This window comes from Sparus aurata, chromosome 10, assembly GCF_900880675.1.
Source record: "Sparus aurata chromosome 10, fSpaAur1.1, whole genome shotgun sequence".
NCBI classification, from domain to species: Eukaryota; Metazoa; Chordata; class Actinopteri; order Spariformes; family Sparidae; genus Sparus; species Sparus aurata.
In genome coordinates, this window is record NC_044196.1 from 12,689,096 (window position 1) to 12,748,895 (window position 59,800).

The window sequence follows — 59,800 nt, forward strand, 5'->3', positions numbered from 1 at the left end:
AAATTAGCTTGTTAGCCGTATAAATGTGTTTGTAGTGAAAGCAAATATAAACACAAAAAAACAAAAGTACTTAAAGTTAAATAGCCTGACAGAAATGCTAATCAGATACCTGTCAAATCTGATATTTTAACACTCTATTTAATTTTTAATATATATTATTTCAAGATGGTGTGTGAGAGAAGTTGTGAGTTTTTTCGTGATGTTGAAGACGAATTAAACCAATTGTTGTACTATGTTCAACTACTCTGTAACATTATGGTTACCGTAATTTGCTGACAGTCCTTAAGTAATTTGTGATGAAAATGTATTTGGCAGATTATATTTGCGGTAAAGTTATTTTAATCAGATTTTAGTTAGTGTTGTTGTGTTTATAAGCATTTGTTAATGTCCAGAAATAAAGTGTATATATTGCAATTAATGTCCTGTACATATGAACCAGTCGAACACGTACCACATTACGGACCTGCACAAACCAGATAAAGCCAACTGATCCTTTATGGGGGCGTTAGATCAGCCTCAGTGATTATTTTGTGAGCACACCTGAACCTTGTCTCATCGATTTCTCTTGTCTTTCTTCTTTTCTGTTACGTCTTCAGGGCGGGATACTGCTCCACCAGCCACCGAGCCGCCTCAGAGACCGTCAACTACTAGACATCAACCAGCATGTTTACATGAGAGTGAAGCCATAACCCCTCCGAGGGGTTCTCATACCTGGGATACGCACTAATCCAGGCTTTTTTTTAAGAAAATTGGATTTATATTTATATGTGCCAATATGTTTCTGATGATATCTAAATGTTTATATGAATTACACAGCAGGAAGTTAAGTCCAACATAAGGCATGTAACGGGGAGGAATCAGATGGTTGGAGGTTGAAGTTAGAGGGGAGATATTTAACATTGTTGTCTTCCATGATAGGAACATCGGAAATTCTTGGTTTTGCCTTAAAGCACCTGTTTTTTTTTACTGCCCAGATCTCACAGCAGAGACTTTGCGATTCATAATGACGACAAAAGAAACTTTGCCCGGCCAGTTACTGTGAACTTAACACCACAGATGATATAAGTCTGATAACAACATTGGTATCGGCCCGTCGTTACACTGATGCCATGTCATATATTCACTCATTTTTAAACTACAGCTGTGCAACTTTTGATCCCAGAGCTGTCTCCAGATAACGCTAGATGGAGCAGGGATCAGTGTGAGCCTTTTAAAAATGCTCCTGACGTTTAAATCTATCCCAGATTTCGTCATCGTTGTCTCGTGTCTGATAAGTTATCACCTGAATGTGTCCTTCCAACCAGTCCACTGACCATGTGGAAACACATACGTGAGGAATCATTTGGTTTAGATTGGATATTAGTTGTTTTAATTGTGGCATTCATCAAGTAAACCCAAGAATTAAAAAAGAAAATGAGGTAGATGACCTTTGAAAGTCATTTGATGTTTGGGAATTTGATTTGATTTGATTTGATCGTAGTAATCAAAGAGCCAGAAACCCCCCAAGAGATGCGTTTTTATGATAAACAAAAGAACATAAATCAAACTGTAAGATTAGGCAAACCGACTCGCCAGGATCACAGTCGACTGTTGGCGGAAAGGTTTGGAAAGAAAAGAAGCAAAGTAGGAAAAAGGGCAAAAAGGGAAGATGAGACAAAGCAAAGAAACGGAGCAGAGGTTACAAGATATTGATGCAATGCTTCTTGTCAAAACTTCCAGTTAGATCAGAATCATTCAACTGTATTATTCATAATATATGTAATGCATGCATATGGTGATTCTCTTATATTTATTTTATCCTTTGTCAAAAATGTAGCCATCCCTATCATTTTATCATGTTTTGTTAAATATATTTGTTCTTGATGTTTTAACATTTTGTTTTTAGAATAATCAATCGCCCTGGCTGGAGCTCAGTCGATGTTAAATCTGTAACCAGTAACATTTTTAGAAATATCTCGGCTCAGCGGACAAACATTAGGAACAGATCGTCTTGTTTCTTTTTTTGCACATCCATCTCCTCAGATTGAAAAGCGATCACTGATCCTGCTTCGACCGACCTTCATAGTTTACTTCACGCACTGAGCAGGTGGTTGCTGATGTTTCGTACACTCAGCATGTTTGAGAAATGTTTGAGGAGGATTGCACTTTTAAACCCAAATTATCTTTGTACTGTGTGCTGTCGGCTGTATGTACTGTATTACCCACATGTAGAGGGAACGAGGAATAAATCTTTGGAAAAAGAATTAAATGCATCTGTGTCTTTTTAATTTTAGGCTTTACAATAATTTATGTTAAAGCACGTCACTTTTCACCAGAGAGAAATAGTTTGGACATTTATGTTTGTGACATATTATTTAAAAGAAATACCTGTGTGGCAGTGGGGTACAGCTAAATCCCATGAAAACACAAAAATGTTAATACTTTGTAATAACTGTCATTGATAAATTGTAAATTGATAGTTTATTAAACTTAAGTTCACAAAGTTAAACAATGAAATGCCCCATAAACCTTTTTAATAAGCGATTGTAAAGGTTTACAAAAAAATCAGTAGCAACTTTACTATAAAAGTTGAATTAAATGGTTTATAAAGACTTTTATAGTTTAGAAACAGTCATATAACTATTAAGTTAAGTTTATTTACATAGTAAATGTAGCATTTGTTAAAGAAATGCTTCCCAAAAATAAAGTAATCCATCTTTTAACAGTTTTTGACTTCCAAACTCTGTCTGTGGTCGTCCACCCATTTGGTTTCTACTGTCGATACTGTGAATTTAGTTTTTCTTGTTTAAAGTTGACTTTACTTAGAATGAATTGTAAACTAGACTATTCAATTTATTTTGTATGAGCTAAAAATTGTTCAACTTAAAGTTAGTCTACTTGATAATTTCCACATAATTGTTTTCCTAATATGTCAGATCAGTTGGAAGGAGTGCCCGTCGTTAATGGCAAAAATTCATAAAACAAAGTTTATATGGTTTTCTTTGAAACACCCAAAGCCAAGTCCACAGAGCAGTGTGTATGTGATGGTCCAGTCATTATCTCAAGAAAACATTTTGTTATTCCGTGATATTGACAAAAGTAACTCCTGGTCTTGAGAAAAAAATTTAAACCTAAATTGAAAAGCAGGAAATTATATGACACATGATTATTTAGGTCTTCCGTGGGCCTGACCCTTAGATTGACCCCTAGATTGACCCTTAGATTAACCCCTAGATTGACCCTTAGATTGACCCTTAGATTGACCCTTATATTAACCCCTAGATTAGGATCCACTGGTCAAAACTGGATGTATATAAAGATGTAGCTACAACAGTAACTATGATACATACTGTGCACGTTGATGCATCATTAATAAAAATGTCATAATATTTCATATAATATAGAACTCACTGGGAAAAAAGAGGCACTTCTACCTTTAATCGTTTTACTTACATAAGGGATTTAAATACTTCTTCCAGCACTGTTTCACAATCTGAAACTCCTGCAACTCATTTAATACATCTGCAGCGCTCCCAGCCACACTCATGACTCATGCACTCTGATTCATCTGAGTTTTTGTATTTTTCATGTGCTGACTCGAGACCCAAATCTGCCATCATTGTTCAAAAGTCCAACAGCTGTTGGCCGATGACACGTTCAGCCTTTCCCAACGACGGAGATGAGCCAAGAGTGCGAGGGAAACAAACAAAAATCATGTGGATGCAAGAAGAATAATGTGTCCAGAAGGATTTCTCAGCTTCATGTAAAAATGTGCAGAGTCAGTGTTGTGTGTTTCCTCTGTGAATGTGCAAATTGTTGTATGTGACCTAAGTTAAATATGTTATGTCAAGTTAACTCACAGACATATGTTGTATAAAATAACCTATATAAATAACCTGAAATTGTCGCGGTTTGGTCAGTTTTAGGCAACAAAACTATTCAGTTAAGTTTAGGAAAAAAATAATGGTTTCGATCAAAATAAGTATATTTCACATAAGTTAAATATGTCCTGTTCAGCTGGTTGAAGGATGTAAGATAGAATAAGTGACTTTTTTATTAAGTGAAATGGTCGCAGTTGGATTTTGTTTAGGCAACAAAACTACTTGGTAAGTTTAGGAAAATATCATGTTTTTGGTCGGGGAAAAAAGTATGTTACTTATTTTATTTTATTTTTATAATTTTTTTATTCGAGACCAGCATTTTTACAAGCATCAATAAAAGAAATACAGTTATTCCACAGCTGTTTTCCACCCTTTTTTTTATAGCGTACATTAGAACAAAGAACCAGAAAAAGAACATCTCCCAAGAGCAAAGAGGGACAGAAAAAAATAAATAAGAAAATAAAAAAAGAATAATTATTAAATCAACAAATAAAAAATAAATAGAAAAAGAATTAATTAGTAGTTGAAGATAGATAGGTACATACATAAAAAGAAGAAAGGAAATAACTAATAAAATACAATATAATATAAAGTGAGGCAAAAGAGAAAAAATAATAATAATAAAATTAATAAATAAATAAATAAAGGATGCCAATTGTGCTCACTGAAAAAATTGATAAAATAAAAAATTGGATGTACCGATTCAGTTGGAGTCCAGAGAGGTGAGGGTAAAGTATGTTACTAAACATAAATTAAACTGTACCGTTCCATTAGTTAAAGGGAGTAAGGTAAAAAAAACAAAACAACTTTTTAACGTAAAATGACTGCAGTTTGGTTAGGTCTAGGGAAACAAATGTAAACGAATGGTTAAGTGTAGGGAAAGATAATGGTTTGGGTAAAAAAATATTTTACATAAGTTCAACATGTTATGTTTGTATGTTAAGTTAAAACAAGTTGCCCTTTTTAATGATTTTTTAATTTTTAAATTTTTTGGTTATGTTTAGGCAAGAAAACCACTTGGTTAGGTTCAGAAAAAGTAAGTGACTTTTTTATGTGTAATATTTGGATGCATGTGTTTTCTACAGACTTCAGTGTGTGTACTGCAAACATTTAAATAGTTTAAAGTCATTATAAGCATTTTAATTAGACAGGCGAACATTAAAACCAGGCGACACAGTGGTGTTTTAAAAATGTGTTTACTGTTCCTTCATGTGGAGACTTGGTGCTCCTGTGGCCTGATGCCGATCTTGGCCACATCCGTCCCGTCACTATCAATCAAAGTTGTCTGGGTAAGAGTCAACTGGTCAACTTTTGACTCGCACACTGTGTTCTTCATACAAGCTGTTAGCCAACTCGCTGCCACATTTCACTGTGTGAAAGTGTGTGCGTTGGTCTCTTAACGCCGATGATGGTATTTTGGAGGGAGACCGGACAGAGACGGGCTTGCTTGGAATTTTGTTTCTGTTCAGATCAACTGAATACCATTTTGAAATAGCTCAACCTTTCCTCTGCTTTAGCATCTGTTTTGCGAACTGTGCTTTTAGTTTTGTTCTGTCGTGGTTTAACCTCAGTTTGGGTTCATAATAGGTCTTTTATTTCAACAATATAATCACTAGAATTTCCCTTTATTTACGTGAAATGAACACGTCACAGCTTCCCCCTGAAAGACCCACATTTTACAGCATACATTTTGTCCAGCGTGTAGAAAATTAGCTGACCAAAAACAACAACAACTAAAAAACCTGTATATATATGTTCAATTCTTTCCAACTGTGTGGATGACTGAATGAATTCCTAGCTAAACATTTTACCAACCGATACAAAGCTAATATGAGTCTCAAGTGCCAAACACGTGTGAAGCTAGCATGACTTTTTCTAAATGTCCTGTCATATAAATCAAGAAACATTAACCTTAATCTTCCCTAAAAATATGCATTGCTTTAACAGGAAAATTATTAATATAATATATAATATTATATTAATGTTTCTGTCGTCTTAATGGAAATTATTGTTTGAACATCTGCAATGAAGTCTTAAAGCTGATTAAAAACAGAAATTACTGTAACAAAAGAGGCTGTTCACCATGTTTCACATGAATCTTGAGAAATCTCTCGGTAGATTTATGACACTGTTTATCTTCTGTTGACCGTTGAAAACATGTTGTACATTTGAGTCATTTGATCCACCAGCTGAAGACTGTTTAAAACAAAATGTTAGTTAAATTTTCTTTGACCAGGCGGGTTTCAAAGCAGTTTGGTGATGACATGTGTTGCACGGTCATGTATGTTCAGAGCCAGAAATCAATACTTTCAGGCCTGAACAGAAACCCGTCTGTGTTTATTCCCGTCTCTTGGCTTTCTCTGGGATGTATATAACCCAGGTCATGTATTTCTGTCTGTGTTAAATATCAGTAAACTTTGTACTCTAAACACCACGTTTTGTTAGCAGGGCAGGCTACACTGTGACTGTCTCTGGCACGTACTCAGAGAAACCTCCCATTTTATTATTCCTTGAGAGATAATACAGCTTAATCAACAGCTTTATTCAAAGCATTCATCTCATGCTGAGGTGGGAAATAGCAGCAAAACACAACAGTAGCCGTGGAAAGATCAAATATAATACTTCCACTGACTACTGATAGACTAAACTGTGTTAGAGATTAGATATTAAGATAGTTTTATGCAAAAATCTGGTGATACAGTGTTTCTGGAAAAACAAGATATTGTAAAAAAGACAACACATCTGTCACTGACTGTGATGTTAAGAAAACAATAACAAGAAACAGCTGATATTGGTGCTAGAAAACATACATTGTGGAGGATGTTGCACCACCTGCTGGACGCCTACAGATATTCCTCCAACAGCCTGGTAGGAGAAAGGGTTTGATATTTTGAGTCATTTAGACAAAGAAGACATCTGAAACAACTATTTTCAAGTGTTATCACAATTAAAACGGACACATAAATAGGTGATTTGAGAAGGTTTTTATTTATTTGAAATGTAAAACCTTTATTGCTGTCTTTGTAAACAGCAGGAAGACAAAACAGTCGTAATCTAAGGTCCACTTAATAGCTTTTTTGGGTTTAAAGGTCTGGAAAACCCTTTTGTCAAACAACTGAATAGACCCAGATTAGTTTAAAGGACACATGTCATACTTTTCTCTAGTTTTAGGTTACTACACATGCCTTAATACCCAAAAAATAAATGTTCTTAAATTGTCCAGCTGTCTGAAACTCTGTCTCTTTAAGGCCCCTCCCCTAGTCTCCTCTGATTGGTCAGCTCACACATGCCTGAGCCAACACCGCTAACAACGACAGAGCAGCTAAATCGACTCTTCTGTGACAAACTAGCCATAAATTATGAAAATGTATGACTCCGAGATGTAGTGTGATGTCACAAAGTCACAAAATTAAAGGCGGGACTACTGACGAGGTGTTCAGGAGCTGCGTTTTCTGTGCGGACTTTGACCTTTTTACACTTTCAAGATTTTTTACATGCAGAAGAACATAAAACACTGACAGAGGGGCAAAAAATGCGCTCAGAGACGAGGTGTTTTCTCTGTTTTAATACAGAATTAGTTTCAAAAACAGCAAAAACATCACAATTGTTCAGCTGGATTTCATTTTCAGACTTCAACATTACATAGAGAAGTGACTCTCTCTCATTCTGCCCTGATTGTTTGTCGTACACATGGAGTGTGGCGCTCACATCTTCAGATATCACAATATTGAATTACCTTTGTTTATTCCATGTAACATCTTTTTATTTCCCTTGAAAGTGTCATGCAGCAAACCGTTAAAGGTGAAACGTGTCTGTAAAAATATAGAACAGCAGATGTGAGTAAATGGTTTTAGGTTTTTTAATGCAATTACACTTAAACACAGTAAATTAAGGCAAGTCCTTTATTACGAGGACAAAAATCCAAAATTGCACTTATTAGACACCGCATCCAAAAATAACTACGTCAACGGCATGCTTTCATTACAAACAAATCAACTAGTCGAGCTCCCAATGTGCTAAAAAATCATTTCCACGACTGCATTTTCAAGTCTGCTCTGTTGCATAGTTAAAAACAAAACGGCACACCTGTAGTTTTATAAGTGCGACTGTTAAGGCCTCAAAGAAATCTCCCAAACTGACCCGTGTCCTCTTTCAAGACACGTCTACATTAGCTTTCTTTAATTATCATCTCAGAACTACAAAATAAATAGTAGATTAATATCTGGTATTATTTTATACATCGTACAGCATGTGGGATCGGAGGTAAAGACAGTTCTAGTAGGTGCGATGCGAAAGCACGTGAAAGGTTTTGTGTTAGTCAGCGGTGACTCACTTGTTCTGTGGAAGGTTGAAAAAGTTGAAACATCAGACCGGTGAGAGTCGAGGACGGACATTAATCTTTGTTGCGTTCAAAAACCAAAACAAGCTTAAAGTCGAATACCTGCCACAGAATCATACTGGGTGACACGTTCCTGCTCTACGATGAACACGAGCACTCGGTAAATACTCACTAGAGCACCAAGTTGTGTGTTAAGGCAAGAGAAAATAGTCCCTAACGTACTAACACTGACTACATTTACATGCATATTAATATTACGTATACGGACGTTGATAAGTGCCACGACTTTAAAGATATAGTTTGGGTTTTTGATGTTGGGTTGTATGAGGTACTGATCGGTAGTCAGGCACCAACAGCAATAAGACATATTCTAGCCACCTAAATAATAAAAATCCATTTACGTAAGTGTAGACACGCGTCAGACAGCCCTTTTCTTTGGGACTATTTTCCCTCAAACAGTACAACGTCTGTATTCCTACGCAGACTCACAGCTTTACAGTAATATTGTCTTTTTCAGAACCAGGGCAAGTAAGTGAATATTCCCCGTACGTAACACCGTAGATAAGAAGCTGAGGTGCTGCTGCTACAGTTTGACAGAAACACTGATCAATCGCAATGTGTTGACCTAAAACACAAAAAAAAGCTTAAATTGTTAAGATGTATTTGATACATTTATGGTGAGTTTGTTGCTGAAGTTTGATCAGATTTTCACATAAATAATAGATAATGTAACATGTGTCTTTGAACTCGGCCTGTCGTGATAGTCACGTTTTCGCTGGTTTGTTGTGTGTTTTTTAAATTCTTATTTAGAAAATGTTTATATTTGATCCTACAGAAGAGGATCAGCAGCTTTTTCTTCCACATTCTGAATCTTTTTTACTTAGAGTTCAAAGTCAGAACTCAACTTTTCTTGCACTGGCCCTAATCCTCTTCTGTGTTTTATGTTTTTTTTATTTGATCTTTATCAAATACTGTTTATCGCAGTTATTTCTGAGTCATTATATTTACGTATTTCGTGCACACACACAGTGATAACATGTATCGGATACTCCTCCTGTTCTGTTAACTGATTGTTATTCTAACGTGAGAAATGTTCCAGATTTTAGCTTCGACTTGTCTTCATCGTCTCCTGAGTGGCTCCACCAGCTCCCCTCACTGCACCGCACACGACCCACTGGGCAGGAAGTCCTGCACGTACGCCGCCACGGCCTTGGTGAGGTAGGTCATGCTCCCGAAGCGTCCGCTGGGGGCGCTGTCGTACAGCAGCCTGCACACGCCGGTGGACGGGTCCCTCTCCAGGATGTGCTCCTCGGCCCCCAGGTCCTTCTGCAGGAGGACGGAAACAAGGAAACCCTGCGTGAGCTGATCACAAACACTAACAGTGGCTCTGAGAGCGTCATGACGTCCTGCTGACCTGATCCTTGTAGAACATGTCGTTGGCCAGGTGGACGATCTTCTCCACGTGGATGATGGAGCCGATGCTCGGGATGTCCACGTCGGCCAACATGGTGAGCACCAGGATGCCCTCCACCAGCAGCTGCCGGTACTCCGGCTGCGGGACGCGGTTCAGGACCGTCTCCACGTGGACGGAGAACTTGATCTCTCCGGGTGTCATCTGGAGGAGGAGTTCAAGAGGACGACGAGACGATGAGGACGAAAACACAGCTACGGTTTTGTCTGTTATAATATACTGTCTGAATTGTTACCTCTTGGGTGGTGGAGGACGGGAGGACAAACCCTTCTATGGACAAACCGTGGCACTGGAAGACAAAGTGTTTGTATCCTGGTGTTAGAAACCAAGAAAAAACCCAATCCCAGGTTTCCAAAACACCTGATCCTGGCGTGCAGACTCACCTTCTGCAGGATCTTCCAGACTTTCTGGTAGAAGCCCACAGGGACTCGGTTCAGCGCTCCGTCCAGACGCCTCCTGCGCAGCCACTGGCCTTGTCTGGTGTCCTTGGCGGCCGGGATGCTCTCCGGAATATCCAGAGACTCAATGGACGGCAACCTGTACCTCTGAACGGCCAGAACCACAGGGAAAGCATGCTTTAAAGCTGTGTTTGTGGCGGAAGAACAGCGCCCTCTTCCTGTTTTGAAGCGTAAAGCAATCTAGCGCATAAAAACTGTCAGAATGTTCAGAAATATCTAAAAAAAAATGTTACCCCAGATTCAACGTTTTCTATGTCCAGAGACTGAGATCGCATGCTCTGAGAGGAAAGAAATAGAAACAGGGCAGAGGAAAAAAAGAGACAGAAAAACAAAAATACATCCACAAAATGAAAACAAAACAGCGAAGGCGACAAAAAACAAACCCAAAAGCTTCTTGCATCGCGACGTTAGGAGGAAAAAGCTGCGTGATTCAGAATCAGGATGAGAAAATTAAAGAAGTGAGGTTAGAAAACAAACAGATTAAATCACAGCTGAGCAGGTTCTTAATGTGGCTGCAGCGCACAAGTGGAACAAAGTTCAGCATCGTGAAACAGCGAATGGAAAAGCGTTAGAACATTTGCGAGAACATTTTTATGTAGACGAATACATTTTCAGTACGCCTACAGAGCTTGTAGAATAAAAGTGTCTCCTTTCCTCATTTTAAAATGTTTATAGTTCCAAAATAATAGTTTTTGTTCATCTCTCTCTGGCTGAACTTCATCAGTAACATGTTTAGAAAAGGACAAGAGCTTAAATATTTGGTCTGTTTAACTCACAACGCAGCATTAAATCAAAAGTTTTACGAGTTGGTTGACAGAAATTTCACTGGCATCGATTATGAATTAAATGATTTAAATATTCTGCCTCTGTCTCCATCTTTTAAGTGTTTGATGTCCGCATTTGGAAGGATCGTTGCAATAAATGTGTTTTTATTGTCTGATACTTGAATATCAGAATCCTTTACTCCCTCGTATCGACGTTGACCGGTTCTGGTTTTACTAATTTATCGCGCAGAAAAGTCAAATATTCTCTGGTTCCAGCTTCTAAATATAAAATAAACTGGATATATTTCAGTTTTAGACTGTTGGTTTGACGAAAAATAGCATTTGTGACTGTTTAATTGCATTACATTGATCAAGTTGTGAACAAATATGTCAACTTTTTGGTTTTAAAGAACAGAAAAAGCAGCAAACGATGCCGGGTTGATTTACAATTAATACATTTTGACTGAAATTTATGTTTTTTTTCTCGTAGAAGACATTTTAAACAAAAACGTGTAAAATAATGTAAAATATGTAAAATATCCTGTGTTCAATACATATTTGTATCACAAGTGTTTCATAACCATCTTCAGCATCGGTCAGGCTGTAGTTTAAATCATTTATCAAGCTGAAATGCAAAATATTCACTCGTTCCAGCTTCTAAAATGTCAAATAAACATCCAAATAAACTGGATATATTTAGATTTTGGGGCTGTTGGTTTGACAAAAACAGCACTTATGTGACTATTTTCTGGCTTCATATTGACCAAAAGATTATTAATCAAGAGAAAAACCTTCGCACTGATCCTGAAAACAATCCTGAGTTGTAGCTTTACGCACAACAAAGACTCATTAATGAACTGAGTGAAAGAATTAGGAGGTTAGTCGCTGATGAGAGCTGCTCCATGACTTTTAGTCGATGTTCGTGTTAATTGTTTTCGGATGAATTAACACCCAGAAGTTTAAATGTGGTTATTTTTGTTTGTCACCTTGCGACTGAAGGACAGTGACGGGTCGAGCTGAAACAGAGACAGAAATATCCACTTTGCATCACAGACTCAGAGATGGAGGACGCTGCGTCTGATTCTCCTCAGACGATGATTCAACGCCGAATAAATGAAATGATTTCCGACGCCTGCGAACACTCGAAGCCACCGCTGCACATCCAACGGTCATTTCAGGGATAATATCAAAAGCTAAATTAAACAAAGTCAAATCGCTGACATCATCATCTTCATCGAGTTCCCCTCTGCACAAATTAAACCGTAATTATAACCTCATTTTAACTCATCAACAGCTGATTAATCGCAATCAAAACCCAGAAATTTCACCCTAAAAGCGAAGCCAATAATAATATCCTCCTCTTAACATCATCATCATCATCACCTCTGCAGCTGGATCTGTCAGAGACAACCTGGGTTCCTGGATCGAAACAAAAAAAAACAAAAAACATTCAGGATCTTTTCTTTCTTTTCATCCGTCCTTCAGTAATAAACAGGAAGAGAAACAGTTCAGATCAGACAGAGCGGATCACCAGAATATGTACGTTTTCTTCCCAGGGTTTCTGTACTTTACAGTAAAAAAAAAAAAGAGAAAGAAGAAGCAGATTTAAAGCTGCGATAGTCAATAAGCCGTCGAGTGAGCATCACCTTAGACGGGTCCGTCAACGACAACCTGTGCTCCGCCTGCAACACAACAGACAAGCTGTGAATAAATCGCGGTCAACGCAAAGCTGCTCTGGTGATTTATGTAAAGCTGAGGATTGTTCACGTCGGCCTACAACGATCAACTCATTTGGAAAAATCTCCACAACTGTCCGCCAACGCCACTCTTCCTTCTTTTAATCTCCCCACAATTATGGAGGTGAATTAACACCTGATGTGATTCATCGTCACCTTACTGGGATCCGTCAGAGACAACCTGTGCTCCAGCTGCAAGGAGACAGAAGTCGGTTTTGCCATGAAAAGCACAATATTTTCAAAATAAGAGCCTCTCTTCCCCACCGGCACTTTGAATGACACACTGGAGAATTCATCAGTGCCAAAACTTTGATGTCTTATCTGACTTTTTCACCTCGGTCGCCTCTTTTAATCGGGACCTTGTGATAATAGCACGCGTGTTTGAATCCTACCATCTTCATGTCGCTCTTCAGCTTGCTGATGCCGGCTCTCTCGCTCTTGGTGGCGCCCACGTTGCCAAGGTGATGGATGGAGATGGCGGGACTGACGCCGGCGTCCAGCTCTCTGACTGTGGAGGGAGATGAGAAGAATCTGATTGGCTATGTGTTTGTGTGTGTGTGTGTGTGTGCGAGCGATTTGGGATCTGATTGGTCGTTACGATGGACTGACCGCTGCGCTGCACGCCGAACTCTTTGCCGCTGAGGATGTGGTGGAGGAGATTCTTCAGTTCTGACGGGCTCAGGCTCATCAGACTCTCCGTGGCCTCCTCTCCTGCACACACACACACACACATTACGTTACAACACAATACTAAACACACCACACTGTCACCTGCTTCCTGTCTTACCTGAGCAGTTGAGCGACTGAGCCAGCTCGGTGGCCATCACCTGGATGATGAGGCCGATACGCAGCCTGAACATCTCACTGAACAGGCTGGGCTGAGTCCTGATGCTCATCGCCAGGTACACCATGAGCTCCTGGAGGAGGGGGACGGATTAAACAAGGAGGCGAGGAGGAGAAATCTCTCAGGTGACTAGGGGTGGGCAAAAATATCGATACAGCAATATATCGCGATACTTTGCCGCCCAATACAATATCGATTTTTCAACTCCAAATATCGATATATCGCCGAAGAGCGACTCTGCTGTGCGGCGGGTGTATTTCTGTAGTAGAGAGAGTGGCTGAGGTCTTTGCAAAATGGATGGAAAGTAAACAACGCCCCCGCAATTTAAAGCTGACGTTTGGAAGCACTTTGGGTTCAAAGTTAAGAGAGATAGCAAGAACAACAATATGGACATAGAATATTACTGCCCGGAAATTTCATGGGAATTAATGAAATGGAGAGGGTGTTTTGAATGAAATAGTTTTGACTCAATTTGTCCTCTGATCAATATCATCTGATGTACATATACAGATACTTGTGTTTTCATCTTTATTTCTATCGTGATACGTATCGTATCGTGACCAAAGTATCGTGATACGTATCGTATTGTGAGGTTCTTGCCAATACCCACCCCTACAGGTGACTGCAGAGGGTCGCGTGACTCACCTGAGTGAGGATGGCCACGCTGATGTTGCTGTCGCTGGCCTCGTCGATGAGGGCGGCCAGCTGGTCGGGAGGGATCGGAGCCGTGATGGTTTTCTCTCTCGGCTCGGGAGGAAGACCGACGGTCAGGTGCTTCTGGTGCGCCAGCAAATCAGAGCAGGCCTACAGACGGATCGCAACCGATCAGAGAATGAGTGCGGGAGAACATGAAATGTATACCGAGAAGAAAAAGATAATCTGTTCTCTAAGTCTGATGTGAATTGTTTTCTCTCCGGTGTTTATGACTGAACACGTGTTCACATGTGTCGTACCGAGTCGAGCTCCTCCACCTTCTTCTTCAGCATGCCGGAGATCATCCTGATGAGGCTCCAGTGTTTGAGCTCACCCGCCTTCTCGTAAAGGTCGGTCAGCAAAGTCCTGACCGTCGAGCCTTTACCGTGCAGGTTCGTGTCCCACTCCATTCCCCTGAACGAAAAACAAGTCAAAGCCTGAGCGGATAAATTGTGTTTTCTTGGCCAGCGCTGCACATATTTAACATATGTTTGCCACTGTGGTGTTACAGTCGCAGTGCAGTGTGTCTCTCACTTGTCTTTGAAGAGGATGTAGAGTATATCGGCCTGGTCCTGGAGGTTCTGCGTGTCTTTCAGCAGCAGGGCCAACGCGTTGTAGTCGATGGCTCCGCTGGCGTCTCTCGGGATGCCGCTCTCTGATGTGACCGACACCTGTGGAACCTGGAGGAAACGGGAGGTGGAGGGTTAAAAGTTTGACGCTGGCAAGATGAGAAACTACGTGAAGACGTAAACAAACAGACCTGGGAGTCTTGCTGTGTAGACGGTTCTGGGAGGTTCAGGTTGAGGGAGGGCTGACGGGAGCGGAACAGCTTGTTCGACAGGTACATGTTGACATCTGGACAAAAACAAATTGGCGTCAACATCTGCAGGAGGCGGCGAACACATTCGAGTTACAGGTCCACTCACTTTGAATGCCCAGGTCCTGAGCCTTGTTCTTCAGGGACACCATCTCCTTGGTTTTTGTGGCCAGGGCCTTGAACCTCCCCAGACCTCCTTTGACCGGAAGCTTGGCCTTCTTGGGGGCGGAGTGAGCCAACAGGTGGTCCAGGTACTGAGCGAGGTCGTCGGCCTCTGGAGGGGACGGAGGTGGAGAGACAGAGAAATGATGAGTCACGTAGAGCAGAGGAGAAAAAGGTTAATCAAGTTTGAAGTAATGATAGATTCAACTCACCTTTATTTAGTGTTCAGAGAATCCTAACATTTGAATCAAACTATCTAGATTTACTAAACAAATCTATCTAAAAAGAAGCAGTTTCAATAGGTTTGTTCACCCAAAACACATTTTTACATTTTCACCGTCAGTGTTTTAGAGCGGATATTAAAACAAAACAAACATTACAAAATATTACCCGCATGGATTAAGAACACACAAAGAGTGCCTGTGTTTGAGATTTTAGGTGAACTGGCCCTTTAAACTCTGAAGATTACAACATGCTACTGCATCTATGATCAACACGCTGCTAAAATGCTGACATTCACCAACAGACCACCCATTTAAAAACACGCCTATATCAGATTAAGCCAGACGTGCACTGAACGCAACACAGACAGTTAAAACATGCAGAACTGTGAATGTTTTCTAAAGAGGAAGAGAAATGAGCGAGTGCTCTGGATGGGAAGTGATTCTCCGTTCTTGCTAGCAGTGGCCTGTGAGCTAGCTGTGTCTGTGATCATCTCAAAAGGATGAAATAAGAGAATATTTGTATCATCAGGATTAATGGCGTTCCTGGAAATGAAGCCTTGAAGCCTTGAAACTAGCGCTGTTTTCATCTTCCTAAGTTTCTTTCTCTCCACCATCGCCTCTTCTTATTTTGCTATTTTGTGCCTCCTCATCCTCCCGATCAAATCTGGAAATGAAATGTCAATGAGCCATCTTGAAGGATGCCTTAATTCCTAAAATGCATTTCGAGGAGAGGCGATTGACATCCTCATCCAACAGCGGTCATTAACAGCAGCAGGCTACGACAACGGACAGATGTTACAGCTGTGCTCCGACACCTCATGTCTTCTTCCTCAGGTGGGAGGAACTAAGACGCAAGAAGAGGAGGCACAGAAACAAATCAAGAAATAAGAAGAGGGCTTCAAAAAACAGTTTGACGCTATTTTGTTTTCTGTGGTTGTGATTTTTGTTGTTCATCAGGTGTAATATTCCAAAGATTCAGGTAATTCTGGCTCTTGGTTCCCATCCTGTACTCCGCACAAACCTTCAAACTGTCATTTGCTGTTTAATGCATGTTTTCATTAATTAAAACAATGCAACACAAGCAAAGCGCGGCCTCTGAACAGCTGTTAACTGTCAACAACCAGCCGTTACAGATTGGCACAGAGGAGACGGGGGACGGGAGGCGGATGAGTGATCGCGTGACAGCCGGAAAAAAAAGCAGGAAGTGATGATTAATGAGAATCCGACACAGGCTAATTAGTCACATTTCACGTTTCTTTAATTAAAATTAATAAAAATAATTATTAATATTTTTGAATTTCAGAATGGAGGCATGCGTGTCACAGATGGTTAATGGTGATACTGACAGCACATACAGACAGAGTACAACTACTGTGACTGTATGCACCTCTGTGTTCGTCTACTAGGAATGATCAAACAAATGATGGGAAAACAAACGAGCAGCGGTACTTTAATCTGTTTGTCCATCCCAGGTGTCACCATTCCTCCCCATCCATCCATCGGTCTGTCGTTTTCCTTACCATCATCACAACGTAACTCATGCACGTATCCATCGCCGTCACGCTCATCATCAGCATCATCAGCAGCATCATACGCTTCGTCGTGACGGCTCATGCTGCCAGAAGCCTTACCGTCCAGGAAGCTCAGGTGAGCGAAGCAGGAGGTGGTCATGAACTCCGACAGCTTCCCCGTCTGGATCCTGGAGAGGAGGAGGAGGAAATTAAACGCTGGTGTTTCTCACTTTTGTCCCTGTGGTTTTCTTACGGAAGAGATCATTCTCAGAATTCTGATTTTTTTCAGGAATTTAACTGTCTGTCATTTTTTCTTAGAAGTGATGAGTCTTGGAATTCTGACTTTTTTTCTCAGAATTCTGACATTTTCCCCTGGGATTCTAACCTTTTTCTTGGAATTTTGACTTCTGTTTTGGAATTCTGTCTTTTTCTCGGAATTCTGGCTGTCTTTGATTCAGATTTTGTTTCCCTAGGAATTCTGTCTTCTGTCTTGGAGTTCGGCTTTTTTCTCAGAATTTTTTTCTCATAATTCGGACTTGGAAATCTGACATCTTTTATCAGAATAACAACTTTTCCCTCAGAAGTTTAACTTTTTTCTCGGAATTCTGACGTCTGTCTTGGAATTCTGTTGCTCCAAGTTGATCAGGTACATTTTATGTCTATACAAACTCCTTATCCTGTCGTTTAAATACCTCCAAATTTCCAGCAGCAACACACAAGACATGACCTCAACAACATGAATACTTCACCTTGCTCCTCCAAAATATCCGTCCTGCAGCTTCTTCAGTGTAGCCAAGACTGCAGGGTCCAGGTTTGTGTGGTCTTCAGCTGAAACACACACACACAAAACGTGGAAAACTCACACAAGGTTTTCATACATCTTCAGCTTTCCGATATATCTTTAGGTGTTATGTTGGGATTACTTCCTGTGTGTTAGTGTGTGTGTGTGTGTGTGTACCTACTCAACATAGACTGTGAAATGGGAAAAGTGACGGTGGGTCGTCCGGTCATCCTCCACCTGGACGCAAGGTAGGCGATTTCTGTCCTTAACATCTCCACAATCATTTTGTTGTCCAACGCCAAGTAGAACTGCTGGTGGTCGATGAACTGCAGAGACAGAGGGATGATGGGAAAATCACATGTAACTATGTTTAAAAATCTGCCTTAGTTTTCTTTAAATCGTATCTCGGAGCGTTTCCTTATTTACCTGAGGTGTGAATGAGAACATGGTGTTTCTGATGATGTAGAACTTGGAGGTTCCCAGAACTCCTATCCTCCTGCAGGGCCGACCCGTCAGACCCAGCCTCGGGTTACGACCTGCAACAGAGCGTGAGATGAAGTCTTTAACTTCAGGAAGTCTTCAGATTCAAAATGACAATACGCTGTCCCTTCATCAGATAGATTAAGTGTTAAACCTTTTATTTCTGGCCTAAAGAATGAGATATAAGTAAATGTCCTCTGATGTCGTACCGAGTCTGGCGTAGATGTGGCTCAGGACCCTGGACGGCTGCACGTGGATGGGATGGATGTCGGCGACGGTCTCCACTTCGATCCCGTTCTGCAGCAGCAGCTCTTTGATCTCCTCAGTCTCCGCCAGAATCGACACTACAAGAGGAAAGAGAATGTGTAAGACTCATCTCGGACTGAATCAACATGTGACTACATCCTCAAATGTCTCGTGAACTCACCCTGTACCACCACATCGGGTTTGGGGATGGTGGAGAAGCGTCGGTTCAGAGGGTCAATCTCTCCGGGAGCGAGAAATCCCTTAAATATGAGATTAAAAAGTCAGAGCCCCAAAATCTGCAAATGTTTTAGTGCCAGCGAGTGAAATGTCAGCTCACCTCGGTCAGGAGGTTTCCCAGGATGTACAGAGACTGTCCCCACTTCAGAGGTAGTTTACCCATCGGGATCCTCTCCACAGAGTGAGGGTTCATGCACTCCTCCTCCACCTGTTTGTAGACACAAACAAACAACCAACCAAACGACAGAAATGTAAAAATGCTGCATAAATCATCGCAAAATAAAACAACAATTTCCACATCTCTCCTCGAAGTCGTCACCTTGTCTGGAGGGACGCTGTAGAGCTCCGGCACCAGTCGTATCCCGTCTTTCTGTTTGATCAGGATGCCCTCCAGAGCCTCCTGGTACTCCGTCACCTGGACCAATCAACAAAAGTTGTATCTTAGCATTCACCTCGAGGACAGGAGCAAGAGATAACAATGCTCGGAGGCACACACACACACACACACACATTGATGTTAATCACCTGTTCGGGGCTGTTGATAAATATGCCGTCCAGGATGAGGTAGGTCCAGAAGAGCGGCCACTCACACTCAATGTTTTCAAACAGCTTCAGCTCTGCAGACTCGTAGTACAGACGGTTTGGATCCTGGAGGAACAAAGAAGAAGAGGCATATTTTTATCCTCTTCTTATCTGAACAAAGTGAGATAAGTAGATTACTGGACAGAGGCTGCATCTTAATCACAGGCTGTTTACCTCTTTTGGTGTTTTGTGTCCGTCTCTGAGGAACCTGCAGCAGCCGTATCGACCCTGAACGAACACAGAGAGGAAGTCAGCACGGACAAACTCATCCTGACATTTTATAGATGATTTCCCTGTTTCACTGCACTTTCTCTGCACCTGCAGTTTAGAGATGATCTCCTCCTTGGTCACGTTGACGATGCTCATGTCCTCGACAGCGAAGGCGGGATATGAGATGATAGCCAGGACGCCTGCGTCCACCTCTTTAGACATGGACGCTCGGGGTAACATGGACGTCAGGATGGACTGATCGGGGAGGAGGAAGAAGACAAAGAGGAGGAAACACGGGGGATAAATTTGACATTAAACAATACAAAATAATTTCCCAGTCTGGGATCATTAAAGTAATTCTAGCTATCTACAGTGAAAGTTAAGATGACATATAAGTGTATTTGTGTACCTGGCAGTGCTGTATGTCATCAGCCAGGGCGTGGACCACAGATCCCGGTCCTCCTTTCGCTCCGAACAGGTTGAGTTCATCTAAAGCCTCCAGAGCTGCCTGGAGGACAAACAGCAGCCATGTGACCCTTTGTCATCCCAGCAGAAGACCAAATATTTTGACACAGATTGCGGAGATGACTATTGGTAGAGTAATCACTGACGGCTGTAGAAAAATGACACCATCATCAGCGTATAGACTGAACAGGCAGAGACATTTATTTCCTCTATCTCAGGTGACAACAGGTGGAACAACTGGAGTAACTGTGGACACTCAACACTGCAGAAGAGAAACAACCTGCTGATGGAGGAAAAGACGATAGAAACCGAGGTAAACCAAGAGTGAACGGTCGTGTGTCGTGTCAAAGTCTGCTCCCTCGCTGATACGTGTTTCCTCTTACCACTAGGGCTGGGTATCACCAGGTACCTCGCGATACGATACTATCACGATATTTTGCCCACAATAACGATAATATCACGATACAGCGATTCTGCGATAATCGATATATTGCAAGAAATTTCATCCACGATACATCACGATATCTGTGTCACTGAAGAAATTCAGAATTTATTGACTGCACTGAATCCATTTCACAGGAATCACAAAACATTGTCAATCAATTTCACATGAATGACAGCCAAGTAAACAAAGAGTGTATTGCACAGTGACTGTTCTTAACACACATACTGACTACAACTATCATTAAATATCTAAATGTGTGGGTTTCTGAGCTACTTAAACCATGTTTAAAATGTTATTTGGTTGTATACCTATGTTTGAATAAAGATAAAGCTTTCCTCCGAAGAGGGGTGGTGGTGGTGGGCCAAAAAATATAACGATATTTGGCACCAGTGTATCGATAACGTACCTCAAGACGAAATATCGCGATATATCGTAGTATCGAGATTTTGGCACACCCCTACTTACCACCAGGACTCAAGACAACAAATCAGTCTTTCTACGAGATCAGTGAGTAACAAAACTGTACTTTACTGTGATGCAGCTTTAAAACCAGGAAAAGACAACACTTGTGCATGAACACGATATCCAAAATCTAACACACTACGTCTGAAATCATGATTTATTCCTCAGCCTTAATTTGAATTACAAATATGTTCTGGAGGTTTAATTTGCTGTGGTCGGATTGACCCAGACGATGACGATAACAGGACGATTGAAGCGGAAAATGTATTAGCGTGTCATAAAGTCTGATGTTATATTGTACAATACAGTATCAAATTAAATGTAGTGTGGGATTAGAACTGTAGTAGTAGAATTAAATGCACGTTACAATCAATTCTCTCTGCTGTTTTGCTTCTATTAATATTAAAACGACATGTAATTAACAGAGGAGGGAACGTCCTGCAGGGGGGCCTGTTTCCAGAGTCTTAAATTAAACTGTGTGTGTGTGTGCGCACTGGGTACTGCGAGTACTGTGTTATTTCTGAGTGCGATGCCATTCCTGGAAGACCAAAGAGAACCTGATACCTTCTGTTCAACACCAGCCAAGGACAGCAGTGTGTCGGGCACGGAGGCCGAGGAGCCAGTCGTGTCACAACTATCAGTGTTTTCTTTTCTTTGAAGCGTTAAAATGGATTCATACGAGACTTTTTCATGTTAGTAAATGATATTAAATATCAAACAACATGACGAACATGCTCTCAGTTAGCTAAATAAAAGAGTCTGTCACTTTTAATTAACTGTAACGTTTCCTGACAGCAGCGTTCATTTTACCTACGCTGACCCCAAGAAGAGCTAGATCTACTTTGTGCACTTTCAGCACCAAAACAGAATCCTTCCACCCGATCCCCAGTTAGTCTGGAGTGTCCAGGTCGTCTGAAAGGTCGGCGTAAAGGCCGTCGCAGTGACTAGACACCTTCCACCCTGCCAGAGAGATTTTTTTTTACTGGACCACCTGTTCTGTCTCTGCTCTCGCTCAGCACTCAGGAGCTGATTTCTCCTCCGTCTACCTGCTCGCTCCAATACCAGGAAATACAAGAGAACAGTGTGTTTCTGTGTGTGTGTGTGTTGGTGTGTTGGTGTGTATGAACCTTGGCCATGCCTATCGAGCTGGCGTTAATCTCAGTGATGCCCTGGTTGGTTTTGTCTCCCCTTTCCCACATCCCGTAATCCTGAAATGGATCAGAACAGCAGAAGAAGACGACAGTTATTGAAACGCTTCAGGTTCAATCAGCAGCAGCTCAGTTTACATGTTTGCTGTCAGTGACTGAACACTTACAGCCACTTTGTAAGCTGCCTCGATGTAGAACATGAGATTCTGAACCACGTCCACTTCGTCTTGGGTGTAGACGATGTGGAGACCTGGTGCAAACACACAAACACAGGGACGGACCTTTCATAGTGCTAAAGTTTGACATCACAGAACAAACTCAAGCTCGATTCTCCTCCTCAAACTAGGAAACTGAAGCTCCAGGTGACATTAGACCAAATTAAAACTTATAAACACCTTTGAATATCTAAGTTTTTCTTTAAATTTTAAAGATTGGACATGTGAAAACGACTCTCTGTTTACCGGACGCCGTCATCTGAGCGAGGAAGAGCAGGAAGAGTGAGGTGGCGTCGACCTGTAGGTGACCCCACTGGTCGTCCCCGACAACCGGAGCACAGGTCCTGGTGTTGTACTTGGCGTGGAGCGAGTCCGAGGTGCTTCTGCTGTATTTAAACTTCTCCACCTTGTCCAGCTGGAGGGGGACAATAACACTAGTTATAGGATTTTTATTCCTTCCTTTTTTGTTCCTTCTTTTCCTTTTTTTCAGGAATTTACTTCGCTAAATTAGCCAAAAACTGACCTTTGTGTGCAGTTATTTAATCTACATATTTATACATCTATTCCCGTCAGTTCTGCAGAGCATTCTAGTTTCTTTCAGCTTGTTGTTTTTGATTAACAGCTGAATTTCTTGTGTTTTTTGGGGGGCTGCTGTTTTCTGCAAAAACCTCCTGGTAAACCCAAATGAAGCCATCTGCCCAAAAATAAATAGATGATAAAGAGAAAAGGGTGCGCTTGTGTTTGGAGACAACATACCTGCCTCAGTATACCCTGCAGGATGCCTCTCATTAGCTTCACCACACTCTAATGGAGAGACAGACAGAGAGGGAGACGGTTTAAAGGTTAAACATTTTCAAGGCGTCGCTCCAGAGAAACACGAGCTCCTTCACCAGCGGCAGACAGAGAAAGCGGCCTCGCACCGACCTGCTCCAGCTCGTAGGCCTTGGCCTTGTCTTCGTCCCTGTCGGCGTTCTTCCTGTAGGCCAGACTGAGGGCCCACACCGACACCACACTGTAAACATTGTCTCTGACCCAGGAGTGAGGCTGATCCGGGGTGACTGGCAGAAGACCCGTCACTGGATCCTGTCAGACACAGAGAGGGGTCAGAGGTCAGAGGTTAACACGGACTAATGAGAGGCTTTGGACAGCGTGATGTCGAGGTGAACGCGTTTGGCCTCAGCATTATAACAGCCGGGGAGTTTATACTGTTGGTCTGACAAAAGAAGCAACTGCTTTTGGACTCAAAAATCAATGCCGACATGTTTGTGTACCGGTTGAACAAGACAAACCTCTATTTATTGGATTATAGTCCTTTTTTAATAAGCATTTGTCACATTTCTATTAATATTTCTAATGAAAACGTCATTTCTTTCAGTAGTTTCGAGGTCAAACTGCTTCTTTAACCGAGACAACTCTTTCAACACTGATCGTGGTTTCACCACCAACTGAGAGAAGTGTCACTCACACACAAAGTGGTTTCTGGGTAGGTTGCACAAATACACCAGCGTGACAGCGTCAGTCTTCACTTCTTCATAGAAAAGAGTAGCACGTGTTGAGTTATTACACCAATGGATTGACTGTTAAAGGCTGCACGGTGCAGATCTCTCACTACGTCACGTAACAACCCCCTGAGTGACAGATTTACTATCGATACTTCCATCGCTGTTAATGAGCTGAACGATGGTGGACTGCTGGCTGCGTGGCTGCAGCCCGGCTGTACTCTCACTGTCACACTCATTAGTGCAGTGATCCATCTGAGCAGTGAGCTGTGCACAACTGCAGCTCGGCCCGGAGCCATCTGGGACGGATTCAACGGCGACTTCAACACTGAGCGTGTTCACTTTCATAATCCGTCTTCAGGCTCCTTATAGTTTACTACAAAATGTTTAGACCAGATGGTTCAAACCTCTGTAACAATCCTTCTGTTGTGTCTTTAACAACTTTACAACAATCAGAAATCCAAAACATCAGTTTTTCTGTGTTTGCTGCAGGGGATGGATTCCTGTATTGTTTCAGGAAACACTAAGTAGAGGAGGTGAGGGGACGTAACCGGCTGCCGGCCCTCTGCAGCGTCTCTGAGGTTGTAGATTAAGATCTCTGCGGCTTTGTGCCTCCATATCTACACTCCTCTCCGTCAGGACACAAACTTCGTACTCCAACTCCATCAAGAGTCACGTTACCCTCGGCTGCCGAGACACGGCGCTCAGCTTCCGTGATGAGCTTCACTTTAGACTCCAGTCGTGTCCTGATGCTCTTCAGTGTGGCCCGAGAACTCGTCAGATTACTTTTCCGCCACAGTAGATATTTTCTCTGTAACTTTCCACAACGAGGGCCTCAGTATCAACAGGTGTCCGGGGCTAGCTAGCATGGCCTTTGTTCGCTCCTGGCTCTTAAAAACGGCGTGCTCGTCGAGGGTTATCAGGCATATCGGTTGTAATTTTTTGAAAACCAAGTAAATGATCAGATATTGCTCAGTAGCAGCCGGAGCTGGTTAGCATGCAAACTTCAGTAAGTATATCTCTGCAATAAAATGGGCATCAAAACTGTTATTTCTTCACATTATGATGAGAATTTCAGTGATTTCTTGAATGTTGTCAGATAAGATTCTTACATATTGCACCTTTAATTATAATCACATGGCATAATACCCATTGTACCACTCTGCATTATGAGTACTTTTGCTTTTGGCCTATTTCATGCTCATACTTTTCTACTTCAACTGAGGTAATAGCTTTAAAACACAAGTTAAAATGTCCAAAAGTATGTGGACGTTTGGTTGGACTGTCCGGTGGAGTCTTTGTGGTCTTCCTCCTTTGTTGCATTAGTTAGAAATGACCTTTTATTACTGCACAGAGCCAGGTATATAAAGAAATGATGCTTCCTGATCTCAACCACATCCAACACCTGTGTGATGAGTCCCAGAAAAGGTGGAGGCTGCAGATTCATCTTAGTTTGAATGAGACAACAACAATCCTGTGTAACGTTCAGGTGCTTCAGAGGAACAGACATGACTTTAAAACATCACTGTGAGAAAAATCAAACAGTCAGTGGAGCAGTGAGTGTGTTATATGTGTGTGCTGTGTGCTGATGCCTTGCGCAATGTTAATTTCCTCCACCTCCTGCATGCAGACACGAGACTGTGGAGGCTAACAGTTACTTTACCTGCCTGCAGGTACGAAGCAGCGGCCGTTTCAGTGAAAATACTGCCTTTAATTCAACTTTAAAGTGCGTTAAACATAAGTAGAAGTACGTTATTAAACCCTCACCTGGTGTCTGAGGATAGTTTGCTGCACCATCCGGGCATAGTTGTCCAGTTTCACCCCGGAGTTGCTCCTGCTTCTCATGGTGACAGTCAACTGGTTCACTTTCAGTCAAACGGGCTCCGAGTGTTCAACGATTCAAACGAGCTGAATCCTCTACGGTAAAGTCATTTCTTCTGCGCCTGTCGGAGGTCTAACGAGCCGAAAAGAGTCGAGCAGAAGACAGCTGAAGCCTGGCTGTCATAAAAGCAGCTCTTCAGCGGCAGAAACTGTCCGGCAAGTGTTGAAACATGAAGCTGCGGGAAGCTAGGTACAGGAAGCAGGGGCGACGCCGGATGTTGTGAAACGGCGCTTTCAAAATAAAGGCATGTCAGACGCGACATCTCTACCTTCCTCTATTTTTTTTAGTGTCTTTAGTGTTTTTTTTTTGTTTTGGTTTTTGATAAAGAAAAAAAAAGGAATGTATAGGACAACATAAATCAAGAAAAGCCCAAATGTGTTATTCAGATTACTTAACTACTTGTTACTGGAATAGTTTAGAAGTTTTTATAGAAATTACTAATTATATTATCAGAAGTAGGTTACGCCTGTAAGAACAATTCTGAGGAACTATTTCACATGAGTATTTCCATTTTCTGCTAATATACACTTCCACTCCACTGTAGTTTTCAAGTCAAATATTGTACTTTTTACACCACTATGTTCGAAGTTAGATACTAGACATTTTCAAATCAATTTATTTTATTTGCAATACTATTGAAAAGTGATTCTGATAATAAGAAAAATGCTGAATATAGGATCTGAAAATCCACCACACAGAGAACACATGCATTATTTGTATGATATGGTTTTAATTGTACTTTTGATTCTGATTCATTGCTGGAAAATTACTTTTATACTTGAGTCAATTTGATATCCCGTGTCCCCCTTCAGTCAAGCTACTTTTTAAGGCATACATGCAATTGTCAGGTAAACACACTTGTTGTAAAATGTTTTCTTAATTCAAAGTGCAGTGGACTTTTCATCCCTACATAAAACCAACCACCAACTAACTCACAAATGTTTTTAAAAATAACTAGGTTTACAAGGTTTAATAATGGACAGCAACAGGACCACCAGCATTAAAAAATTATATGTTTAGACGAATGCCAATAGTTGTTTTTTCTGAACTTCACTTTCTCTTTAATATTTGGCACATTTGTCTGTTAATAGGTGTTTTATTTTGAAATCTTTAACAGGATATGCTGTTTTTCTTCGTGAACAACTTGACTGTAGTGTTCCCACTGTGGAGTTTGCACACCATGTCAGATCAATGGAAGTTTACTCAGTTGAGGATGAGAGAAGTAAACCTAAACGGTGCATTGATAACAGATACTCAGAAATAAAACTTACATTTGAATGTTTACAGAAGAAACTGACTGTGAGTCAAATACTGTCAAATTCAACCAGGAAGCAAACTGAGGAGAAAACATTCAACAACTCCAGTACAGCCACAAGTAAAGCATATCTAGTGTTTCATCAGTGCAGTATTTGTTGACATACTTTTTCATTTGATACTGTCAACAATTAATAAAATAATGGTGTTTTATATTTTTGGTTCAAGTTGGTATTTTTGTCAGCTGTTTTTGTCGCCCTCTAGTGAAAAGCATGACTTCTTCCTCAAACGTCTCATGATGTTTGGCTGCTTCAGGGGCCCTTTAAAGATGTATGCATTTCCTGTTCATTTTTCCTGAAGAAGCGTTTGCTCAGAAATCTTCGTGTGCTAACACACATTCCATTTTGTGGCAAATATGGCGAAAAAGATGGTGATATTCAGTCAAATCCAACCACAGAATTTAATATTAAAAGCTTACTGCGTAAAATCTGTTGACTGGAATTGTTTTAATTGGGAAGTTGTGTCTAATTCGTCTAAAATGTAGGTTTAAACTCATTTTAAACGTTAGGGAAAGGGAGAAAGGCAGAAAGACTACAAAAACTCCCAGAATGCTTTTCGCTCCAAGTACGTTCCAACACACATCCGGGCGCGGAACGTTAGATTCGAAGCGACCGTTATGAAGCAGTCCTTTTTTCTATCTGTGACCAAACCCACCAATAAGTACTTGATTAAAATGAGATAAAATCTCTTAAAAGTTTTAATATATATTTTATATTTTATCATCGTCGTTTTAGCGCTAAGCTAGCTCTACAGCCCAGCCGGGAACAGACGTTAGCTTTCGGGGGGAATGTTGACGGTGTGACACCAGGCTCGAAAAGAAGACTCTCGCTCGCATCTCCTCACTGTAAAATTTGTTTTAACTCCATTTTCTGTCGGATTATTTTTCGTGTATTCTTCGTAAATGAGTTGCAGAGGAGACAGCGACGATGACAGCAGCAGTAAGCGGAGGGTGGCGTACATCTACAGCCCGGAGTACATCGAGACCTGCGACTCTTTATCCAAAGTGCCAAACCGGGTGAGCTGGACTGAATGAAGAGCTCAATAACTCCACTTTAATGTTCCTGTTCTCCTGTTTGTGCTTGTATTTAATTGTTTCTGCTGTATTATTTCCAGGCGAGTATGGTCCACTCACTGATAGAAGCCTATGGACTCCTTGAAGACATGAGGTGAGCGGCGTTAACGTCACTTATACTCACTTAAACAGAGATAATATGGAGGTTAAAGGGTCTCTGTGCAGATGTTTATATGTATTTTCACTTCTTTTTCAGCCATATGTGAGCAGATTGTAACGTGAAATGACTATTGGTTGATTATACATGTTTTTTGTGTGTGTGAAGGACTCAGGTTAGAGAGAGAATCACCACAGAGCCCCTGTAAAGTACATTTTTACAAGAGAAAATTAGCTTAATGTGCTATACAGAGGTTTAGCTAGCAGATATACAGTTTTAGATGTAACTTAACTTGTGTATATTAGTCATTACATTCCAACTGACCCCTTCCCTCCATGTTTATGTCATGGGCTGTCTTGATAACCTCATGTAAAACCTTCTATTAAAGGGGCACTATGTGTTGGAATTGGTCACCTGTCAAACTCCAAATAGATAGCTAACATATATCTAGAGTAACCTAGCTAACCCGAGGATGTTCCGTTAAAATCTGGAGATGGCGTCAAAGGTGGAGCCCCGACGTTCCGATTAAAGCTGCTCGGTGGCATTAAGCAAAAAGCTCGACTGTCTGAGTTTAAAAACACGTGTTGTGTGACATGGCATGCTTCCAGTTTAGCGCCCCTGGCTAACCAAAATGGGGATCAAATAAATAAACTGTGCAGTTTTTTTGTAGACTTCCTAAGTTGTATTAGACCTAATGGCTCAAATTATGACAGTCAAGAGGATTGTGACGCTCAAAGTATTTTATCCACCATTTTACGGACTCGTCTTTCACAATGTTAGCTTATGGGAAAAAGTTGTTTTGGGCCTTTAGTGCGTCACGTGACGTTGTAATTACTCAGTTTGGCGCTCTTCCTGGGGGCTTGAGCTAACCGCTTATTACTGACAACTTAAGCTGGCGTTTAGCTAGTTAGCTCAGTTAGCTGTGGAGCTAGATTCCTGTTAGCCCAGACTGGAAGCTTTTAGCACTGGGGGTGTGTTCGATGTCTACACCCAGACAAGGAGGGCTTTGGACTGCCAGGTGGAGGACATTTACATTCGTGTGGTGGAGAACACCTTGAGAGATTATTTATTTCATTTAAAAAGCTAAGAGAGAGAGAGCCTTCATTGGATTTCTCTGCAACACAGTATATAGTTGTCTTTTAAATAAAGTCTTTTAACACAAAAATTCCTACGTATTGCCTCTTTAAATTCATGGGAACTTACAAAATGTATTCCAAATACTTTTTTACTTTGTCATTTTTGAAGCTTTGCCCACAGAGATAAACAGTCAATCGTTTGTTTGATTCTTTGTAGGCTTATTAAATGCCTTCAATGAATTAACGCTGTCAAAATTATCAAAAACAGAGATAAATATCGATGCTCCTGAATTTTTTTTATTACTCAGTGTGTCCAACAAGGTCGTCATCTCCCATGAATCATCTGCAGTCGTCTGCATGTTACCATTGTTTTATTCACACACAGTTTTTTTTTTTTAAACATTTATTTGATGGCTCTGTGAATAAATCTGTCAACAGCATGAGTCGCCACGGCTCACACGACAAGTTATTGTGTGAGAAGCCTGTAAAAATATTTTCCTTCCCGTCTCTCCAGCACTGTTAAACCCAAGCTGGCCTCCATGGAGGAAATGGCCAAGTTCCACACAGACTCTTACCTGGAACATCTCCACAAGATCAGCCAGGACGGAGACAACGACGACCCGCAGTCCGTCGACTTTGGCCTGGGTGAGACGAGCCAAGAGTAACGATCACGCATTCGTGTTTGTCCATTAAACTAATCTCGCCAACTAGGGTGTGTCAAGTTTGTGAGGACGGGCAAAATCACTCACACACTTATCGTCTCAAAATGGCAGACGGTGATGCTTTCTATCAACTACTACAGATTTTAGGTTCAAGGTTTTGTCTAGCTGTTCTTCATGTAAGCATAATATGTCACATTAAGGGGATAAAGTTGAAAATAAGGAGAAGACTTGAAAAGTTGTGTGCAGTGTGTGTTTTTATGGCAGCAGAGGGCGCTGTTACACAAGCTCAGAGAAGACTGAACACCGTCAAGGATTTAAATCTACTTAGACGAGGTTTTAGTTCATTTTAACCAGAGTTATTTTGTTTCTCAACCCTTTGCATATTAGAATAGATTGAATGGATGTTAATAATAACTTTGTAGCCCTGCTTGTACACTTGAAGTGGAGACAGGAACGCGTAAATCTCAATGAACCTCCTGTCAGAAAGGGACGTTGTCAGAAAGATCCCACCGTGGTTTGCGTCAGATGTTTCTAACTTTAGACTCATCCTTGTTTTTTGTATCACTCCCTAACTCCCTTCATTCGCTCACCCTCACCCAACCTTTCTCTTCTTCGCGTTACTTCCTCCGTTTGTGTCCGCCACACCTCTCTCTGGATCATCCTCCTGTTCTGTTACAAAAGCAAACTGCTCCACCTTTTCCTAGATCTAGACATTTCGTCCCTTCCCTTTGTCTTTCTTTCCCGCTCTCTCCATCTAATTCCTTCCTGTGCTTCCTGCTCCACGTCAGTTTTCTTTAACCTTTCACTGTAAGGGCTTGAATTATCCTCGAGGGTTCTAGTTCTTTGACGTCTCTTTGGTGTGTCGTGTGTTTTCTCGGCCTCCAGGTTACGACTGTCCCGTGTCGGAGGGGATATTCGAATACGCAGCGGCGGTTGGCGGCGCTACGCTGACGGCAGCCCAGTGTCTGCTGGACAAGAAAAGTGACGTGGCCATCAACTGGGCAGGAGGGTGGCACCATGCGAAGAAGTGGGTTCACCAGAAGTACACTGTTACCACAAAAATAAAGGAATTTCTGACGTTTTCTTTGTTATATTGATGTCATGAATTAATTGAATGATGTCAGAAAGGATGGTGGAACATGTAGCTAAAAAAAAACTACTAATATTAGACACCAAAACCTCAGTCAAGTGCTTTTTGTCTCATCTGTTCTGCTGATTGGCCTGACGGGGGCGCCACAGGCTAACCTCACCTCACAGCTCTGTTTCCTCTGTCCTCCGTCTCTCAGGGATGAGGCGTCAGGCTTCTGCTACGTGAACGATGCCGTGTTGGGAATTCTCAGGCTGAGGGAGAAATACGACCGAGTCCTCTATGTGGACGTTGACCTGCATCATGGCGATGGTAACACACACACAGATGATAAATTCAGACTGTTGTTAGAGGGAAGTTTGGCTGTCAGACAGGATCTGATTAGAAAAAACCCTCTTTTGTCTGTGATTTGTTTCCTGCGTGTCTCTGCAGGTGTGGAGGACGCCTTCAGCTTCACATCCAAAGTCATGACGGTGTCTCTGCACAAGTTCTCTCCTGGATTCTTCCCAGGTCGCTCTTTGCATTTGTTTCAAACACGCCACATTTGATATTAACCAACATTGTGCAACAGTTTGAGACAAGTGTGTGTGTATTTACATTTAGGTACGGGCGACCTCAGTGACACAGGGCTGGGTAAAGGGCGATGGCACGCTGTGAACGTACCGCTGGAGGACGGCATCAAGGATGACAGATATTACCAGATATTCACCAGGTACACACACACACACACTCAGGAAGTATTCCCAGTGCAGCTCAGAGGGAACTAATGAAGCGTGTTTTCCTCATGAATCCCTGAGGAGGAATTCTGCTTTTCCCTTCCCTCTCCTGACCGCTTCCCACTCAGAGGTCAAAGGTCAGGGGCATCCGCAGAGCGGTGCCTCGGAGGCTAAAGCAGCTCCAGCGTTATTTTATCAAGGACGCCTTCAAGAGGGAATTCCTCCCTGTGTGAGAGCTCAGACCCTGGGATTTTCCAGTTGAAGGATTTTCTCCCAGACTCAAATCTCAAGAAGGCAAACCTGCTGCCGCTGAAAGTGAAAGTGTTAACACCCAGTGTCCTCCCAGATAACCCCCAGATATACAGGTTTTCAGTCAGTCAGTGTATTCTGTGACTACTGTGAAACAAAAAGCTTGTTTCTGGGGAAAGTTGAGTTGTTTCTGTGGCCATGAAATCTAATTTGGGTAGGACTGAGGTGGAGCAGAGAACAAGTACTGATCGTCTCAGCTTAGTGTGATTGGCTTAGACATCTGCCAATCAAACACATGATATTACATGATATGTTTCTGCTTGAAACATGAAAGGGTGACGAAAGTTGTTCCATCTCTTGTGATGTGGAGCTGACTATAAACTGGTGATTTGTCACTAGATATTGATGGAGCTGACTACAGACTGGTGTTTTGTCACTTATGATTGGTGGAGCTGACTACAGACGGGTGTTTTGTCACTTGTGATTGGTGGAGCTGACTACAGATGGGTGTTTTGACACTTATGATTGGTGGAACTGACTACAGACTGGTGTTTTGTCACTTTTAATTGGTGGAGCAGACTACAGACTGGTGTTGTGTCACTAGATATTGATGGAGCTGACTACAGACTGGTGTTTTGTCACTTGTGATTGGTGGAACTGACTATAGACTGGTGTTTTGTCACTTGTGATTGGTGGAACTGACTATAGACTGGTGTTTTGTCACTTATGATTGGTGGAACTGACTAGAGACTGGTGTTTTGTCACTTTTAATTGGTGGAGCAGACTACAGACTGGTGTTTTGTCACTTATGATTGGTGGAACTGACTACAGACTGGTGTTTTGTCACTTATGATTGGTGGAGCAGACTACAGACTGGTGTTTTGTCACTAGATATTGATGGAGCTGACTACAGACTGGTGTTTTGTCACTTGTGATTGGTGGAGCTGACTACAGACTGGTGTTTTGTCACTTGTGATTGGTGGAGCTGACTACAGACTGGTGTTTTGTCACTTATGATTGGTGGAGCTGACTACAGACTGGTGTTTTGTCACTTGTGATTGGTGGAGCTGACTACAGACTGGTGTTTTGTCACTTGTGATTGGTGGAGCTGACTACAGACTGGTGTTTTGTCACTTATGATTGGTGGAACTGACTATAGACTGGTGTTTTGTCACTTATGATTGGTGGAGCTGACTACAGACTGGTGTTTTGTCACTTGTGATTGGTGGAGCTGACTACAGACTGGTGTTTTGTCACTTGTGATTGGTGGAGCTGACTACAGACTGGTGTTTTGTCACTTATGATTGGTGGAACTGACTACAGACTGGTGTTTTGTCACTAGATATTGATGGAGCTGACTACAGACTGGTGTTTTGTCACTTGTGATTGGTGGAGCTGACTACAGACTGGTGTTTTGTCACTTGTGATTGGTGGAGCTGACTACAGACTGGTGTTTTGTCACTTATGGTTGGTGGAGCTGACTACAGACTGGTGTTTTGTCACTTGTGATTGGTGGAGCTGACTACAGACTGGTGTTTTGTCACTTGTGATTGGTGGAGCTGACTACAGACTGGTGTTTTGTCACTTGTGATTGGTGGAGCTGACTACAGACTGGTGTTTTGTCACTTATGATTGGTGGAGCTGACTACAGACTGGTGTTTTGTCATTTGTGATTGGTGGAGCTGACTACAGACTGGTGTTTTGTCACTTGTGATTGGTGGAGCTGACTACAGACTGGTGTTTTGTCACTTATGATTGGTGTAACTGACTATAGACTGGTGTTTTGTCACTTATGATTGGTGGAGCTGACTACAGACTGGTGTTTTGTCACTTGTGATTGGTGGAGCTGACTACAGACTGGTGTTTTGTCACTTGTGATTGGTGGAGCTGACTACAGACTGGTGTTTTGTCACTTATGATTGGTGGAACTGACTACAGACTGGTGTTTTGTCACTAGATATTGATGGAGCTGACTACAGACTGGTGTTTTGTCACTTGTGATTGGTGGAGCTGACTACAGACTGGTGTTTTGTCACTTGTGATTGGTGGAGCTGACTACAGACTGATGTTTTGTCACTTATGGTTGGTGGAGCTGACTACAGACTGGTGTTTTGTCACTTGTGATTGGTGGAGCTGACTACAGACTGGTGTTTTGTCACTTGTGATTGGTGGAGCTGACTACAGACTGGTGTTTTGTCACTTATGATTGGTGGAGCTGACTACAGACTGGTGTTTTGTCACTTGTGATTGGTGGAGCTGACTACAGACTGGTGTTTTGTCACTTGTGATTGGTGGAGCTGACTATAGACTGGTGTTTTGTCACTTGTGATTGGTGGAGCTGACTACGGACTGGTGTTTTGTCACTTATGATTGGTGGAACTGACTATAGACTGGTGTTTGTCACTTATGATTGGTGGAACAGACATGGTTACAAAGTGGAATCCTGTGTGGAACATCAGTGACAGTTGTTTAGATGTTGATCAAACCTACTAACAGTAGTTAGATATGACAGTTTATAGTTTTTTACAGTTTATAAAGTTTATACTTTCAGACACTATGGCCCAGCCTGCAGCGTCAGCGGCTAACAACATGTTTACAGCTGTCCTGTTTTGCAGCGTGATGCAGGAAGTGCGAGCACAGTTCAACCCGGAGGCGATGGTGATGCAACTGGGTGCCGACACCATGGCGGGCGACCCCATGTGCTCCTTCAACATGACCCCGGTGGGGGTGGGCAAGTGTCTGCAGTACGTCTTACAGTGGCAGCTACCCACACTGCTGCTGGGTGGAGGTGCGTCTGATGAGTGTGTTTATTTTCTGTCTGATGAGTGTGTTTTGATTATGTGTGTGTGCATGTGTGAACTATGAGCGTGTGCATTGTTTACTTGTTTAAGAGCGTTTACGTGTATTTAAGATATAATGAAATGGAAGTTGATGTGCTATGTGTTTGTGGGTGTTTGTGTTTGCTTTGAATCTCATTGATACACTCATTTGTACACACTTACACACAAACCCATACACACACACACACACACACACACACACACACACTGCGCTATGTTCCAGACTCCTCAGCCCTCGGCCAGATGATAGCTACTACTTATACAACACAATGAAGCCATTTTACTCAACTACAATCCCACCTCTCTTCCTTTCTCTCCCTCCCTCTCTGTCCTACATACTTTCTCTCAATTCTCTTAATTTTACTCAAGTCCTCTTCATCCTTCACTCTTTAAATTTCCATTTCTGGAAAGAGTTTTCCAACCAAAGATTTTGTATTGTTAGCCTCCAATTTGTGTGTTGAGCCACATATTTTTGACTAACTGGCTAAAATTGACAGCAAGTCTTTTCCTCTTCTTATATATCAACTGTTCCTTGACTCAGATTATTTGAATTTAAAGTATCAAGAGTCTGATTTCAGATCAATGTTTTGTTTGGCTCGAACACTATCTCAGTTAAGGATGACATTCAGGATTTATGCTATTACATATTTGCTAACATAGTTTTTAAAATCTAAATTCAATCTTGTGATAGAAATTGAAACCATGTTGGGGAAGCTAACATCAATGTTTGCCTTTTGGGGAAGCTAACACCGATAGTAGCCTGTTAGAGAAGATAACACTGATCGTAGACTGTCTGAGGAGCTAACAATGATGCTAGCCTTCTGGAGAAGCTAACGTTAATGTTCACCTGTTGGAAAAACGAACACTGATTTGAGCCTGTCAGAGGAGCTAACAATGATGCTAGCCAATTGGAGGAGCTATCATTAATGTTAGCATGTTGGAGAAGCTAACATTAATGTTAGTCTTTTGGAGGAGCTAACACTGATCTAAGCCTGTTGGGGAAGCTAACAACGATCTTAGCCGGCTGGAGAAGCTAACAATGATCCTAGCCCTCTGGAGAAGCTATCATTAATGTTAGTCTTTTGGAGAAGCTAACACTGATCTTAGCCTTCAGAAGAAGCTAACATTAATGTTAGCCTGTAGAAGAAGCTAACACTGAACATTCATTTTAACCTGTTGGAGTAGCTATCCCTGATGTTAGCTTGTTGGAGAAGCTAACACTAATTGTAGCCTTTTGGAAAGGCTAACTCCAAGGTTAGCCTGTTAGCTTTCAGTTTCCCTGAACATGTATTTATGGGTATTACAGTCAGTATTGCTTCTGAGCCACTGAAGCTAAAATAGATCACCCGTCTTTCGTTTTCCATTATAACAAGCTAGCAAGCCAGTGAAAAGTGAAGTGAGGCCGCTGTTGTCATGGATACAGCATCAGACGTACAGTATATGCAGCATGTGACCACAAAATAATTGTCTTCTCCTGAGTTTCCTCTTGATATCTGTCTTGTTGCGCCTCTTTCTCACCAGGAGGTTATAACCTGGCTAACACGGCGCGCTGTTGGACCTACCTGACGGCGGCAGTGCTGGGAAAGACTCTTTCCTCCGAGATACCAGACCACGAGGTATCGCAACACACACGTACGCGAACATATTCCCACATGAGCACAAACGCACTCATTCATCGTACTGTCGCACAAAATCACAAGCTTACACACACACACACACACACACACACACGGAAAACACAAACACACCCCCTTGTGTTCACTGTCTGCTGAGTCATTCCATCTAATCAAAGATGGCCGCCTGCTTCTCAATAAAGGGGTTTGTCTTCAGGTGACTCAGACTGTGTGTGTGTGTGTGTGTGAGAGAGAGAAGGCTGCTAGTGTTGACAATTCCTCTCAGTCTGTCTCATCTAACACAGGCTCCTCTCTTTACGTCTCATTTGGTGGATTTTTATATACTCCTTGAGAATAATGTGATTACCAGAAGAGCCAGATATCTAATTTTGGAGTGGATTTTTTGGTCTGAACATAAAAGTTCCCTTTGATGTTGTCGCTATATCAGAGAAAATAAGGAAAATTAGAGGGAAATAGTCCAAATTCTCAGATTCCAGCCTCTTAAATGTCATTATTTTCTGTTTTCTTTCCTCCTCTATGACAGAACACATAATATCTTTGGGTTGTGGACAAAACAAGACATTTCAGGACGTCATCTTGCAACATTTTTTAACATCTTCTGACATTTTTAAGAACAAAATCTAAACATTTCACCGCAAGTATGATCAGCAAATTACTCAACAATTAATGTAATTGTTATTTGCAGCCCTAGAGAGGAATTTTCCCAACTCAAAGTTCACTTACAGGCTTTGCACAATATCTCACAGCCCCTTCTTAGAGATACACGGTGTGTTTACATTAGATGATACCTGAGCAAAAGCTTTAAAGCCGCTAAGTGAACCTTATCATAATCTGCAAACGAGACCGAACAAAACATGAACAAAACCCTGAAACAGTCACGTCAGATAGATTTTCTCACCACCTGCGAGTGTTTTACACCTGAAAAAAACAGATTACTTTACTGTACATTAGCCGCAAGTTAGTTACAGCACTTACTGTGTGTGTTTGTGTGTTTGTGTGTGCGCGCGTGTGTGTGGTTCAGGTCAGTCCTTTGCAGAAAGGCAGCGACAGCAACTCAAGTTAATCACCAATGTCCTGAGTTACTGTAACAAGTGTTTTTGTGAATGAGCCTTAAAATCGAACCACAAAAAGCTTTTACGACAAATCTAATAAATCAGACGACTGCATTCACGTTCCCTCCGTTGTTGTTTTGCGAAATTGATATATATTCTGATAACACTTGCGTGTGTGTAATGTAAAACACAGCGTGTCGACTTCTGGTTATTGTAAGAATCAGGTCACTTTGACTCATGTAATCGTTTTAAGTGGAGCTCGTTTTCTCATTATTCACAAGTGGTAAATCCAATGGACTCATCTCCTCTCTAAATAGAAACCAGTAGAACCATCTGTCTTTGTTGCTCCTGTACTGACACACACACACACACACACACACACATACACATATATAACACAGACACACACGTACAAAGAGTCTCTTTCTCCAGCGACTGATTTTTGGACCTTGTCTTGGTCAAATGTAATGAATAGCTGTGAGTGCCGGCTTGTGTGTTAGTGGTTGTGTGTGTGTGTGTGTGTTCGTGTGTGTGTGTGTGTGTGTGTGTGTGTGTGTGTGTGTTCAGACTGTGATAAAGGTGCCTCTTGTTTCTCCTCGTCAGCGTCCAGTGGCCCTAAATAGCCTTTGACCTCATTAAGAAGCACTCACTGAAAACAAAGCAACTATCAGTGCGGGCAGCTGCTACAGATGATGAAGACGAGACACACGCGCACACGCACACACACGCACACACACACACTATTTTATTCCTGACACTAAAAAATAAGAATCAGACATCCTGATGGCTTCTTTTAGCTTGAAAATTAAACTGTTTATTGGCCTCTTTTTCCATTTTAGAAGGTGATATAGATCTATTTTGAAGGTCATATCACAACATTAGAAACCTGTGTGTGTGTGTGTGTGTGTGTGTGTGTGCGTGTGTGTGTGTGTTCATGGCTCTGTCTGTGCCCGTTGTGCTCGATAAGAGGGGCATTTATCCATGATGACCAAGCAAAGCTGAAGTTCCAGCGACACGGGGAACAAAACCTACCTTTGTACCCTGTGTGTGTGTGTGTGTGTGTGTGTGTGTGTGTGCGTGTGTGTGTGTGTGTGTGTGTCCACCCCTGCGCTCTACTGTAGACAAAACCACATGAATGCACACATTCATTACAGTCAGATAATACACTGGCCTGTTTTATAACATTTTTGGGTGTTTCATTCTACGCTACACGAGGAGGAAACAGCTGCTGCTGTAATGGGAAAGGAAGCCGCGTTGAATGGAGTGTTTTTATTTGTGAGAAAAAAACCCCAAAAAACTTCAAATGTGCCCATAACTGACAAATAACCGTAATGCTGGAATAACATATGATGTCTCATCTGCCCCCAAAAATGTTCGGTTTGTTTTCGTCTGCTCAAATCTCACTGAAATCGATCCAAACAAATGCTTTTTTGGTTTGATTTTCTTTTAAATATTTTGTCCAAACGTGTTTATTTGTAATGAAATCGATGTAATCTTTTTTTTTTTTTTCTTTTTTTTTCTCTTAGTACCCATGAGGGTGAGTGTACAACCCCCTCTCGGACTAAGCGAATAGAAATAGTAGTCTAAAAAACACAAACATTACTCAGAGTTGGCTGGTCACATCAACAATAGCGCTGAAATATTCACTGATTACCAGACAAAATATTACACTGCAGATAACCCACACAATGGCCCCGCCGCTGTCACACTTATTATACCGCAATATCTTATAAAAACACCAGTAAAAGTGCCTTTTGTGTCAGATCGAAAGTCATTAACCCTCCGCGCTGACTCGTATTGTCTGTTGGCGTTTGGCTGATCCTGATTGACCCCACCATTGTGCGATGGCGGCAGAGTCAATCTGCGTGTGAATCGGAGGGCAACAACACGCGGCTCGCTAAGAATAAGCACAGAGGTCAGAGGTCAGTTAGTGTTACTGATTGGACCTGCAGGGGATTGTCTTCTTTTTAATCTACTTTTCTTTTTTTGAAGAAAGTTTCCGCCGTTGTGCTTGTTGCTATTAGTTCCCCGAGAACATTTAGCCGTGACATTTGATGCTGCAACTTTGACCTTTTAGATACAAAGTTCACGGCAGCTGGTGGCACAGAGAGTCTCTGAAAATTAGCTTTTTGTTGTTTCATCGCCTCAAATGTCAAACATTTTTGAGGAGATTGAGCGTCAGTCTGTAGATTGTGGACACCTTCAAGATCGGAAATTGTCAGATCGTCCACCCCAGTCGTATCAGATTCTGATCAGTATTATCAGTGATGATAAAGTGTTAATTTACACTAAACAGAGCTCCATTGACTGATTTCAGTAATCCAAACCCACACCGCAAACACCCAGTCTCCTTGAATTCTGCTCCGCAATTCCAATAAAAAACACACTCACATTGGTGTGAAACCACATCATGTCTTTCGTCACACACTGCACCTTCCTTCCTACCTTCTGGCGCTCCGCTCTTTCCTGTCTCCACTGCATCTCCACCCATGAAGCATCCAACTGTCTGTGCTAAAAATGTTCTCAAACAGAAATTGGCACCTGGAATTGCAGACTCTGGATCAGACGCTGGTTTCAGGCTTGTTGACATACGGTTATTTTTTGAATAGTAACTGTAAACAGTAGATCTGAGAAGCCTGTTTGTACCCGTTATCAACATCTGTCAAGGGTGATCCTTGATCAGATATCACCGACCGGTTTATATGCAAATAAAAACAGAAATCGCTGAGACAAACGGACAAAGTGTTTTTTTACACAGAGCAGAAAAAACTTGTTGTGAAAGATGTGCCGAATTTGCAAGAGGTGCAAATGATTGAACTTTTGTCATAGAAAGTGTTTCAAAGATATATAAAGATCCTCCTAACTTGACGACTCACAAAATTGAACAATTTTTCAAGGGAGTATGGGGACTTTTTCTACAGGCGACAAACAAGTAGCTTATATTGGTTACTGTTAACAGTATCTGTATCTTTTGTCTTCTTTCATTAATGAAGTGTAAAAGGTTAAATCAGAAACAGTGTGTTCAAACAGCAGCTAAATGTCGGCAAGCAAGATGCACTTTAGATCGAGAAGCAGGCTGGTAAAGCAATGCCACAACGAAATGACACTTTTTACAAGGATAGAAACAACTTAATGAATTATTTTTGACGCCGAATACACAAGAGGGCACAAATAATGAAGAATACGTCACAGGAAGCCTTTACAACATTCATAAAGTTTCTTCTAACGCCACAACTTACAAAATTGAACAATTTTTAAAGGGAGTCTGGTGACTTTTTATTACAGGCGATAAAAAAGCTGCCTAAATTGGTTACGGCCATTAAAATGTTGTTTTCTTTCATACATTTAGATGATCAGAAACAATGTATTCAAACAGCTGCTTTATGTTGGCAGGTCAGACACACTTTAGACGCCGAAGCCTCGATGAAAGAAACAAACAACGTACTGCATTTACTGACAAAATTACAAGAAGGCGTGAATGATTTTAGATTTCTCTTTAGCCGTTCAGCCACAAAGTTTTTAAAGCTTCTTCCTCGCTCTACCACTCTCAATACAGTGCAATTTGTTCAGGGAGTCTGGGGATAAATCATTTCCTACTTTGACAGTCAGATCAGTTGAAACAAACATCTGCTGCTAACATTGGCAGGTACGAGAGCCCAAACACAGTTTGCGTTACAGTGAACCACATGGTACTCAGACAGCATGTAATCAATTCTGCCTGTTGTTGTGGCTTCTCCTTGGAGGACATCAGCTTATTAAACAAAACCCTCTAATAATTTTGTTTTTCTGCATTTTTATATGCGTAACTACCACCCAAAATGACCACTTACTGGTTTTGGGAACTAGTTTTGTATCTTTCTTTTGTGCTTTTCTAAATGTTAAGTAACTGGAATGATGTCTTTTGGTGCGCCAGATAATCAGACTGACTTGCTATTTGATGCCGACATGCTTTTTAGGGCAGATGTTGCTGTTTAAATCATAATGATGATAGATATTGAATAAGTGCTTGGAACTGGTGGGATACACAAACAGACGAATGTGATCCAAGTTTGTCCGATCGGCAGATTTTAATCCCTCCGCCTCGAGTGAGATCAACACATGTAAATACAAATGAGTGTCTGTCTCAGAGCCGCACAGGAAGGGAGGACGTCTCTGGTCCCAGATTGGCAGCGGGGAAGCGTCCCGCCTCTTTACTTCCTACTTCCTCTTTTCCTGTCTGCAGCCACTTCCTGTCCTGCCCCTCGCTGCCGTCAGGGATGTGTCGGCTCCCGGAGTCGCAGGCTCAATCACCGGAAACGTCACCGGAGCAGAATGTGTGTGCGTTTTCCCGTGGGGGAATTTGTCTGTTTATAAAACGACATAAAAAATGTGCTGTGAAGAAGCTGATTTTTCCACTTCCACGCCGCTCTTATCTTATCGATCATCATTAATCACAATTTCTTGCCGCTGTGGTTTATTCGACAGAATCGTGGCAGGGAAAGTGGTGGGCGAGTGTTGTGGATGGACCAACAATGAGCTGAAAGAGTCGGTTTCCTGCCCTGTTTCCTTTCGGGAGTCGTGTCCGCGTTGGAGTTGTCTTTCCAGTGTTTTTGTTTCAAGTTCATGGGCAGGTGTGATCCTCGAAGAAGTGCTCATCATTCACTTTTGTTATCTGCATTTTTATTTTCCTATCAGGCGAGATGTTTTTACAAACCCAACACGCCGGTATTTATGACACTTGAACTTTTGAGCTTTTCCTAATGCATTTCCTTTCTTTATTATAATTTATTATTCATGAACGGTTATAACTGAGGTCGGTCCTCAGAGACGCACAGAAACAATAATAGCAGCTGGGTTTCAGTCCGCCTGGTTGGATGGAATCTCTAAATATCGCAAAACGTTTTCATGCCTTGCTGAAGTGGAAAAGTTTTTGATTTGTATAAAGATAAAGATTCAGTAAATATATCATGTTATGCATGAAGCTTGTTACTTAAACATCCAGTGGGGAGACTGTAACCTTCCTCTCTCTAATACCTTAAATCAAACAGAAGGTAGGACGAGGAGGAGGTCTCGTCTCGTCTCTCCTCGGCTACTTCAAATCAACTCAAACGAAAAAATTGTTGGAGTTCTTGTGCTGCCAAGTGTTCTAATCAGTTACTGTTTTCAAAATGTAAAGTGAGACTTTGGAACTGAGCAGCAGACTGCTTTAAATTTAGCAGATTTACATTCTTCCCAGACAGCATCTTCGTCTGTGCGAGCAGGATCATAAACTCTTCTGTCCTGAAAGAAAAACGAGGCTTCAGAGTGCTGAAAGTGACACAAAGAGAAACTTCGACTCATCACCGTGGTGCAGAACACCTGCTCATATGGAACTCGAATCAAAAGAGAAACTTGGAGTTTCTCTTTTGGCTTTCCAGAATGTTTCAAAAAACAAATACTGTTTGTAGGGTACGATGCCTTAAAAGGAGATCTGACAGATGAATCTCGCAGAGATGGATTGATGAGAAGGTATGGAGGGTGGGAGAGAGTCCAGCTGCAGGGAGAGAGGGGGAGGTGTACGTGCAGTATGTGACTGCGATTTGGGCATCGGGCCGTTTTTCTTTCCTTGTTGAAAACATTTATTAGATAGCAGCTTGATAGCAGACAGAGCTCATTTGTTTTCCCGAGACGTTTTCCCCTCTGCTGCGCAGCTCGGCATCCTTCATAGCTCGAGATCCTGCTGATCGCTGTGAAAACAAACACACACACACACACACACACTGCTGTCGACAGATGGGCTCATGCATACGAACATGCACTCGGACTTTTTCACATGGAAGTACATGTTCTGTCTTTTGTCTTCTGTCTCACATAACACAGAAAACAATTATTAAAGAAGTAGGGACAGAAATATAAATACCGCCACTATCACCACTGCTGCTGTTAGTACCAGGGCTATTGTAGTTACTGCAAATATCGCGAGTAGAGGTTTGTTACTGCGTTGTAACCAAACAAAATGGCCTACACTGTGAGAATTAGTAAATGTGCAGTGGCGCATATGTGTCGAGGGATTTCCAGCTGTACTTTCCCTGTTAAACACACCAACCTGTTCAGCCTGCCACTGTGTCTCTGGGTTGGACAGAGTGGAGAGGCGAAGCTTAAACAATACTCGGTTTGGACAAAGGCAGATATCCGAGACCTTTAGTTTCCCCAGTAAACACACCGCTCTATTTGGCTGTTGCGGTCCCTCCTGACTGGCTGGCCGCTGCCTTTCTTTGTGTTAAATACCTCCTCTGAAGTGGCTCTTTGCTGCCTGAGTTCCTCTGTCCTCGAAAGAAGCAAGTCGGAGGGACTGTAACAGCTGAAGAGGTTGGTATGTTTACTGGGGAAACTACATGTCACAAACCGCTACTGGCATCGCCACCGAAGTAACGGAGTAGAAGCCTCATTTCTGCCGGCTGCTCCGAAGCTCTTTACTCTGTTGCTGACTGTCCATGTAGTCGACTAAACTGTTTTTTAAGCAGACGTTGGTTCAACCTCCTCTACAGCCTTCCAGTGAGGCTGAGACATCGAGAATATAACAGAATTTTGTTGAACATTTGTCTCACACAGTAAAATAAATGATGGACAGCAAACACAGAAAGATAAATGGCCTTCCTCTTAAATGAGAGTATTTATAGAATGTTATTTTTCCTGCTTTCTCACTCGGTGCTCTCTGCGTCAGGGCCTGTGTTTCTCATACAAACATGCTCATGCTAACAGTGAGTGATGGGCAGAGGGTCCATGTTAAGGGCCGTGGTAAATAACCGGAGACCTTCCACCATTTATCTCCCGGTGCCAGAAACGCTGGAGCCAGTCCGCGGGTGTTTTCTGTCCCGTGACCTCGCCCAGGTGACGTAGAGCCGCTTCGTCACTAAATCTCTTTTATCATTTTCTCCGCCAGCTACATATTTTTTTTTTTTACTCTCGTTCGCCCAAATATTAGGAATATTACAGAAACATTATCGCAGAGTGAGTTTTTCTTTTAGGAGTGTCTGCACCTCTGTCTTCCTCGCTTTCCTCTCCGCATGCTCATCCAAGCCAAACAAGCAGGCAGCAGGAGACTGCATGTACGAATCGTGTGTGTGTGTGTGTGTGTGTGTTGCTGGACAGCAGGAGACAGAGCACTGGGTTCATGGGAATACATTGCGGGTGTGTGTGTGTGTGTGTGTGTTTAGTAACTATTCTCATATTGAGCTCTGTTGAGACCGGAGGTAAGACACTGAAACTCATCTGAGCTAATTGGAAACAGAAACACACACACACACACACACACACACACACACACACATTGACGTAGGCCTTACCTTTCTGTTGATCTAATCACACAAGCAAATATCACACACACTCTCACCTTCATCTACTGTCACTAATCTCACATGAGTTCCTTCTCACACACGGCGCTATTAAACAAAGACAGAGTAGTCTTTGTCTTTTAAGTACGCAAACGTGTACTCCTACTGCATGTTGGCCCAGCTGTGTGTGTGTACATCTGCTCAGAGCCATGCAAGTGTTGCCAACAGACCGTCTGAAGTCCTCTCTAATGACATCCATCTAATCCACGAAAGAGTCCCAATCCAAAACAAGATATCCCCCCCCTCGTCTTTAAAGTGACCCTGGTGTTACTGTAGAAATCATTACGGGATGTTTGCAGAATCGCTTTTAGAGTTTAAAGGAGCAGTTTGACAGTTTTGGGGAATGCTTGTGGAGTGTTTGCTGTCTTAGCTTTCGAGTCGGAGAAAATCCAGACAAATTTAAGTGGTAAAACAACTGTCTGCAAAACAAATGTTCTTTTTTTTGTCAAAACAAGAAACCTGAAGTGCGATAAAAAGCTGGTGGACCTTGAGCTGATGATATTTCATCCAGCTACTGTAAAACTAAACGTCGAGACTTTAATGCTCAACGTCTTTAAGGTTATTTCAGGTCAGATTATTTGAAAACAAATACTGAGCGTCTAATTTTTTAGACATTTTCTATGCAGGGAGGCGTATGGGTCTATTGTTTTAGGCTCGTTCGGCGCGTTATGCTGAGTCTTCAGAGTCCAAGGCTTTCACAACAGACACTGCGAGTGGACTGACGCACTTGTGGTCAGGCCTGGCCTCCGAGTTTGTTTTGCTCTCATGGCACTGACTCACGGCCCGACATATTCCCTGAAAATATGTTTTTTCAACTGACGTTCTCTGGTTTTAACTTCTGGTTGAACCCACTTCTCTGGATTTCCACCTGTTTTTTTCTTTTTTCTACATTGGCTGGTTCTGTTTCATGGAATCGGTCCGACTCTGCAAGAAATGCCAGGAGTCTTTGGTATTCGCTGAAATCATCTCTGGCTTCTTATTTTTTTTTTGTATTCATGTTGGTGAGGCCCAGGCTGACTGATTTGTGGTTCTTCTTCTGTGTTCTGTCTTACATTTTCTTTCTGTACATGAACCAGACCAGACTGTCTCGTACATTTGTTTGTGTTAATGCAAGTCCTAGACGGCACACTGAGATCAGAAATAAGGAACATGTGTCCATCTGAACGCTCTGATGTGTTTTAGTTTTTTTCTTTACCACACTTGGAGGCTCGGCTCTGGGCATGACGACGTTGATCTGTCAGTTGGTCCAGACTGAAATATCTCAACAAACACAGGACAGATTGCCATGAAATTTTTTCATAGACATTCACGGTGCTCAGAGAATAATCCCCGCTGACTTTTCCTTAAGTGCCACCATGAGGTTAGCATTTGTGGTTTCGAGTGAAGTATTTTAACATCTATTGGATGGATTGCTATAACATTTGGTATAGACATTCATGTTTCCGCCAGGGCTGCGCCTAACGATTACTTTCATCGTCAATAAATCTGACGATTAATTTCCCTGTTTGGAGAATTTTCTTTAGAAATTCTGCAGTATTTTGGTGGTGTCACGTGTTTTGAATTAACTTTTTATCACTTTCAAAAACTATTTCTGGAATTTCTCTCAGTACCACTAGAGGGAGCTTGAGAACCGCCATTCGTACATATATCGTAGTTTGAAAATAGTGGGTTTAGTCTATAAAATATCGAGAAATTGTAAGAAAAATGCTGAAAACAATCTCCCAGAGCCCCCAGTGACTTCTTCTGATTGCTTCTTTTGTCCAACCAACAGTCCAAAACCCAAAGACTTCTCATTTAGAATCATAATTGACCGGAAGAGAAACTGCTAGTTGGCGAAACAATTTCAGTGTGTAGTCATGTTATACAAGCTTAATGCCAGCCGTTTTAAGATAAAACAACATCAGTGCGGCGCGATCACAAAACCAACAAGCTTACAAACTAGCATGTACAAAGTTCTGACAGCTCACAAAGTGTCTGGATGTTTCTGTAGTGCATCAAACTAAAACCAAAACTGTCTTCTCTTGTTTCCAAACGTCCACCAGATCCATGTTAGTAAGATATTTAGTCAAAAACACAGTTTTCCATGATTAAATATTGACAAAGTGGCAAAAAATCTGTGATGGCGGATATTGTTTTTTTTTGGTTTAGATCTATGACCTCCCTAGAGCTTACAACAGCCAAAGAGTGATCGTGTAGCTAATCATTTCAGATATAAAAATGAATTAAAACAGTAGCATTCCTGCTAAACTTCAACATGTTAGTGTTGAGCTTAAAGCACTCTAGAAACCAACGTAAGGCCTCACAGAGCTCCTAGCATAGCTGTAGTCTTGGTTTTACATCAACTTTCAAAACTGTTTTAGTCAAGACAGGGAGAAAAACTAATTACAGCTTTTGTTACTAACATTAATAACTGTCTTTAAACACATTATATAATCTGCAATATGTGGGGAACAGTCAATGAAATCAACCAGACAGAAGGAGAAGACAGTTTGTTCTGTAACAGTATGTTGCTCAATATTTGGAGTCTTTGATGTTGTCCACTGTTTTAAATTTCTTTCCTTTTTTTTTTTTTTTTTTTTTAAGTAATCCCTGAAAGCCTGTGTAAATATTCATCACCAGTCAGTTTCACAATCCAGCTCTTCAAAGTCCAACATTTTTTTTTCCAGGAAAGCAGCTGCATTCTTTAAAAAAACGAGACAAAGAGGAGAAAGTGTACTTTGGCGCTCCGCTGCAGCGACTGTGTGCAGATGTGAGGGATGAAAGTGTGACTGCGAATAACAGATTTTTTTTTTTTTTTAAACGCATAAATCCAGACGGTTGTCAGCGTTGACTGTTGTGATGTGTGTCAGTTTTTTACAGAGTACGGACCCGACTACTCGCTGGAGATCTGCCCGAGCTGTCGGCCAGACCGCAACGACACCAAACACCTGGACCAGGTCATCAGCACCATCAAAGGTGTGTGTGTGTGTGTGTGTGTGTGATGTGTGGATGCACAGGTGGAGTGTAAACAAGTGTGTGTGTGTGTGTTTGTGTGTCTCCCTGAACCCTCGCTCACCTAAAGCCCTTTTGTTGTCTGCGTGGCTCGTTTCATGTGTGGTTTCATGTGTCTGTTCTTGTTTCTATACGTCTCTGTGTGGGATGAAAGTCTGACTTGTTCTTCCTCTCTTGTTTTTTTCCTCCCCGTGGCTCTGAACATCCCTTTTATGTGTGTGAATATACTGCTGACCCTGCTCTTTTACCCACAGCCCCTTCAATCACAGTCTCGAGTCTGCATACATGTGGTATTTTCTTCATTTTTGCATCTTTCTATACGTTCCTTTATGTGTGTTTGTATGTTAATCAGCCTTGCGGTCGAGCGCCGAAGCCGAGCCTTTGGTCTCGGCGCTGACAGCCCGCAGCACCCGGGAGAAATCCTCCGGCAGGGTGAAACGTAGGCGAAAAGTTGAGCGGCGGGAGAATTATTGTTAGGAGGTGAGGTCAGGAACATGCGACGAGAGCGAGTTCGAGGTCATTCTCCGAACATCATTCAATGCGTCGTCGGTTTTTTTCGAGAGTCTGAATTCGATCACTCGGTGTCTCGTAAATGTAGAGAGGATCCGGTGTGATGAAGTGTTAACCACAGACCAACAGGAAATCCTCCTTCCTTTCCCTCCGTCAGTGAAATGTTATATTTGACACAGCAGTTATCCTGCAGTTCACTGTGTGTGGACACTGTGGCTGGGAGGAAGGAAACACGGCCACAATCTGGTCACATCGCCGTGTCCTATGTTGAAGTTATGTTGGTCGAAATATCGTTTTATTCTTCTTGAAAGAGGAGAAAGTTCGAGGTGGTTCTTTTTCCACCAAACCACGAAAATCAAAACTAGGTTTGTCTATTAAAATACATGAAGCGACGCAGCTCCATTATCCTTAATTTAAGATATTATATTTACTTCTCCAGTGAGCTTTAACTTTCTTCATCCAGGACTCGGCACAGTTTTATTAGCAACAGCATGTTTCCGTTGGACAGAAAACACCCAGTAACACCCACTGATATCTGGCGTTCGTCTTCAGTGGGAAAGGGTACAATCATCCTGATTGTAACACTGAAAAAACTGAAATACAGTCAGAGCAGCTCCTCTCAGTGGAGGAATCACACAGCTGTTTGATATTCGATATTGTGAAAGAATCCCATATGATAGCAAATATCGCAATATTCAACAGTATCTAATATCGTCCCAAGCTTCAAGAAATGCTATTTGTTTGTGCTGGAACCTGGCAGTGAGAGTCACAGAGCGAGACAGAGGTGACGGACGGCTCGCTTCTTGGCGCTGATGATCTCTGGAAGTACTCAGCCACGTCTTTTAATCATACGACAGCATTTTATTTACGGCTCAGTTGAAAAACTAATTTTGTTTCTGTGGAAAACTTCAGCTCAGTCAGAATGGAAAGCCAAAAAACGAAAAGGAAAAATATGTGTTCTCAAGTTTTATCCCCATTAGAGTGGGCATGGTATCAATTAGCAACTAATACCTCATTCATTTAGAAAGAACAGGTCATCTTACTGTCGGGGAAAAAAGAAACAGTTGGATGCAGCAGCGGTTTATCCAAACGGCATCAAGTTCTCCGACTCCAGGTCACATCAAATCAGGGGAACAGGAGTGTAGTCACCGAAATTCAGTCGGTATGTTGGCTCGCATTAAGTCATCACAACCGGAGGGGTTGAAAGTATCGCTGGTTTCCAGTCATACGGCTTTTATTAGGGGTGACAGAGGGAACGAGTGGACGGGCGGAGAGAATGAAAGGGCGGAGAAATGAAATGCAGACAAACTAAAGATGCAGCAAAAACTGGGAAAATGTGTGTTTGTCTGCTGCGTCCCAGCTGTCTCTGCTATCAGATCGCTGGTTCTGATTTCTGCCTTTGCTCTGTCACAGTTAATTCAGCTTTTAAGTTTAAGCGTGTACATGGACTGAACTTTTAGTCGTTGCTGGGATGTATTTGATTTAAAGCCCCTTTTCCACAAAATATATTAAATTGCTGTCTTTATACATTTTCCTGGAGGGCTTGTTCTTGCTGTTGTACATAAGAGGATTAGGCCACCGTCAGAATAGTCTTGAAGATCTGACATTCTTTTTTCTCCACAATTCTTACTTTTTCTCATAGTTTAAAAAAAGTCTGAATTATAGATGGATAGATGGATGGATGGATGGATGGATGGATAGATGGATGGATGGATAGATGGATGGATGGATAGATAGATAGAATTACTTTAATGATCCCAGACCGGGAAATTATTTTGTTACAGCAGTTTTGATGTTATGAGTTCAAAGTCAAAATTCTGAGTTTAAAGTCAGAACTGAGTTTACAAAAGTCGGAATTCACGGTTTATAAAAGTCAGAATTCAGAGTTTACAAAAATCAGGATTCCAAGTTTACGAAAGACCAAATTATGAGTTTACAAGAGTCAGAACCGAGTTTACGGAAGTCCGTATTCTGTGTTTATAAAAGTCAGAATTGGGAGTTTACAAAAGCAGGAATTCAGAGTTTTAAAAAGTTGGAATCGAGTTTACAAAAGTCCAAATTATGAGTTTATAAGAGTCAGAGCCGAGATGACAAAAGTCTGAATTCTGTGTTTACAAAAGTCAGAACTGTGTTTACAAAAGACGGAATTCTGAGTTTAAAACAGGATTCTGAGAAAAAGTCGGAATTGTGAAAATATAAGTCAGAACTGAAAAAGGATTTTTTTTACATTGGCCCTTACCCTTTTCCATACAATTGGACAAGAAGGACTGCTTTTTCTATTTTTCTATAATTTTGAATTTTCTTTGCCAGCTCCTCTTCTTCCCTACATCCACTACTTTCTGTCTTTCATTGGGGTTTTTTGGTCAGTCAAATCTGTTTTATGTCCCTTTTATCTCTTTCTTTCTCTTCTACTAACTTCTGCTCTCCAACAAGCCAGAAACTACTTTTCTTTACTCTTTAATGGCTTCTGTCACAAATCGTCTTAACCACACGCCAAGCAGAGACTAAAAACCTCAAGGAGAAGCGAGCGTATTATAATTCTGAATACTTGATTAAATGTGCGTGTCGTTTTGTCTCTGTCTCTCATTAAAGAAAAGCCCTCATGTCTTCTAACGTAACTGATGCACACACACGAACACAGAATAAGGATTGGCTGTAACGGACACACACACACCTCCAGGCAAACATATCCGCATGACATCATCGGGGTGGATAAACATTTTTCTGGTTTGGAAGTGCTGTACTGCTTATAAACATTGGTTTCCCTGAGAAACTGGGGAGTGTGAGTTTGTATGTATGTTTATGTTCTTGTGTGTGTGTGTGTGTGTGTGTGTGTGTGTGTGCTTGTGTGTGTGTGTGTGCTTGTGTGTGTGTGTGTGTGTGTGCGTGAGCCACATCTGCTGTCTGCTGGCAAGAACAAACCATAAAAGATTTAAATCTTAAAGTGGTAATCCCAAAAAAATCTTTTTTCATTTTTGTTAAGCATGTGTCGTACGAACCCATATGTTTAACTGACACTTAACACACGCATCATAAAAAAATATGTGCTCACCACATCGTTGTGGCATTCGGTGTGTGGGAGAAAACAGTTTTGTACCAACAGAAAATGATGTAATGCGGGTTTACAACTTTTCAGTGGATGAAATGACCGAGCAGTGTCCACACCTCCGCTATAACAACAACGACCACAACGGTGGCGGACAAAAACATTTGGATTTATTGAACAACAGCCAATCAAAATCCATCTGAATTTACGTTGCGTGCCACAGGTTTGCCTCAGAGATCAAATTTTCTGCTCCTGCAGCTGCTTCACATTGAAAGCATTTAATTGGCGAAACCCAAGTTCACTTTTATTTTGAAGTAGGCCAGTCACAGGAAATGCACTGTCATCGCCAGCATTCATCAAAATCCGTCTACAGAGAAATACAGTGGCTATTTTCTGTATTTGTTGCCCGTCGATTTATTTGAAATATATCTGGGAGTAGTTTTCTTCAGTCTGTGGGAGAATTGATCAAAGAGCTTCAGGCGACATGATGCACATCCAATTTCTCAGTAAAGTAACCAACTCCTTTTACCTCATTAATGTTAGAAGGTTCTCCTAAAGCTGAAAGATTGCCAAATAGGCGCTTTTGCTTTTTTTTGCTTTGGCAACAAATCCTTCGCAATCGTCTTGTCAGTCCACTGTCCTCACTCTCGTCACGTTAAAAGTGAAATGCAAATGGTAATTTAAATGTAAACCAAACATTTTCCACTGCAGCAGCTTCACATAAACAGCATTTAACTGGCGAAATACGAGATGACTTTTATTTTGAAGAAGGCTACTCTCGGGAAATGCAATGTTTTCAGATAAAGCACCAGCATTGATGGAAAATATTTCTACAGAAACAAAGCAGTGGTCATTTTCTGCATTTATGGATATCTGGAAGTAGTAGTACAAATAAAAAATGATAATATATGAGAAGATAATAATAAAGTCACCACAGAACAAAAAACACAGAAGTCGAGGCTTCAGAACAGTCGTGCGTAAATCAAAGGGTGAAGTCACGGAGGGTTTACAGCCAAGTCAGCTCATGTTGATGAAATAATAAAATTTAACATTTAGATTTTTATTGTCGTCCCAGTATTTCACTTAAGTTATGAACGCTTTAGACAAACATGAAGAGCCTTTAGACAAAGCACAGATCTGAAGCTGAGAGTGCCGCCAGTGTTTCCGATCTGAGGAACTCACTCAGTCTTTCCTATTGTTGCTCTCCCAGACAAACACGCTGAAGCTTGTTAAGCTTGTGCATTAATTAAAAAGTGATTTTTATTAGGTGACTGTCAGAAGCTGCAGCAGCTGTCCTGACTGTGTATTCACAACTCTGTTTACGAGACTCTGGTAGCGTGATTTCCCCAGGGCCTGCTTGTGTGTGTGTGTGTGTGTTCAGCTTCATCAGCGTGACGTTGGTGTGTAAACTGACTGTATCTTATCTGTGTGCGTGTGTGTGTGTGTGTGTGAGTTAACATCCTGCTACTCTTGCTCGTTAATACTCCCCTGTGCTGACAAGACGCTCGTCATGTCACACACAAAATTGGAAAATACAGATCCTCACAAAGATGTACACCCGAGACCTGAGGAAGACGCATGAACGAGAGAGATTGTGGTAAAAAAAAAGCCACCTTAGAGACACACACACACACACACACACAGTTGCTGTGATAGATTAACGTTTGCAGGTAGTAAATATCAGAGGCCTCCGCGGCCGCTCGTCACCTCTCCAGAATTTACCGTCTACATCTGGAAAGAGAAGAGAAGAAGAGAAGGAAAGTACAGACGAGGGGGAAAGAGGTCGAAATAAAAGCAATGTTTAAGTCTATAAAACGTCTGAAAATAATTCAAAAGTGTGCGCGGTGAATCATCTGATCAACACTTCTTCAGGAACAGGGTGTAAAAGAAAGAATAAATACGTAATAGCAAATAAAAGATGAGCTTTTTTAAAGCAAATACCCTGTTAGCTCTCTCCGTCGGTGCTGCCGGGGGGTCCACTCGTGACCACTCTTCCTCTTTTTCTTATATAGTCTTCCTGTTTTTAGCACACGTCGCGATTTTGTCACCATGGAGAGAAGTTTTGCATTGTTTGCAGCTCGTTGCTCCAGAGACTCAGTCAGCAACTATCTGTCCTCGGATGCCTCGTGTTGGGGCTTTAAGGGTTCATGTATAAACTGCTGCTGTGATTGCAATTTACACTACGACTGCCTGTTTTCATGAGGGGGAAACTCTCTGCCGTGCTTTTGTATTGTAGTGGAAAGTCCAGTTTTGGGGGCATGTTTAGACTGAGGTAAGAGTCTGTATCAGTGCGGGACACATGATGAAATATGATCAAGGAAGTTCAGTAAAGCTGCGGTTCCCGACTCGGATTACGCAAGAGGGTAATTCTGCAGATACCAATGTGTTTACCAGAGAACCTAGCAGAGCAGTTCATCTATTTTCAACAGATGAAACTTTTTTACATCCACATATTTGTATTTTAGAGGAACATGAACGCATAAGACTCTGTAGAAGACACACCTCGGGTTTCCAATAAATGGGCTGAGTTGTTTTACCATTGAGAGCAAAGGAATGTTGGGTAGAAACACACAGGAGCAGAAATACTTCAAAAGCTAATAAATACATGAATTAGGGGTTGGATTCAAAGAGTAACCCATAAAAAGATTCACAATATGCTGCAAGACAATCGTCTAATCATAATACATTAAAGATTCACTGCATCGTGGTCTTAGTTTCACAGAATTGGAACTGGAATGAACTGAGAGGCATCAAGTTAATTATTTCCTTGTGTACCATATAAGAAAAAACCCACAGACAACTTGTTGCTGAGTTCGATGCGTTCTTATTGTATTCGTTGCCGAAAGTCACAGTTGGAGACAAAATGGACTCATCGAGCGGTCAAGACAATTAATTTGAGGAGAGAATTTGGCGTTTAGCAACAGATTTTAATTCGTAATTGATCAGCATCGCTTTGTTTGACAGTTCAATCTGACTTTTGTGAGCCTGGACGCAATCGGATACAACCAATCAAAGCAGTGAAACGTGATGTTTGAGGAGGCAAATCTGAACCGGTGACGCTTTTATCTGTCAGTCATCATATCAAACATGGACTCCGCAGATTTGTGCGGTTCCCAGGCTTCGTCTAAAAGAGCTGTTGCGGTATGTTGGAGAAAAAAATGGTTTGACAATCGCCTAAACCGAGCAGGAAGCTTCATAACACTATAAAGAAGGGTTGAATAGTCATCAAAGTATCAGCCATTCACTTTTCTTGACCCAAAGATTGTTGGGTTGACCGTAAAATGACAGTCTTCACGTTACAACTGTCCTGCTGCCATCAGCTCCCACAGGAAGCTGCGTATTACTGTGCCTCTGTTGTTCTGATCTCAACCTGAAGCCTCACAAACAGGCCGGTAAACACAAGGACACTTTGTGCCACCTACTACGACAAAACACGCGGACGTATTAAACAACAGCGCAGCTTTCCAGCGTGCTCGGCGATAAAGACGCTGTTGTTGTCGCTGCTGCGGGCAGAACATGACAGGAGTCCACTGACAGCTCCACAATGGCCGACAAACAGGACATCCTCCCTCACTGCGTCAGCGCCCGAGCCACGTTTGTCAGAGCAATTACTCATCCACGTTGTGTGTGTGTGTGTGTGTGTGTGTGTGTTTGTGTGCGTTTGTGTGTACGACATGTTTGTTCATCTCAATCAGGCAATTTAACATGACAATAGACAAACAAAGCAGCTTTGTTTGCAGTGTAACATGTAAAGTAAACTGGCGACTAGACTTTATAATATGGCTATTGTGTCGATTGTGTCGACTGTGTGTGCGTGTGTGTGTGTGTGTGCGTGTGTGTGCGTGCGTGTGTGTCAATCTGTGCCCTGATGCAAATGAACCCCGTGTTGCTGAACGTCGTTATTTCCATATCGATCCCACATTTGCATGCTTGTATTTCCTCAGGAGCGACGCGGCAACCTCGGCCAGACGTTGCTTTGCATTTTCCGATGGCGCCAACGTGTGTGTGTGTGTGTGTGTTTGTTTGTGTGTGTGTGTGTGTGTTGACTTCCTCCTGTGTTGGTGTTGTATCTCCTGGTTTCTTACATGTGTGTTCAGACGTGACAACTTTGACCCCTTTTCTCTGTCTTCTCTCCTCTCATTGCTCTTGTTTACAGGGAATTTAAAGAATGTGGTTTAGGAGTCAGCGGCCTCCTCCACCTCCTCCTCCTCCACCTCCTCCTCCTCGTCCTCCTCCTCCTCCTCCACACACACCATGTTTCCAAACCAGGTCGACGCTCGGCTTTAATGAAGACAATATGGAGCAGACCCCTTCGGGCCTGAGGCACGGAGTGAATGAGGGTGGGATGAAGGCAGGGAAAAGAGAGAGCGAGCGAGGGGTTTTGGAAAACATTAGCTGAGTGTTTCCAGGGGAAAACAGTTTAATAAGAGGAGGAGGAGGAGGAGGAGAGGGTGATGTGGTTTCTGTACAATGTTCATGTTTTTAATCCTTTTGTTTTGTTGGAAAAAGGTATGCGTGTTTGTGTGAACGAGAGATCTCCCGGTCAATCTGGATTCAAGAGTTTCTGCGGTATCGAGGGATGCGTTTGTGTACATCCAGCCAGCTAAACGGAAAAACAGATTCGTCAGGTGTCCGGTTTCATGTTCACCCTGGTGCCGCTGTGATTTCTTTTCTTTCTTTTTTTTTTTTACCCCTCCTGAGGACAGATAAGCACTAAAACAGACAAAAAACCTCCCCCCCGAACGCCTTGTTATACTTGTAAAACCCCCGGAGTTTCTGAAAAAAAAGTACATGAAATGAGTTTTCCAAGTCTTTGACGAAACCTGGAAAGTTTACCAATAAACAGATTGATGGGAAGAAAAGAAAATCGCCGTGGACGTTGAGCCACATTGTTCTGACCTCTGGGCAAAAATCTGCAAATTAAACATCTGGACAGAGTTTGGAATTTTAACTGGAAAATATGCAGAGAAAGTTAAAAAGGTTTTTTTTTTTGTTTGTTTTTTTACAGACAGAAACAATTAACTTGTAGAGGGTTTTTGGAGTGAAGCAGCTGTCATTTAACTGGCCCCGACACAAATCAGTTGATTCAAACAAACATGGCTCCTTCTCCATGATTAAGAGAAGCTGATTGGACTGGAAAAAGTTCTGTATCACTCTCAGCTGTTGCGTCAATCGTCTCATTATGTCTAACAGCTACTTCCACTGAAGTAATTCTTGGGAATCTGCGGGACAAATCAAACAAGGAAAAACATGTAGAAACACGAAACAGTCTCCTCTGAAGTTAACTTTTTAAATGTATAGTTTGTCTTTTTAACAGTTCAAAAAACCTTGATGCAAAGTGTGTCTGATTATCTCCGAGTCTGTAGAAAGTTTAGAAAACAGAAAAAAAAATTGTTTAATCCCTCCAGCTGTGGGGTTTGTGATGTGGCACGTTAGTCACCTCACACAGCTTTAACCGCTGCACATGTAAAACTGAACAGTGACCAGATTTTGCAAATCCTCTAATGAAGCTGAGACACATGTCGGGAAGGCTCGGTGTTTGTCGGCGGCGGCGCAGAAAGTTTGAAAAATATGTGTTGAATAAATCGGTCCCAGTGTTCAGGGACAGATTACAGTTTGTTTTTTAACCATAGAAATAAAAAAAGGGTTTTTAACAGCTGGTTGTGTTTTTTTCTATCTTGTGTTCTTCTTCAAACTCCATCTGCTGTAAGATGCGATCAAAAGAAATGTTTTGTATTGATATTGATTTTTTATTTTTTTTTGTCTAACCACTACAACTGTGGCATCTAAAATCATTAAAATTCATCACTGTTTACTTTTGAGAGAGTTCCCATGCTTCTTTTCTCTTGTGTGGTTTTGTTTTGGGAGCCTGTTGCTGCCACGCCACGAAAAGAACAGTGGATCAGTGTCATGTTGTTATATGAAAAGTTTGTTGCACTAGTTTTAAAGTTATAACGTCATATTTTCACATAATAACAAGAAACTTTTTCTTGTGTGTAACAATAAGTTGTCACGTTACAACGGGATATTTCCATGTTATGAGAAGATATTTTCATGTTCAGGCGGTAACATTTTTGACAAGATATTTTCACGGCATATATTCAAGTTATTCTTTGGGTTATCGCGTCAACTTTATCTAGACGTTATAACAAGATATTTTCACATTTTCATGCTTGTGTGGAAATGACATATTTCCATGTTACATTTTCACATTTTATAGATATTTTCAAGATATTTTCAAGTCAAGCGATATTTTTACCATAGCAAGAGACTTGTCTTATATATAACGATAAGTTGTCACGTTATGCTCACGTTATTCTTTATATATAAGCAACAAATTGCATCATAACTTGATATTTTCAGTTATAACGAGATTTTGACATCGTAACAAGATATTTTCCTTATATATTACAATAAGTTATAAGATATTTTCATGCTTGTGTGACAACGACATATTTCCCTGATATTTTCATGTTATATTTTCACATTTATAACAAGAAACATTATAACACATACATATATATAAAACAATAAGTTATCACATCAAAACTCGATATTTTCATGTATAAAGATTTTTTTTCACATTATAACATGATATTTTCACGTTATGTCATACTCCTGCGATAACGACATACTTTCACATTACAACCAACCACTTTTGTAATATTTTAACAATAACTTACCATGTTATAACATGAAGGGTTTCACCTTATAAACAGATGAATACTATACTGTCATAACAACATTTTGTTATATATGTGATACGATTGTATGTCTTAATAATGTGAAAGTATCTTGTTAGAACAAGTTTTTCATGTTATAAAGTGATACTGATCTATTTTTCTTAACAAATCTTAATGTTTAATGTTTAATTCCCAAATAAAGTTTATGTATGTAAAAGCTTCTTTAACAAAACTCACTCTCAGCTGATCAAAATCTTCAAATGCAGAGCCGAGAAACATCTTGTTGTCTTCTGTCTGATTGTTGGTTTCTGCTTTTCACAGAATTACTTTTAGATTTTATGTTTTCAAGCACGTACTGCGGACGCTTGTCGGAATAAAAGACAGGAGAGCATGTTGTTGTCATGTGTCTCTGCGGCGTCTTAGGCAGTGATTTATGCAGTGTGGCCTCGTTAATGGAGGCTTTTAATGGAGAGCGTTTGAAAGAGGAACCACAAATGTCGGCCAGTTTCCTTTAGAAGTGATGTTCCTGAAATTAATGGCCTGGAAATTCACACCAAATGTAGGAGTCACCAGTCGGCGCTGGCATGTGCTGAACAGAAGTGAGCCGTTGAGAGTGTGTGTGTGTGTGTGAGGATTCCCTGTGATCTTTATGAACACTGCTGCGGTCACCCCGGCGGTTTGAGCCCAACGTAGCCGGAGCAAATGAAACTCATTACGCCGTTTACGAGTTCGGAAAAGGAGAGACGATTGAAATTCTATCTCATAAACTGGGAGGTGGTGGAGGAGGAGGGTGGGGGTGCGTTACACAATGCCGGGCAAGGGGCTGTAAACATGAGAGACGTGAGAGTCTTGTGTGTGTTTATGTAGTTTTTCTTTGCTCCGCCGAGTCAAATTAGAAAAACTCGGGGGGCCCGGAGAGGATTCTGGGCACCGCTGGAATTCATGGATTGCATTTTTTCAAAAAAAAGGCAGAAGAGATTGTGTTCCATCGTGACCCATACGATCTTATTTTAGGAGGAAACACTCGGCCTTTTGGTTGTTTGGTTGATATGTAACCAATACCAAAAAGTATTTTAAAGCAATGAGTCTCTTGGGTTTGTTGTCGCATGTTTAGCTTTTCCAAGACCCAAACATTCCCATGTCGTCCGTGTCGCCAAACTCTTCAGAATCAGATTAAAATTTGTGAACATATATTGTATAACCTAAGTGCCAGAGGCGTAGTTCATAAATAGCATGACCCGGAACGTAAATCCGAGGGGTTTGCAGAATCGTCTATTACCAACATTTTTGTATGTTTTGACTAATAAACCTCCCCTGAGGCGGGTTTAACAAGCTATTTCCATACCTTTGCTGACTTCGACAGAAAACACAGAATCCTTTAAGTTTGTAGTAATAAACTGATGGTGAAAAACAACAACCTTTGCCTTGTGGAGCATGAAAACAACAAAGAATATCAGACAATATACGACTGAACCTTTAGAATATCTTTCACAGGCTAACTTGGACCCTTAGGACTTCAGTGTGCTTCAGACAGACACGTCTAAAGGAAAGAAAGGTCTTCATAGATTTTTCTGAATGGCCACAGTCAAGAGGCGAGACAAAAAACATGTTGTCATGGCCTCCTGCTGCCGGCTGAATTACTCTGCCTCGGCAACGTCTCCAAGAATTGTCTGTTTTATGTGTTTGTAGTCTCAAAGCAGAGTATCACAGGAAAAAGTTTCTTCGAAGGCTTAACTGTTGTTGCGCATCCAAGAAGTGACAGAAGTAGTTGTGTGAAGAATAACAAATGAGGGCTCGGGAGACAAATAAAGTAGTTGGGGTTGGTGGATTATCGGTTTCAGAACCCAACAAAACAAAAAAAAACACATGAAGGGGGTTTTAGACACTG

The 59,800-nt window shown here is 41.6% G+C and overlaps 3 protein-coding genes across 13 annotated transcripts in view; 2 read left to right on the top strand and 1 right to left on the bottom strand.

Annotated features, from left to right (window-relative positions):
- leap2 (liver-expressed antimicrobial peptide 2) overlaps nucleotides 1–2,243 on the top strand; it is a 3,741-nt gene extending 1,498 nt beyond the window's left edge. The window contains exon 3 of the mRNA XM_030429619.1: nucleotides 597–2,243. Coding sequence (XP_030285479.1) covers nucleotides 597–651 — 55 coding nt within the window. The 3' untranslated portion in view covers nucleotides 652–2,243. The remainder of the gene's footprint in view (nucleotides 1–596) is intronic.
- Nucleotides 2,244–7,410: 5,167 nt separating this feature from the next.
- On the bottom strand, nucleotides 7,411–25,731 carry phka1a (phosphorylase kinase, alpha 1a (muscle)). 11 transcript variants are annotated; one of them, XM_030430905.1, is made up of 35 exons: nucleotides 25,417–25,731; nucleotides 23,075–23,233; nucleotides 22,907–22,954; nucleotides 22,397–22,565; nucleotides 22,103–22,185; nucleotides 21,915–21,995; nucleotides 19,825–19,923; nucleotides 19,524–19,670; nucleotides 19,380–19,433; nucleotides 19,149–19,271; nucleotides 18,943–19,038; nucleotides 18,724–18,831; nucleotides 18,568–18,646; nucleotides 18,350–18,484; nucleotides 18,087–18,196; nucleotides 17,842–17,986; nucleotides 17,629–17,707; nucleotides 17,000–17,067; nucleotides 15,092–15,256; nucleotides 14,926–15,020; nucleotides 14,700–14,845; nucleotides 14,426–14,579; nucleotides 14,118–14,276; nucleotides 13,416–13,545; nucleotides 13,238–13,339; nucleotides 13,021–13,136; nucleotides 12,785–12,820; nucleotides 12,539–12,574; nucleotides 12,276–12,311; nucleotides 11,879–11,908; nucleotides 10,362–10,406; nucleotides 10,054–10,215; nucleotides 9,906–9,959; nucleotides 9,614–9,814; nucleotides 7,411–9,525 (listed from the first exon to the last, which is right to left on the bottom strand). In XM_030430905.1, exons 1-35 carry the CDS (start codon nucleotides 25,492–25,494, stop codon nucleotides 9,352–9,354), a joined length of 3,702 nt encoding a protein of 1,233 aa, XP_030286765.1. In that variant the 5' UTR covers nucleotides 25,495–25,731; the 3' UTR covers nucleotides 7,411–9,351. The 11 variants fall into 11 exon arrangements, with proteins under 11 accessions (XP_030286765.1, XP_030286756.1, XP_030286759.1 ...); XM_030430896.1 differs by having other exon boundaries at nucleotides 16,889–17,067; XM_030430899.1 differs by lacking the exon at nucleotides 12,785–12,820 and having other exon boundaries at nucleotides 16,889–17,067.
- A 1,882-nt stretch (nucleotides 25,732–27,613) lies between these two features.
- On the top strand, nucleotides 27,614–57,051 carry hdac8 (histone deacetylase 8). Its single transcript, XM_030432031.1, has 11 exons — nucleotides 27,614–27,860; nucleotides 27,959–28,011; nucleotides 29,605–29,735; nucleotides 30,638–30,779; nucleotides 31,039–31,151; nucleotides 31,272–31,349; nucleotides 31,443–31,551; nucleotides 34,420–34,592; nucleotides 36,166–36,260; nucleotides 47,532–47,637; nucleotides 55,386–57,051. The coding sequence occupies exons 1-11, from the start codon at nucleotides 27,747–27,749 to the stop codon at nucleotides 55,406–55,408; spliced, it is 1,137 nt and encodes a 378-aa protein (XP_030287891.1). The 5' UTR covers nucleotides 27,614–27,746; the 3' UTR covers nucleotides 55,409–57,051.
- The last annotated feature ends 2,749 nt before the right edge of the window (nucleotides 57,052–59,800 follow it).

Excerpts from the sequence above, each read along its gene's own strand:
- hdac8 (XM_030432031.1), top strand. The coding sequence starts at position 27,747 with ATGAGTTGCAGAGGAGACAGCGACGATGACAGCAGCAGTAAGCGGAGG. Across the intron at positions 31,552-34,419 it reads TATTACCAGATATTCACCAG|CGTGATGCAGGAAGTGCGAG; the intron begins GTACACACACAC and ends CCTGTTTTGCAG. Across the intron at positions 36,261-47,531 it reads CCGAGATACCAGACCACGAG|TTTTTTACAGAGTACGGACC; the intron begins GTATCGCAACAC and ends GATGTGTGTCAG.
- phka1a (XM_030430896.1), bottom strand. The coding sequence starts at position 25,494 with ATGAGAAGCAGGAGCAACTCCGGGGTGAAACTGGACAACTATGCCCGG. Across the intron at positions 22,566-22,906 it reads TGCAGGGTATACTGAGGCAG|CTGGACAAGGTGGAGAAGTT; the intron begins GTATGTTGTCTC and ends GTCCCCCTCCAG. Across the intron at positions 13,340-13,415 it reads TCAGTCGCTCAACTGCTCAG|GAGAGGAGGCCACGGAGAGT; the intron begins GTAAGACAGGAA and ends GTGTGTGTGCAG.